This window comes from Varanus komodoensis, unplaced genomic scaffold (genome assembly GCF_004798865.1).
Source record: "Varanus komodoensis strain SLA01 unplaced genomic scaffold, ASM479886v1 scaffold7_1, whole genome shotgun sequence".
In the NCBI taxonomy this organism is placed as follows: domain Eukaryota; kingdom Metazoa; phylum Chordata; class Lepidosauria; order Squamata; family Varanidae; genus Varanus; species Varanus komodoensis.
This window is the reverse complement of record NW_025336479.1, coordinates 11,471,920-11,542,458: the sequence shown is the minus strand read 5'-3', so window position 1 is coordinate 11,542,458 and position 70,539 is coordinate 11,471,920. Positions and strand designations below refer to the sequence as shown.

The window sequence follows — 70,539 nt, the reverse complement described above, 5'->3', positions numbered from 1 at the left end:
ATAGACCAATCTTTTGTGATATTTGTCTGCATTTCAATTTTCTCTGTAAAATTTTGTGAAACTTTAAGAATAATCAATACTGTTTGAACCCACACCCTATCAATTAATTTAGACTTTATCCTATACATGCACGGGCTCTAATAGGTAAAATATCAGTTCACACCTAATGTCTTAAAATGTGTATTTAGCCATTTTTCTAGCTTGAACTCACATGACAGCTTCAATCACCAAAACTTCCTCAAACGAACAAAATGAAAGGAATATACATGCAGTCTCAAAATTCTGAAATAGCTTTTCAAGGCTCCCTGCTACTTTCTGCTTTTGTGTGCTTACCTCTTCTTTTTTTGGATAATAAATGTCAGTTTTGATGAGATCAGGCACAATTTTATCAATGTTGCTGTCTGATTTGTAATTCTACCCTCTTTTATTCATCAGCAAGTACTACTGCAGTAGTGTTGAATCTGCAAAGTGGGGAGAAGCATCCCTCAGAGGTAGAACACATGCTTTCAATACAAAATGTCCCCAATTTAATCCCCAGCATCCCCAGGCAGGGCTGGAAAAACTCATCTGAATCCCTGGAAATCTGCTGTGAATCAGCATGGTTAGATGGACCAAAAGACTGACTCAGAATAAGGCAGCTTCTTGTTCAAGAGCCAAATTCTATTTTGGAGCAATTGTCAGGGGGGAAAGGGAGCAGGGCCAAAATACTCTCCCAGTATATGTTAGCTTAAAGCTTTTACTGCCAGAAACTAGTCATTATGAGAGGTATTTCAACCTTTTAGAATGTGAAAAGGCTGCACAAAAGTCAGAAATCCACTCTAACTCTTGGTAGGCAGGAGCAAGAGGTATCCGCCATACTACTGGTGGGGACAGGGTAAAGGGAATCAATCTGGGGACCCCCAGGCTTGAAGTTTTGCACTGTTGTCCTATTGTATGCTTTGAGGCTTATTCCTAAGCACAGAAATGCATGCTTACTCCCAAGTATTCATAATGAGGGAAGCTTATTGCTGAGTACTGCATGCCATATCATCAAACTTCCTTCAAGCATTTGAAATGTTGAGTTCTGTGAATTAAACAATTCTAAACTCTTGCCAAAAATGCCTTTAAACCTCGAATACATGTTTCTCTCTAAACCTGGGATTTGTTACTGAATGGTGAACTATAAAGACCAAAGAGCCAAGGTCTGAATTTGCAAAAGATCTGATATTTGAACTAGAAATTAATCAAGGCTTTACCCACAATGATTCCTCACAATTTGTATACGTATGTTCACAAAGTTACAGAAGGCAAGTATTACTTTTTCCAGCTGAAAGACTTCATTTTTAGTCCAGATTTTTGCAAGTAAAATGTCTAAAGTGATAACATTTATCATCTACGTGAGAAAAAGCTGCAGTGAAAGACATTTTTGTAATTTCATGTTTAGAAAGTACTTCCATCAGACTATGAAGAAAAAAATCTGGGGTATCTTTCACTCTCTGTCACATAAAGGTTGAGAGCTAAACTCGATGTATGTACATTTCCACTGATTTTTGTTTGGGTAAAAAGCAGTTCTACTGCAAGTAGGAATGGAGAGGAAGGTGCTTAGCTTTCCTAACCTTCTCAATTGCCATGTGATCAAAAAAGAGGTTTATGCAGCTCCCTTCCCTTTCTGTTTCATTCATTGAATCTAACTGCATCCCACTTTTCATAAAGTGGGATATACCTTCCCGAAGAAGCTTATAAACAGTAACACAAAGCATATATGAACAAGAATAGCAGAACTGTGGAAATTAAACTAAATTTGACATACACACCTAAAGATGTGAAATTTCTGCAAAGTCTGAAGTCATGGCAATTTTTTGGTGTTGTTTTTTAAGGGGAAATTGGAAAAATAAGTAAGGAGGAGGTTAGTGCTCTTTACAGATCTAAAAGTAACGCTGTTGTTTTAGAATAGCCATCCCCTACGGCTCAGTACCATCCAGTTGTTTTGGACTTCAGCTTTCATTAACCTCAGACAGCATGGCCAATGTCATAAGCAAAGCTGAATTTCAAACAGAATACCTTTTAGGTTACTATTCTATGTCTGACCAGAAGGAACTTCAACAAGTAGTCCCTGAAACATCTGAATCATCAAAGAAGCCAAAAGAAGCAGGAAGAACTGGAGCCAGAGGAAGACTGGTATATGGTATTTTTCCTGTTTCTAAGAGAGTTTGGGGAAATTGCTAAAGCTGTTCAGATTTGTGGGGTGGAACTGAGAAATCTGATCTGAAGGAAAGGTTGAACAAAATCCAAGTTGTAAAGAATACACCTTTTCTTCCATGTTATGATATAGTGACACTCCTCACATGTTGGGGGAAGATGACTTGGACCATCCATAAATGTTTATTAGTAAATGATATATTACATCAATAACTTGAATAAGTAATACGAATGGAAAAAGCTAATTAAACTAGAAATCTTACAGAGAAGATTAAAAAGAACACTACTTTCTCTCATGGTTTCATTGTTTTCAGGCATTTTATATCTCCAGTCTTTCTATAAAACTTTTCCTATTACATAGTTTCTAGAAATCATTTGTGGGAGTATAGGGTGGACAACAATATATAAACATCTTGTCTTACACCCTAAAAGAAAATATTTCACAATCCAAAGCCTCTCAAAAACAAAATCTGTCATTTGTGGGGTGGAAATGTTGCAGGGTATTTTTCGGTTTTTTCCCAGTCTTTTACATCCCTATACACATATTAACTACCTGTTCAGGAAAGGCCACTTTGAACAAATACATTTTAAGTGTTCCTTAAAACTGTACCCTCCTTTCTATATTTTTACTCTTTCTTTACAGAAGTTCGCAGTTGCCTTTATTTTAAAAAGCTAGAATATTACATGAATCTGATTTGCCCTCAACTCAGTAAATTCTTACATGCTCCCTTCCTTAGATGCAATTTTTAAGAGACTGAAATTCAACTTCCAACTCAAAGCAAAACCATTTCTTGCTCCTTGCCTATTTGCCATTTGCAAATACTCACTTTGCTGTGTGATCTGCTCAAGTGGGCTACCTGAGAAGAATACTGTTTGTTCTTCATTTCAAGCATCCAAGTTGCCCGAAATACAAAATGCAGTGTCAGAATAAAAGCTTAATCTGATCTTTTGGTCCCTTTTAGCTCAATAGACTTTGTTGACAGTGCAAGATAAGGGGCTGACAGTAATGGATTTTATTATCAGTACTGTATCTTTAATAATTGAGATGTTGTTAGCTGCACAGGCAAAGAAGAATGATTTTAGTGCATTGATTTTTAAGCTGGCAATGATAATTTAAACAAGCAAGCAGCAAGTCCTACATCAGCGATGGTCATTCTCCTGCTATTTGCTTGAAAGAGAAGGGTTGCCAGATGGCCTGCATTTCCAAAACAATTTAGTGGCCAAGAATCTTAGCCACAGCACAGTCTTCATCCAGCAATTCTACAAAATCCTTACGATTCCAGTCAACAGGTAGTCTCATATGTAAAACCCCTTGGAGCTGTGAGGCAGGCCTGATTCCACAGATACAGCAGAAGATAGTAAAGCCTAAAGGATACTTGGCTGAAAAATAAATTTCTCCTTAGGAAGTGCTCTTTCCCAAAAGAGATCTGCCATGCACACCCGATTAAAAGTCTCACTTCAGCATTCATTTATAACTGCAAAACTCTGAAGGGGGCACTCATGGGCCCACAGAAGGGAATAATAAATCCAGAGAGATGCTTCTGGCAGCACTGAAAGACCAACCACCATGAAACAGGAGGAAGAGAGTTGTACACACAGCACATTGTGAGGTCTACAGGCCACATTTATTTACCATTCACTATGCAAGAGAAAGGAAGTATAAGTCACCCACCCAGGCAAAGAGAGGTGAGTATCTCTAGGTTACGTGTCTTAGACAAAAGAGGACCTTCAGAGGCCCATAACTAGGATCCATTCTGTTTCGTCATTTTGGGTCTCATAAAGGAAAGTTTGGTAGGGTTTTCATGTTTGCTTGCACTGGCAAAAGCAGGCTCAGAACACAAGTTCCTAAGATGAGCTCAGCCAAAGGCCTATCTATTCCAGCATTCTGTTCACACAGTGGCCAATCAGCTGCCTGTGGGAAATCCACAAATACAACATGAGTACAGCAACACCCTCTCTCACATGTTTCCCAGCAGCTGGAATTGAGAGGCATACTGCCACCAATCCTGGACCTTATTGATGTTTACTAGTCATGGTAGTAATCTGTAACTTTATCCCTCATGAATCTGTCTAATCACCTTTTAAAGACATCCAAATTTGTGACCATCTCTACATCTTTCGGTAGCATCTTTCAACTGTGCTGTGAAAGAAGCTTACTTTTATCTGTGCTGCATCTCCTACCGTCCAGTTTCACTGCATAGTTCCCAGATTCTGGGGGTGAGAGAAGAAAAACTTCTCCCTATCCACCTTCTTTACATCATGCATAATTTCATACATGTCTCTCATGTCCACCCTTACTAGTTTCCTAAGCTAAAAAGTCTCAAATATAGTAACCTACCAGTTACTCCAGCTGCTTGCTCATCTTAGTTGCCCTTTCCCCCCACCCTTCTGAAGTGACCAGAACAGACAGTATTCCAAAAAGTGGTAAAACCAGGTTTATCTAACAGCATTGTATATTAACAGTTTTATTTCCAATTCATATTCCTAATGATCCTTCAGCAGCGTGGAATTTGCGTTTTTCATAGTGGCCATTCAGTGGGTCCATGTTTTCCTTAACTGCCCACCACTAGTTCAAGATCCCTTTCCTGGTACATCATCACCAGCTCAGTCCCCATCAGCATATACACTGAGTTTGGAATTTCTACCCCACACTGACTTACGTTGAACCACATTTGCCACTCCATTGCTCATGCCCCCAGTTTGGAGCTCCTGCCTTTTTCTTTTTCCAATCACCATAAATAATTTGGTACTTTCAGCAGGTTTGACTACTTCACTGTTCACCCATCCCAAAAGGAAAAGGATAATTTAAAATGAACAAAAGCAGCTTTCCCCCCATGGTGGGGCCAGGGTCCATCAGGAGAAATAAGGTGCAGCTAACATCCCATCCATGGGATGGGTTACCTGCAAGGCATCCAGAGAGATTTAATTAAGGGTTACAGGACGTAAAGAACACTACACTAAAAGTCTGCATCAGTTTCCCAACCAGACATCTATGAAGGTTAATACTCATTGTTATTATGCTTATGTTTTGTAGTACTTCATGTTCGAAACTACTACTGTGCATACTGTCGGTATCCAATTCACCCTCTCAGTAAACCACTAAGCACTTGGGGTTCTATCCAGTGGTGAGCTAACATCATCTTATTAATTCAAGATGCCTACTCTAAGTAGACACCTGGATCTAGCCGTTTGCAATTTTACAGAACTGAGGTAGGGTGACTTGCCCAGGCTACCAGAGGGCTTCAGTTGCTGAACAAGAACCAGATCTCAGAAAAGCCCACTAACCCTTCCACCCGCGAAGCATGACACGTCCCAGGCGTGGAGTCAAGGCCCGGTCGGGCCAAAAGACCCCAGGATTCGCGAGACCAATACCGGGGTCCGGCTGCCTGTGCAGAGATAGCCCGCACGAAGGATGTAGTGTTCTGCTGCTGCTGCTGCTGCTGCTGCTGCTGCTGCTGCTGCTGCTGGGGCTGCCGCTGCCGCTGCCGCCGCCGCCATCTGGCCGGGTGGAGGGGGGAGGACGGGCGGAAAGGGAAGAGATCGAGAGCGCGAGCGCGAGGGGAGAACAGAGAGGGTCCGAACTGGCGGTGAGGAAAGCCTACCGCGCAGCCCCTCATCTGTTGCGAGCGCAAAGGGCGCGGAGATGGGCGGCTCTGCACCCCTCAGGCTGCGCGCCGGATCTCTAGCCTTGAGGGGGAGACACGAGTGAGAAGTCGGGGGTTTTACCTGAAGCGATTCGTTGGCCATCTCTCCCTCTTCTCTCGCTTCCCGCCAAGTGCCGGCTGGCTTCCTCCTCTCCACGCCGCTACTCTCCGCGACTGTCTTCAGAGCTGCAGCCGAGCCGCCATCCTCGCGCGCCGGTTCGTGGGGCGTGTAAGGGGAGCCGCAAGGGGGCGGGCGGCCCACCCGCCCAGGAGCAGCGGCCAAGCGAGCGGCCGAAGTGGGGTGGCGGGCGGGAGGACGGGGAGGAGGAGTTGGGAGGATTCTCGGCTCCGGGCAGCTTGCTCCACTTCGCCCCTGCGGCGGCGGCGACTGTAGCAGCAGCTCCTCCTCGCGCGCCACTTCGGCCCGCCGAACGTTCCAATGCCCGGGCTTCTCGCGCCACTGAAGTGTCTCTCTCTCTCTCTCTCTCTCTCTCTCTCTCTCTCTCCACCCTCCGCCTCTTTTTTTTTTTAATAGTTCTTCTTGTTGTTTCGTGCCGCTCTTACTGCTGTTGCGGCGTCGGCCCCGCAGGCTTGCTCCCTCCCCAGTGCCCAACTTGCCGGGCGGGTCACGTGAACGGAGGGGGAGAATGGGGAGAGAGAGACTGTCAAGTCGGGGAAGGGGTGGGGGGGAGAGAGAGGAGGAGAGGAGGAGGAGACATCGCTGTAGCCGCAGCAAGCTCCAGGGGAGGGGAGGATGCTGCTGACCGAGGCCGGAGATGTGCGGGGGTTGTTTGCAGCTGCTGCTGCGACAAGCCTCTCGAGGTCCCCCTTCCCCCTTTTCCGGAGTAGATTAAAGGAGATTAGCAGCGGGGGTGCTGTGGGAGGAAGCCACTACCTCCTCTTGCCTCCCAGAAGCCGAAACAACGGCAGGTCTCTTGACAATCAAAGGAAAGGATACGAGGAGGCTCACTTGGACACAGCCATTTGGGAGGCAGGCCTGGCTTTCGTTCAAAGCTCCCCCCCCCCACATATATTTTATATATATATGTAAATATAAATAAATTGAAGCTGCCTTTCCTCTCGTACAGGGAGGGCTTCTCCCACCAGCTGTAACTGGAGAGGGCCGGCCCTACCATTAAGCTGAGAGAAGGAGCTGCGTGTGCCTGGCAGCACCTTGTTGTTTAATATATAGTTGTATTTTTACTGCCAGGGACAGGAGCAAAAATAAGTAGGGGGATTTACTGCTCAGCCTCAAGCAGCAAAAACATCCTTAGACCACCCCGTAAGTATTAGTAGTGATGCTGCAGCCCCCTCCCCTCCCTCTTCATGCTGGACTTTCAATGTTTGTGGTCTCTTTACCAAACTGTTGCTGGTTTCACCTTACACTGCACATTGAGTCAATGACTGCAAGAGGGTCACAAGTGTGCAATGACAGCCACTGGGCCAGGGATGGGGGATGGCTGTTTAAACTGTGCTTCAGTTATATAGAATGGGGGAAGGGGGGATTAATGAACTCCTCAAACTCCATTTTCACCAAGCCATGCCTCCCCATAGTCTGCTTAAAACAATAATTAAGGGGGATTTATCACAAGAGCTATGGGGGCTGCCTCCCTGACCCACTTGAGATTCTGTGTTAACTACACAGCCACACACACTCATTTCAGCAATGACCATGATGACAGGAACATCCAGTGCCTGGTCCCACCTGCCAGGCTGTCATTCACCAGCTAAGCTCTGTCCATTTCTGGTAAGCTCCCCTGTTGTTCCAAACAGCTCTTTTGCACTCTAAAACAACAAAAGCTAGCAGTACCTGTTCTTTATCTGGACATCAGCCTGAATAACCCCAGGTGCTCCAAACTGTTCCTCTTATGGTAGGATCCTATGCATGTTTACTGAGAAGTAGGTCCCAGAATGTGCAACAGGTTTACTGTCATGAAAACATTCCTAGGTATGCTGTCTTCAGCTGTTATAGGTCCCAACTTGGTTTCTTTTGAAGCAGTAGGCACACTCTGAGCTGCAAGCCTTCCGTAAGTTAGCTCTGTCCTTGATAACAAACGCTGAACTAATTGGTTGAATTTCACCCAACAACATCCTTGTTATAATAATGAGGAATATGCTTAGTTAGGGATAAGCTGCCAGAAAGGTAATTATAAGATGTGCTTATAAAATGTAACATATAATTTCTAACTCAAATAGAGGCTTGAGTGATTTCACATGTTACGATTAATATCTTAACAAAATTAGTATCTAGTAAAGGTTAACATCTTTAAAGTTATTATGCCAGGCTCAAGCTTGGGAGGATTCCGATATTATAGCACTCACAACTTGTAGCATCAGTGTTCCTCTCCTTCTGAACTTTAAGCCTAAGGGCCCATACAATGTTTTTAGTGCTTTTCCAGAATTATGATCCTTGTTCTCTTAGCTAACATATGCAGCAACCTTTACTTTCCTCAACCTGACGCCCTACAGATGTGTTGGACAGCAATCCCTAGTATTCCTGTTGATCAGAATTTCAGCCCAACACATTTGAAGGACATCAGCTTGCTGGAGACTGACTGTTTTCTCCTGAAAGTAATGGGAAAACTGAAAAATGCAAATCCTTCCACATCCTGACATGGACACCTACAGGTTCATTTCTCCTCAATGAGCCTCAGTAAGACAGACCAAGCTTAAAGAACAGATGTTTTTGCCATATGCTGAGTGGATGGACTTAATTCATCATCAGCATAGGAGACTGATCTCCTCGGTACCTTGACAACAAACTCTATTATACTGTTCAAGTGCTTGGGACAAGGCTAAATTTAGCTGCTACACCTCCCTTACAACTGTATCAGTCTATTTTTCCCCCAGGAAGACCCCAGTGTGTTGCAACTCTAAATAAGTTCTTTATTGAAAAATGACTTCTGTTGCTGCCATAAGAGCCACTTAAAACCTGCTTGTCCTTTGGAAGGTTCTATTAAGCATTGCTTGTATGATGGGATATTAAGGGATGGGTTGCTGGTCATAAACACTGAGCCCCTGGTTTGTGGGGCTCAATGAAGTGCAATTATAGAAAAGAAGGTTCTGAGAGACTACAAGAGAGAGCTTAAGCAAAGAATGTTATGCTTCATCAGATGCTTATAGGGAATGGATGTTTATATGTGGTGGTGAGGAAAATTACTTTATTCTGTGTTATTCCAGCAAGTTTAACATAGGCAGATGAGAATGGCACTTCTGCAGTTGTAAGGCCTTAGTGTTGTGTGGGTAACGGCTCCAGATTTTTGCAAGACAGCTGAATGGACATGATAGCATGGTATTCTCTTGTCTACCTCTTGATTTGCAAGTGTTATGCAGGATGCAGCAAGTGGCAGTGACATCTGGTATGAGTCTGGCCTTAGAATCCTTAAGTACCTGGAGTACCATGTTCTAAAAACATTTACAGTTGTAGAACCCTTCTCCCTTCCTGGGCAAAGCTAAAATATTGACATGCAAAAATCCAGTGTCGCTGCAAATGAGAGAAGCCTAGCCCATGGAACCTTTCGTGTTCTTTCTCTTATCCCCTACCTGTATGATGTCAGACTGGTAGAAGTCATTGAGAACATGCATTGTGTCTCTGAAGATTTTGCATGCAGTAAATTTCCCAAATCTGAAGACAGTGCTGTAGGGCAGGAATGCAGTACTGAAAACGATTTTGTATAGAGTTAACCCCAATGGCTTTTTGTTTTTACTCATATGGATTGCTTTATTACCTTGTCTGGACTGCAAAATATGGTAACTAATGGTTAATGGACTCCCTGTGCACCATCTCATTCTCAGTGTTCAGGCTTTTGTACCTCAGCCATGGCTCATGGAGCCTACCCGGCTCCAAAGATGCCCCACAAGAAAAACTTTAACAGCCTCAACTCTGCTAGACTCCCACCACTTAAAATTATAATGGCACTCTCTTTCCTATTTCAGAATGAGTTGAAAGATCTTGTAGTAGATGTCCTTCTTGCTTACCCATAGCAGTGCAGGATCTCTGGAAGCTCCCTTGGAATTAAAAGCAGGGGGGAGTGGGGAGGGAAGAATTCATAGATTCATAGAACAGGAAGGTTGGAAGGGGCCAAGAAGGCCACTGGGTCCAACCCTCTGCTGGTGCAGGATGCCAAGTCACGCCATCCCACTCAGATGAGTGTCCAATTTGCCTTGAATGTCTCGAGTCTGGGAAAGCCCGTGACCTCTTGTGGCAACTGGTTCCACTGTTGTATTGCTCTGACAGGTAGGAAGTTTTTCCTGGTATGGCACCCAATTCCAAATCCCTAAAAGATCTCTCTCATGGTTTCAGCAACAACTCATTAAAAACACCCCAGAGTTGCATCTTCAGCTGGCAGGGAGCAAAGGTGGAATGATGAGTGCAAAGTGGCTTTTCTGTCAGGCAATGTATGTTGGGGTGGGAGGAGGATATGGCAGGTGAAGAGGAAACCAGAACTCGAATTTACCATTTTTTGACATAGTCAGAGTGCAGAAGGTATGGGGTGAGGGGCAAAGTGATAGCTGCTTCTATGGCTGTTGGAGCTGGAGGGAGGATAAGGCATAAGTGAATTGTCTGTACACACATTGTGGTTTATTCAGAGAACTAACCCACATTGGCTTTTCTAAGAGTGGCTTAGCATGACATTCAAAGCAACTCCCTCCAATCACACTGTTGTAAAATAAGTGGTTTGGAGAACCACGGAATATGTTTTGTTTATACATATACCTGTGATTTTTTAATGTAATGAAGAATGGATGATAATTCTCCCCTGGAAATGAATGCAGAACTGAATTATTTAATTTAAAACAAAAAAAATATTTGCACAGGTACAATAGCAATTCTAGATACATGCTCTTCTAGGTATGTCCTCTGCATACTGAATTGGTCTTCATATAGCTATCACCTGAAGCCAATCCCACATGCTATTTATTTACTAATTTTTAATATCCCACCTTCTTTTTTCCATTTGTTGAAGATGGATCAAGAATAAAGCAGTAAAGCACAATCATGCAGTATCAACCGATCAGATCACGTTCTTGAACAGAACAATGTTACTAAAGTTATTTTCGAACGTCTTCACTGCCCTTCTGAACACAGGCGGCAAAGGTTCCAGAGTCACTTCTCTTAGGAAACACCCTCTATCTTGTTTATATCTGCTCTGCTTCAGATAGCAGCAGAATTCAGAGACAGGCCTCAGTGGTAAAATTATTGGGAAAGAAAGGAAGGACAGGTGGATGTAAGCGATGAAGTGAAGTTTTGTATTTGTAGAAATACGTGTTCTCAGGCAGGCTCCTACAGGAAGAGGCAGCTCTCTGGTTCCAGTCTGTTAAGGACTTTAAAAAGATAATGAAATGAGCCCAGAAACAAACTGTTAAGTTGGAAAAAGATGGTCTTAATACGCTTAATATAAAAAATGATTTTATAATATGAAATTCCACCTGAAGTTTGGGCAAGTCCCTTGGAGGTCTGAGGCTATCTTGTCTGACTCTTGTTCAGCCTCTCATGAATGCAGTGAGAGAAGGCTTGGCTGGATTGCGGGCAGCAGTTGCGAACCTTGTGAACAGTGTTGTGCCATCTCTTTAGACAGAAGCAGTGATTAGACCTCTGCTGTAAAGTAGTACCATATTTTTCGCTCTATAAGACACAGCTGACCATAAGACGCACCTAGTTTTTAGAGGAGGATCCATGGAAAGCTTCCTGATAATCCCAGACACATTCCCCATCACTTCCCCATGGGCTTCATTAAAAGACGGGTTGCCATTTGAAAACACACACCGACCTGTGATTAACAGCTCTCACCTGCACTGGAGGAGGGGGGCGCAGCAGGGCGCGCCGAGCGCATGCTGGCCAGGTGTGGTGCAGCCGGGCCAGCAGCATGCCGGCGGTGGTCTTCCGGGCAGCATGGCGGCGGCGGCGGCGGCAGGTCTTCCCGGGAAGTGGGGGTGAGCAGTGTGGCTGGCGGGTTAAAGCCCACGGCTCCTCCACCTCCACGGCAGGTCTTCCCGGGCGGTGGGGGTGAGCAGTCTGTCTCTCCGTGCAGCCGACGGGTTAAAGCCTGCGGCTCCTCCTCCGCACTGCTCCCCCTGAGCGGCACAGCTCTCACCTGCGCTGGGGGGGGGGGGCGGAGCAGCGCGCACCGGGCGCGTGCCGGCCAGGTGGTGCCATGTGGTGCAGGCGGGCCGGCAGCGTCCCGAGTGTTGGGCACACACACATTTGTTCTATAAGACGCACAGACATTTCCCCTTACTTTTGAGGGGGGGAAAAGTGCGCCTTATAGAGCGAAAGATACAGTAATTAGATTGCACTGTGATGGATACATGCCAAGCTGCCTCTAATTTGCCATTTTTGAGCAAGGTGTGAGACTGTGCAGACCTGGTTGCTGTCACTCAAGCCCTGCTCATATGGGGCATTTATTTATTTATTAGCTTTCTAACCCACCTTTTTTCTTATAAAGAACTCAAAGCAGCTTCCATCATTCTCCCCTTCCTGCTCTCAGTTTTATCCCCACAGCAACAACCTGCAGGGTAGCTTGGGCTGAGAGTCTGTGACTGGCCCAGAGACATCCAGTCGGCTCCATGGCTGAGCAAGAACTGGAACCTGGATTGCCCGAGTCCCAGTCCTGTGCTATTAGCCACTATACCACACTGGCTCTTGTGGGATGACAAGGGCTTTCCCAGGGTGTTCAGTAACTCAAACAAGTACAAAATGCAACAGTCAAACTGGTTTCTAACATACACTTCTTAGAACATATTACAACGTTCTTTTAATTAGTATCAGCTACAATATGTTTTTGGACACAATACATAGTACTAGTTATTATTCATAAACCCTAAGCAGCTTGGGACCACGGACTGGCTCTTCCCACGTGAAGCTCGTTATGCACTGCATTGAGCATCTGATCTCGTGCTCCATGTTCTGTCAGCTTTAGGAGTTCTTCCTTCTCAGTAGAAGCTCCCAGCTCAGAAGTTCAGAATCGCCAAAGCCAAATTCAGCCGTCCTGTTGTCCCAGCCTAGCCCTCTGGGGATCACCCGAGGCCTATACACTCCTCCCATTCCCATTCCCCTCCAACCTCCTAGCACTTGGTGGCTTCCAGGTTTTTGTTCAGTGGTTTCCCCATTCTAAAACGATTACAGGTCTCTTGGAGTTACTAGTAGAAAGGGCTTTAGGGCACATTCCTATTGGTTGTGCCCTCATGAGATTCAGAGGCTTCCACATAGCCAAAGTCACCATGGGAATTTTTACAGAGGTAGTCGCTTGATCCTGGTCCTCTGATCACTGCTTATTTCATTAGAGAGGCTTTTTTGCCATCTAACAATGGAGCTTTCCAATGGGAGGAAAGGTGTCTCCTCTCTTCTCAGTCCCCCTTCCTGAAATCAAATTATCCCTCACTCTGAGGTTGGAGGTCAACTAACGCAGTTCCTTCCATGGTGGCTGTGAAGGGTGTGGTGGGTTGGATCGCTACGTCCTCCTTCTGAAGTCAGAACAGTGTCTCCAGCCTCAGGAGGGAGGATCCCGACTGTCTTTGGCTTTGCAGACCATGGAGTCATAGGGGCTATAGGACCATTCCCAAACATATGCTTGTATTTTTGCCCCAGCCCTTTTGCCTTTGGTCCTGGCTCCCACTACAAGGGGCGCCACCAAAATGCAGTTCAAGGCAATAAACCTATCCCAGGAAGCAGAGCTTCCTTCCCCAAGTTCACTTGCTCCCCTTCCCTTTTGGGGGGGAGGGGAGTGGGGAGGGGATGACAACAAATTCTGCTATGCTTTTAATGTGTTTTATAACCTCCTGCTCTGGTGACGTATTTTTAAACTGACCCAGATGTTTTATGTCCCTCTCCTGCTGCTTTTATTTTTGTGTTTTAATCTCCTGCTGTCTTGGAGACTGAAAGGTAAGTTAGACATTTTCTGAAATAAAGGAATAAAAGTCTAGGCATCATATGCCGGAGCAAGTGAAGGTTCCAAACTATTGAAGGGCAGCCTGACATAAAGTGCATTACAGTAATCCAATCTGTAACAGAAGTCCCTATAGCATAAATAACTGAGGCCAGGTTTACTTTCTTCAAGTAAGGATGTGGCTGATGTACCAAATGAAGCAGGTAAAGGCTGCATTGGCCATGGCCAGGCCATTTAAAAGCAAAGCCAGGCTTAGGACTAGCCTTGGCTGAAAGCTCAGGAGGTGGAAGGAGAGCAAAAATCCATGTACAACAGAAGTGGACAGCCTATTGTTCTAGGGCAGATGCAAAACCCAAAGGCTAGAGACCAAATTTAGCCTTCTAGGAGGCCCAGAAGGCCACATCCCTTCCCATGGCCTCATTTCTTTCTCCCCATCCATTGAGTTTTTAGTGGTTTCCTGACTTCTGTCCAGTTTTTTCCCATTCTAACAGGTTGAGATACTTTAAAAACCGAATGCTAAAATATGCAGATATTTGTGGCCCTGCCTCTTATGCCTTCAGTCCCATGAACCAATGAAATATCACCCCCCCCCCCAAAAGGAAATCTGACCTGCAAACTGAAAGCAAAGGCCACATGTGACTCCTGGCGTAATCTCAAAAGAGATTTGCATGTGAATAATTAAGTCCTCTGGCAAAAGCAAACTGTCTCTTACCTGGAAATCTGTGTGGAAAGGAAGAGGAACAGAGAAAAGGGGAATGGCAGAAAGAGAAAAGGCATGACATAAACGCAGCTTTGGTTCTGGCCCTGCCCACCACCATCTTCAGTCCCACACGCCACCAACATGGCAGTCTCCCTGACAAATGACCAAGAAGGCAATGGCCTTCAAGTAGAAAGCAAGAAGAAGAAAGTGCGTGTGCACCTCAGTTCAGACCATACAATTCCCCAGCTGACATCTTATCTGGATAAAGCTTCAGTTTGTTCCTGCAAGGGAAACTGCCCACAAAGACAGTTTCAATATAGAGGCACAGGGAGATTTAAGGGGACACTCTAAATCCAGCTTCTAGATAAATTTTGGGCCCAATCCTATGCCTGTTTAGATAAAGCAAAGTCATACCACTTCCAGGAGGGGAATGCTGGCTGGGAAACACAGGACTTTTTTGGTCTAAACAGGCATAGGAATGCACCCTTCGTTTATAAAATTTAGACTCTTCAGAGAACTGATATTCTACCCTTCTGGTTGCTGCTGTCAAAACATTTAATTTAGGTTAAAAGCTCTACCCGGGGAGGAAAACTGGAACACTGGCCTGACTTTGAAATAAAAATAGCTTTGATTGTTCAAAGTGTCCCCAGGTAGGTATCAATCTTTGGAAGCAATTTGTCCTATCTGAACCATGAACAGCAATTCTGATAAATGGCTATGTTCTTCTGAGGACAACTTTTATTTCAGAACTGGAGAACCTGTAGCCCTCCAGACATTTTCTCATGGGCCATATCCAGAATGGACAATAGTCATAGGTGATGGAAGTTGTACTCCAACGTGTGCGAGGCCCCAGATTTCCCACCCCTGTCTCATTGGACCTGGCACTGCAAATGTTTGCATGTCTGAGTAGCCTTGCTTTTGTAAGGAAAAGCATGTTTAAAAGCCTCCGGTTGAATTCACATAAATACAGTATCTTTTCACAGCAATCAGTTACTCACTGCCCACTCTTTCCAACATGTATCTGGAGACTGGCTGATCCCATGCAGGCAGCCATCTCTTATGATGCAACCTAATAATGCCAGCATCAATGATTAACTCTGAATGTCATCAGTGTCCTGGTGTCATATTGGTCCATGCTTTCACACAATACCTTCAAAGTGGCTTGATGTACTCATTAAACATCACAAGTGATCATATCAAGTCCTGCTACAACCAAAAGAAATCAAGCATGGGCACAAACCTAAGACAAACAGTGCAAGATTTTGCCTATTCCAAAGCCACTCCTGCAATTACCTGCAAGGCCTCTCATAAAGGTGATAGATGGATACCACTTATACTCTGGTCACAAAAATGGATCTATGGGCCATCTTTCTTTTAGAAGGCCGAACCATGATATACTTAATAGGTTAGATTTCCCTACTGACCTGCTTCTGCTTTGTTGATCTGATCATTATCCCCTCATGGCAGTACCCAAGATTTCAGGGTATGGTCCAATAGGGGTAAGAGCAGGCACCTTAGTGCCATAGTGCCCATTTTCAAGAACTCTCTACCACTCCAAATTAGGCAGATGTCAATGCCTCTCGGTTTTCTATTGAAAATATATATTTTCCAAGATTTCCAAAAATAATCTTGTCATCTGTCTGAAGACTTGTTTATGAAGACTTAGAAATTTATTTAATGTAAGCAATTCCTAAATATTTAGGATATTTAAATATTGTTAAATACCTACATACAAGAAAAAATTGAGCACCCCCTTTCTAATCCTTATTGTACAATTCAACAGGACTAGAGGGAATGGGAACAGAGATGAGAGCTATGCCTATCAGGAGGATGTGAATAAGAAAGTATTGTGAAGGGTTGAGGGGAGACAAGCTGGGGAACAAGAAAAGGTGGCTGAAGAACTAAGGAGCATTGGCTGACCTGCGAGACAGCATCACTCTGTGAAAGGACTGTGTATCCATCCTTTCTCAGGATGCAGAGACTTAGATGCCAAGCTCACCCAGAGAAATGGGTTTTGCATAATGAGAGGCTGCCTTCCTTACAGAGAGGTAAGAACTTACCAGGAGAAAGCAGTTCTTGCATATTTCCTGGCCCAGTTCATGCAGATATCCTGACCAGCCCATCATCTACAATGACCAATTATCTTCATGCATCATCTCCTTAATGGCAGAAAGTGAAGATGAACTAAAGAGCCTCTTGATGCGGGTAAAGGAGGAGAGTGCAAAAGTTGGCTTGAAACTCTACAAAAACTAAGATCATGGCATCCGGTCCTCTCACTTCCTGGCAAATAGATGGGGAAGAAATGGAGGTAGTGACAGATTTATTTTCCTGGGCTCCAAGATCACCGCAGACAGGGACTGCAGGCAAGAAATCAAAAGATGCTTGCTCCTGGGGAGGAAAGCTATGGCAAATCTAGACGCATAGTAAAAAGCAGGGACATCACCCTGCCAACAAAAGTGCATATAGTCAAGGCTATGGTTTTCCCAATTGCAATGTATGGCTGTGAAAGCTGGATCATAAGGAAGGCTGAGCCCCGAAGAATTGAGGCCTTTGAATTGTGGTGCTGGAGGAGACTCCTGCAAGTCCCTTGGACTGCAAGATGATCAAACAGGTCTGTCCTAGAAGAGATCAATCCTGACTGCTCTTTAGAAGGCCAGATACTGAAGATGAAACTCAAATATTTTGGCCACCTAATGAGAAGGAAGGACTCCCTGGAGAAGAGCCTAATGCTGGGAACAATAGATGGCAAAAGAAGCAGGGGATGGCAGAGAATGAGGTGACTAGATGGAGTCATTGAAGCAGCTGGTGTGAGCTTGAGTGGACTCCAGGGGATGGTGGAAGACAGGAAGGCCTGGAGGAATGTTGTCCATGGGGTCGCGATGGGTCAGACACGACTTTGCGACTAACAACAACAATAATTGTCTCCCTGTTCCCTGATTATTTTGTTGATTGACAATATTAAAATACAGTAGAAAAAGTTTTTTTTCCTTGCCTTGTTTTCCCAGGCACATACAGCATGTCACAGACATGCAGGAACTGGTTCCTGAGCATAGAATTAACATAAATTTGAATTTTCTTAAAAACATTAGTGCCACTGCACACTGCTGTCCTAGTCTATCTTAAAGTTACCATGACTAAGTCCAGTTGGAACCACTGGGATAAATTAATTTAATCCACATTGCTCTCAATGGGCCATGAAACTGAATCTTATGTAAGCTTATTCCAAAGTCAGTCCCACTGTATTCAATAGCTTACTTCCAGGAAAGGGTCCCTAAGATTATAGCCTTAGTTATCATTAGCTTCAGCTCAGCCTTCCCCCAACCTGGTTCCCTCTTGATGTTTTAGACTACAACTTCTAACATTCCTAACCATTGGCTATGCTGATTGGGGCTGGTGGGGGTTGTAGTCCAAAACACCTGGAGAGCACTAAAGGCTGCTTTAGCTGATACATGAGAATATGAATGCAACAAATAGGTATGCAGGTGGGGGCAGGGAGGCTCGCTGTGATGCCCACTGCCATGTAGAGCATACAGCCGGCCTATTTTGCTGCCACTGCCTGTAAATGTGGGGAAGAGTCCTTCAGGGGGCTGCCTAGGGCAGAATCCCCTGGCTAGACATCATGATGCAGCCCGATTCTTCTGGGTTCTCTTTGTGTGGCAGCACCCTCTACTGGCCAGTTCTTATCACTGTAGAGCTGAAAGCATGAGAGGCCCTTTGGTCCCCATCACATTTCCTTGTTTTAGTATGAAGGAGAGGGATCTCATGAGATCAAACTTACAGACAGGGACTAAATGTAACAACCTCTTCATCTGATGCCTGGAACATGGAATCTCGCTCCCTCACAATGGCTTGATTCAGACTGTGGGCTCATGTGCTGCTGCTGCTCCTTGTGTTCACCATACTGGTTAGCTACCTCCACTTTCACGTAAAATTCAGTTTGCCATTACATCCAAAGCAGGAAAACAGCTTGTCCTTGCCCTGCAAACTAGCTTGCAAACCATGGCTTGAAACTCCAATCAAGACAAGCTCAAACCATTGTTTGCCAGTTCCAGTGTAAGAGTAAACTATGGCTTGCATGAACTAGGAAATAAAGTAACTAATGCAAAGCATTTGGGTGAGGAGGGAGGGACCCATTCAAGCCTGAAGACTGGTCTTGTGAATTAGCCTAAAATAAAGAACTCCTGAACATTTTACCAATGAGATAGGCCACATATAGTCTCATTTTACTAAGCAGAAACCAAAGCTGAGGATGTGGCACAGTCTCCCCAACCAGGCAGAAGGAGTCTGACATCTGACATTGCACAATGCCAATTTACACTGGCATTCAAACACTCCATAGATTCAGGATCAGCAACAATCTTGATTCACTGTGGTGTTCTTTCCTCAGGAATTTTAAAATGGACTCAGGGTAGTTAAGGACACTCCCCTGACCCTTCTCCTTAGTGGACAAGTGTTGGATGCACAGCATTACACCTGTGCAGGTAAGTATAGCTTTAATGTTTGTAAGAGCCAGTACAGGATAGATAGTTCAGAATGCTAAAAGCTCTCTAGCCGGCTAAACCCCTTAAGAGACAAGTAGAGTGTTCCCCATTGCTGCACCAAGGTCAGCAAAAGGACACACCTTACTACAATTTTACAGCACTGCTAGTAATTCCTAGCATTCTCCTTGGAACAGCAGTAAGCAGGGGAATAAATTTGCATTTTTAAATTAGTGGGGGATGCTGACCAGTTATTGGCTCCAATATATAACACTGGCAATATCCAACATTGCCCTTACACCAGGAGGGCCCATCATTGGTGCACTGAGAAGCTCCTGCAGTGATCAGAAATTGGCAAAATACTCATTTCCAGAACAGGGCAGGGCAACAGATGTTTCAGAAGGGAGCTAATTCCAGGAATGATGAGCATTTCCATTCATTTCTGGATTTCCTGTCAGAAGTCCTGCCGGCACTACAGAAACAATGAAGGTATAACACTAAACTTGGTTACTGTCCAATAATTACCTTTTTAAATCGCATATTTTTAGTGTGCAGAGACAACCCCTCCCCCTTGATGCTCAAAGCAGCCCTGTTAGAAGAATACTTCTGCCTCATCTAAAGGCAAACACCTCCTAGTGTGCATTACTGAGGTCTGTGCTGACTCTGGTAAGAAAGTATTTCCAGTTTATCTGCCAATAGCACTGCCACAGATGTATAAGAAGCAACCCCGTGTTCCCAAAGCAGCACATTTCAGACCTTGGCATATCCTTCCCTGCAGCCTCCACAGTTCAAAAGCAATACTGTCTCAGGGCACCAGGGCTCATGCTTCTACAGCTTGTGTCTGTGAGCGAGGAAGATCTTGAGCCGTCTGTGCTGGCTTGGCTGCATCTTCAGTGCTGCTTCTTTTATGGGATTCCATCTGGACATGTTTGGTGCCAAGTGTGCAGATGCATTTCCCTACCTCCCCCACCCCACAGGCATCCTGGGCATATGGCAGAGAATAAACAGAAGGATTTCATTATCAACTTAAGATATGATGATACAATTTCAGCCAAACTTTGGCTGGCCCCACAAGAGAAAAGGAAGGAGGACTAGGAGGGAGAGAATAGATTGTCACCAAGCCTCCGCAGAAGTGCATTGAAAAGCATAACCTGAATCTGAATAAAGATAGTAGCCTAACAGAATCAGACACCCCATGGCGAATGGGGATTCTATGCTGCAGGGAGTAGCAGGTTCAGCAGAACTGATTTTGTTCAAGGATTTCCACAGCGCAACCCTTTGTCAAGCAATGCGAGGCAGGGGGAGGTTTTATTTATGCACATCCATAATCATAACATTATCTTCTGTGCTCAAAGCCCAAATCTGAGCAACTCTGGAAATATTTTAGAGAAGGCTGCTGTAGAGTTCTATTTTTCTTCAACTCCAAATTACTTCTTAGTAGGTTTTAATATAAGTGTGCTCTCTTCTCTAGAAGTCCTCTAGAATTGGGGAGGGGGAGAAGGAAGAAGACAGAGACAGAGAAAGAGAGGAGGGGGAAACTTAGCATGATAATGAAGCTCCAAATGAAATCTGCAATTTATTTAAAACCAGATATTTCATTGCTCCTATCAAAATCTGTTTAAAAGAATGAAATAATAGTACAGCTTAGAAAATTATTTCCTAATGATTTCTCATATTCTAATTGTAAAATATTGATAGAAACCACAGTTGCCCATTGTGGACAATTGATTCTCAAATGTTTGGTAAGTGCTGGTAATAAAAATTCCTCATGATTAAACAATTTGGGGAATAATTTACACTCATGGGCAGTTGAAAAGCTTTTTGTGGCACTGCAGCAAATACAATTTGAAGGAGTTTGTCAAGAAATAGTAAATAGTACTGTGGTCCAACAATCCACAGTAACCTTGAATATGTTGCTTTCTCTTCTGTATGTTTCAGACACATGAAAATTACTACTGGTATGCATTCTCCCAAGCTATTAAACCTTCCCCCTGCACACCTAACCAGTCCAAATAAATAATCTAGTCTTATGTTAACACTCAATTATTATGCCATGCATGCTTTTGTCCAGCAGAGAGATTTGGCCTAACACCAGATGGGAAAGAAAATAAAGGCAGAGTTTTTCTGTTTTTCTTTTACAGTCATTAACATTTTCATAAATGTAGCACATTTGCACCAATTGTAGACTAATGTATAATGAGCTTCTACAGATATTGGGGCATCATGTGATGCGTAAATATCTGAAAGTGTCAATTACTTATTACTCCAAATACAGTATGTGGACTACCCAAAATAAGGCCCCTTCAAACCAGACTGTCATATGTGATCACCAAGCAGTAAATTGCTACTGGGAATGGACTGAAGTATGCACCCACTGCCCGTCTCCTTTAGAGAACTATGAGCTGGAACAGTTCAAAAGAAGCATGCAGGCGAAGCAGTTAAGGTACACTCTCTGACGAGTTGGATAGTAAGCATTTCGAATGCTGAAAGCCGAATAACTGATTATTGCAGGTCCAGTATCATTTTTGGTCACCTGCGGAGGACCCGCATCGCAGGAGAGGCCCACTGACAAGAGCACACGAACTTTTTCCTTCTCGTTATTCTTGCAACCTGCTTGTTCACCTCATTTTGGCAGAGACTGAGATAGTGGTGAGAAAAGCAGCAGCAGATGCCACTGCCTCCTTGTTCTTCCCTATCAAGCAAGCACCCTCTCTCTCTCTCTCTATCTCTCTCTCACACACACAACCATGCGCAAGCAATTTCACGTTCGGACTGCAACAATCTGGAGCAACGATCATTCTTGGGTTCTGTATTCACGGTTCCTGCAGTCAAATGAAATGCGTCAGAGCTATGACAGAAACCCACGAGAGTGTCATGCATACACTGTTTCATTGTCTATAACGGTTGCGTGAGCTCAAGAAGACTGGTTCAGAACACGAGTCCACTGCTGCTTTCACTCGTCTGGCGCACTTGCAGTCGAGAGGGCTGCAGTATATTTCACCAAGGCAGACCTGCGGCCGGGCGATTCTCCACCGCTCCGGAAAGTCTTGGCCGGGGCGCGGGCAAAGAGGGCGGGCCAGGAGGCTCGGAGCCGGGCGGTGGGCCGAGCTGGGACGCGGTCCAACTGTCGTGAGCCGGCAGGGGGGCAGAGCGGGGCAGCCGGGCAAAGTCCTCCTGTGCGGCGGAGAGGGAAGGGGCGCAGGAATCGGCGGCCCGCAGCCGACGGCGTGAGCGGCACCCGACAGGAGCAGCCCCTGGAAGAAGGGGGCCGGCCGGAGCAGCCAGCATGCCTGCCACGGGAGGGGAGTAAGTGCTTTTGTGCGGATGAACGCGACGTTTTCCCCCTGCCTCCCCTGGAGGGCTACGCGGCTAGGTTGGGGCGGCTCGGGAGGGGGGATCCGCAGGGCCGGATTTTCTACTTCCCTCCCGCCCCCCTCGGAGCAGCGTAGGAGGAGAGAAGGAAAAGGAGCCCGAGGAGGGTCGGGCAGGGGCGGCAGCAGGGAAGCTTTGCTTGGGCCTGCCCGCCCTGGGCCCTGCGAAAAAGTTTAGAGGAGACTTTCCCGGATTCCAGACTTGGTAGCTAAGCAGCGGCTGGGATATGAGGGATTCCCCAGACGTGCGTTTTGCTTTGTTGTGGCGTTGCTAATGCCGTTTTTCCTGGACTAAAACACACACTTTTCTAAGCAGGACGGGCGGGCCCTTCCTCCTCTTGTATGTCCAGAGTTGTTTTGGGTAGCCTGACCAGGGGGCAGCTGATGTTTATATCCGACAGTTGATCACATACCCTGGGCATGGAGAAGGGGGAGCATTGGTAGGATATATATAGGCTTTGGAATCTGTCCGAGCAGCAAGGCTTGAGAGAAACATGACCCCTTACTAGATATTTGTGTTTTCCTCCTTCCCTTTGAAACTGTTATGAAAAGAAAATATAACAAAGGACACCTTATAGTAAATTTATTGTGGCATAAGCTTTGTGGATGAGATCCGACTTTGTCAGATGCATCATAGGGTTAACCTTTGTCCACAAAAAGTTAAACCACAATGTTAGTCTTCTGTGCACTAGTTTGCTCTATCAAACTAAAGGCTCCTAGTGCTGACAAAAGTGATTGTGTCACTGTTCCGTCTTATCTTCTTTAACAGGGTTTTGTTTGGGGCATTTTTTGTTGACAGAGAAAGGACAGAAGAAGTGGAAAAACCCAGAAAGGGTGTCAATGGAAGACAACATAATTTGGACCCTTCATTCCATGAATGAGGCAGATGATGATATAGTAAAAGCATTGTTTTGAAGTATCTTTAAGATAGTGATCCCTCTGAAATTTCCTGCAAAGGAAATTTGGGTGCTTTGAAACAAAACTTTTAAGGCAGGCCCTGATTCACCAATGTTTAAGTTTCCAGACTTCACCATCTTCCATTCCTAACCATTCTGTGTTTTCCCACTATTTCTATTGTTTATTTCTTTTTCTTTTTTTTTTTCATTTTGCAAAAAATCCATTCAGGAGGGAACAATGGAAAAGCGGCACAGCTTCTTCTGAATGGTAGTGCTAGAAACTTTTCATCTTCCCACTTTCTTGGCTAGCAAAACGAGTTGCTTTCACAGCAACTGGATCCAGTGTAGCAAAGACATGCAGACCCAGTTCAGTACATGTATACTTATTGTAGGTGTTTTGACAGTTTCCTTCTTAAAACATACCCATGCCATTTTTGAAGCCTTCAAGCCAGTATTCTAGGGTAATCTTGAGGGCTGGCTGTTGCACAAGAGTCCAAGGCACCTCTTTGATAATCCCTGCAATTCTTGCAACATTTAAAAAGGAGGGAGGTCTTGGTTCCCCTCTTGAGCATGTGGATTCATATGCCCTTTTGGGCATGTGATTTATAATCACTTGTGCCACTGAGGAATAATACCCATGTATTTTCAGTGACTATGTATGAAAGTATCCAGAGTAAATGTTCTTAAAATACATTCTCTTGTAATCACATCTGGAAGGGAGTTGGCAGGGAATCTTGTCCTGACAGGGTGCCCTGTTCATTAGCACAACACCTTCCTCAAAGTCCCATATCTTTTTATGAACATTCAAAGTTTTTCTCATGGAAATTGAAAAAGGTGAGTAACACAGAGTTTTCTGACAGAAGTTCTGTGAGATACAGAACCACAAGATTCTCTACTGACCAAGAGTGATATCACGCTATCCCTTGATTTCTCTGTCTCAAAAATTCTGATTATTGAGGATCAGGGTTGGGTAACATAGTACCAGTGTGTCCCCAGACACTTTCATGGTCCCCACCAAAGTGCCCTACCTCTCCCACTTTCCTTTTTTTATTCAATTAACCTGTCATCTGACCAGCAAATGGGATTTGTGTGAAAGTGGTTTGTGTTGATGCTGAAAACTGTGGATGTGAAAGTGTTGTCTAGTGAACTGGACTCCACCATTACCTTTGACACCGATCTCAGGGGTTAGGTTACCTGTCCTACTTGACTCCTATGGCGGCCATTTTGTGAAGTGCCCAGGACAGTTTGCCAAATGTGCCCACAGCTGAAAAGGTAGCTTGTCCCTGTTGTAGGCATTCTCCCTTCTCTAAAGCATTCCTTCACCACAGTACCCACATGTTCAAGCATTAGAAAGAACTTTTCTCCTGTCTTAGAGGTATTGCTTACAGATTTTTTAAAAGAAGGTAAGTGACATATACATTTACTAAACCTCTTCATTATCAACTTGTCTGCAGCTCCAAGGGAGAGGATTATTCCACAGCTATCCTGCGCCAGAAGCATCGTCCCAATCGCCTCATTGTGGATGAAGCTGCCAATGAGGATAACAGCATCGTGAGCCTGTCCCAGGTAACTCTACAGAGGCTGCCCTGTCCTTTCTGCCCCATGGAAACCAATCATGATCCTGTGCCCTACTTCCTACCATCAAATGAGCCACCACTGCTTCATTCTTGGCAGATGATTTTATTCATTTATTGCATTTGTTTCTTTATGGCCCAAAGGCCAAGCACTCTGGGTAATTCAGGACTGTGAGAACTGTAAAATACAGCACAATAAATATAAAACTTAACAAATGTAATACTACATCTGTAATTTTGTGGTAGAATTACAGATGTATAAAACCAAAGTAAAAACCAATGGTAGTGTAAAGGTTTAAAAATAAAACAACAGATTTAAAAAGCAATAAAGGAATCAAATGTATAGGCACTAGTTCACTTTGCCAGGAGAAACTATTATCCAGTTTTGGTGCCACAAAGGAAATGACTCTGTGCACTATAGGTAGTACACAATCCTTGGAGAAGGAAGAAGGAACTAGTCAGGAAAGGCTCTTGGCTGAGCACCTGATCTGAGGAGCACTCCTTGGGCCACTGGCTTGATCTGTTTTACTCCCACCTTGTTTTGCCCAATCAAAAAACTGAGGAACAAGCAAAGCCAACTCTTGGCCAAGCTGTGTGCACCCCTAATGGTCCTTAAGCCAGTGGCTCAGTCAGGTTCATTTCTTGACTCAGAAGCAATGGCAAGGGCCCAGTGAAGCCACTTACTGACTTAGAACACCAGGTTGCCATGTTTGATAAACTTATCCTGCCAAGAGTAAAGTGGTTCAGAGATCATGAGAAAGATTAAGGAAGTATGCCTTGTGGTTTCAAGAAGCAGTTGGAACAGTTAAACAGTTAGAATTAAATGTGCCTCGAGGCACAGAGCAAATATTTAAGGATGAATTTGTGAAAAGCATGGATGATCATGCATTGTGAAGGAAATTAAAATAGCTCCTATGGTAAAGTGGGGAAGCACCTTTGTGAATTTTAAAGATGTTTCTGGAAAACCATAGACTAGACAGTGTATATAGATGATGATGATATATTGGATGTTCACATCAAGGGCACACAAACACATCTGAGAAATGCACATATGCAACTCATGTATGCCAAATTATGCCAGCGTGACTGGGGCACATGCTGTGAACTCATTTAGACACCACACAGACTCGATTTTCTCCAGAAATACATGCACTGACATAAACAATATGCAAAAAATGTATGTTATTTATTTTCCCACAGACATGACCCGTGGACAGGCACAAGAACAACATCTTAAACATCTAGTCCCATGTCTACTAATGGAACATTTTCTTACTTCAGTTTCATTCTTGGTTTCCTACAGGCCAAAATGGAGGAACTGCACTTATTCCGAGGGGACACAGTGCTGCTGAAGGGAAAGAAACGGCGGGAGACTGTGTGCATTGTTCTCACAGATGACTCCTGCCAGAGTGAGAAGATCCGTATGAATCGTGTCACCCGCAACAACCTCCGTGTGCGTCTTGGAGATGTGGTCAGGTAAGGCCAACCCAAGGTGGGAATGGTAACAGAAAAGATCAATGAACTGCAGAAGCTGTTGTCAGCCCAGCCAGTGGTCAGGAATGATGGGACTAAAATTTCTGGAGACCTGCTTTTTGCTCACCCGGCATAGGTGTCAGTGAGGGCATTCTTAGAATGTGAGTGTATGTGGAGGGGCGTCTAGAGCTTAAAGCACCATAGTGGGCAAGATTGACTATTGCAAAGACTAAATATGGAGATCTGAACAGCTTGGGTATTGTTAGGCCTGGACTCATGGGAGCCTTGCTCCAAATCTTTTTCTTAGGGCCCTGGATCTATTGCATGGAATCCTAAGTATGCTTTGATGCCCATGGGAGTTTTTCCCTCAGCTTAATTGACACACAGGGGGGCAATTTTCAGGCAAGATTGCAGCTGGTGGGGAAGGATTAATTCTTTCCTTCCCACATGCTGCAGCACATATACACACATATGCATATGTGCCCCCTGCCTCTCTGAATTTGCTTTTTCATGGCAAAAAAAGTTGTCCATTGTTTTGGGATTATGCAAATTGATTGAAGAACTGGTTTTATTTGGAATTATTTGAATGAAGAATTAATTGCCTAGCCTTGATTCTGTGAAATTTGTATCCTAACAATTATACCTAAGCTTTTAATATAGAGCTATAAAGTGGCACATACAGATTTTAATGTCGATTTATGTTCTCTGAGCCTTTTACTTGCCTACCAATGTCCCTGGTTAAAGGGAAACAGCCCTAATTGTTGGCTCTTTCCATCTTTAAAGTCACCTAAATATAATTTTAAGCTGTGCAACACAAATTCTGAGGTCAGCTCAGTAGCAATCACTAAAACTTAATAAGGGCTGCTGTGTCAAGATGTCCCTGGTTGAAGGGAAGCAGCCCAAATTATTGGCTCTTTGCATCTCTAAAGTTATCTAAATATACTTATTTTAAGCTGAGCAACACAGAATCTGAGGTCAATTCAGTAGCAGTCACTAAACCTTCATAAGGGCCGCTGTGTCAAAATGACAGTGTCTGCCTAGTAGGTCGCTGTGCCACAGGTTCCGAGTTGTCCCTAAAAGACTGCACTACACTGTGTTGTGTGGTTTTATGAGACCCAGTGGAGTCTTCCTCTATAGTGTGCAAGCCTGTCCAGATGTGAAGTATGGAAAGCGGATCCATGTGCTGCCCATCGATGACACAATTACTGGCTTGACCGGGAACCTCTTTGAAGTGTACCTCAAACCGTACTTTCTGGAGGCCTATCGACCTGTCCACAAAGGTAAGGAGGGACAAGACAACTTAGATCTGTGATGGAGGCCTCCTGGGCCCACCAAGCTCTGCCACCAGGCTGCACCCTCTTGGTCGTGCCCCTTCACCCGAAGTGGAAGCTGTGGAACCTCATATTGGGTGACTGAGCTGGCCAAGCAGAATGCTCTGTTCCTGCTTTGCCATCTGCATTTTGAGACTTCCATGGTACGTAGTTGTAGAGAACATGCAGCCATTTCTCCACGGCTGGTATGAAATCCAGTTGGGCTGACAAATCAGAGACAAAATGCTCTGCTTCGCCAGCCTAATTGGCTACATCAGGGATGGACTTGTAGCACTCCAGATGTTTTGGCCTGTAACTCCCATGATCCCTTACCATTGTCTTCTGGCTAGGACTGATGGGAATTGTAGGCCAAAATATTTGGAGTGGAGGGCCACAAGTGGCGCATCCACAGACTCAGTCATCTCACTAGAATTGTCATGAGGATTGGGGTTAAGTGAGAAGACAGAAGCACCGGGAAGAAGGGGCTTTGAGTTGGGACAGATTATAGTTGCAGTATCTATGCAGGCCTGACTTCCATTTCTCATGAAAGGACAAATGCTATTGTCCCCAGGCTCATAAGAACATAAGAAGAGCATAAAAAAACCCCATGCTGGATCAGATCAATGATCTATTTAGTCCAGCACTCCATTCACATAGTGGCAATTTGGCTGCCCACAGGATTCCTCAAGCAGGATGGGGGCAACAGTTCCCCCTGCCCAAGCTCCTGAGCAATTGGTGCATGCATGCAAATAACCTCTGATGACAGAGCTGACACAGAGCCAGCAAGGATAGTAGCCACTGATAGCGCTCTCCTCCATGAATTAGTCCAATCCCCCTTTAAAGCCAACCAGATTAGTGGCCACCGCTACTTTCTGCTGCAGCGAATTTCTTAGTTTAACTATGTGCTTTGTGGAAAAATCCAAGGAAGAGGACCCCCTTTTTAAATTCCATGACTGCTTAGTTTGCTCAGGAGTCTTTGGTGAGGGACTTTGTCAAAGGCCTTTTGGAAGTTCAAGGAAACAGTGTCTACCAGATTGCCCTTGTCCTCATGCTTACTGACATTCTCAAAGAACTCTAATAGCTTTAGTGGCACAGGGCTTTTCCTTGCAGAAGCCCCGTTGATTCTTTTTCAGCAGGGCTCATTCCTCTATGTGCTTACTGATTCTATCTTTAATTATGCTTTCAAGTAATTTATCTAGAGCAGGCATTAAGCTAACTGGCCTATAATTTCATAGATCCTTCCTGAATCCCTTGTTAAAAATCAGAATTACATTGTTTGTTCTCCAGTCCTCTGGTAAAGATGCTGATCTTAGAGGCATATTAAATATTTTGGTAAGACTGCAATTTCATATTTGAACTCGTTAAGAACTCCAGGATGGATACCATCTGGGCCTGGTGATTTATTAATTTTCAGCATGTGAGTGAGGTTGAGAATTTCATCTTTTGTCACTACTACCTGGTTTAATGAGAAGGATTGATTCTATAAAGGAAGCCACTGCCTTAAGTTTACAAGAACTGAGCAGGGCTGTCAAGGACAGGATGTTTGGGGGCATTCATTTACAGACTCACCATAAGTCAGAGTGGACTTGATGGCACATAGCAACAGCTACCTGTGCCTTAGTTCCTCTGACTCCCTTCCAGAATGCATAAATTGAAGAACAGGCATCTATTCCGCATCCTCTGCTGTATTTACAGTTGGAAAAAGAATCATTCTGTTTCCCTGCAATCTTCCTATCCTCCCTTAGTGCTTCTTTATTCCATTATCATCCAGCGGTCTAACTGCGTCACTGGCTGGTTTCTTTTTTCTGAGATATTTAAAGAACACTTAACTGTTGGCCTTGATGTTGTGAGCAGTATGCACCTCGAAGTGTTTTTTGCTTCTCTTATTGTTGGCTTTTATCTCGCGTTTGCGAGCTCCCTCTTGTTTTCCTGATTTGGCCAAGATTTCCCTTTCATGGAGGAAGCCTTCTCTCTAATAACTTTCTTGACTCTGCTTGTTCACCATGCTGGTCACCAGGAGCCCATTGTGGCCGACCCTGGCTCCATTTCCCCCCCAACATTTTTAAATGCCTGACATAGCTATTCTCTTCATTCATCCCTGTTGCCCCTGGGCCCTGGCCCCAGCATACGTCACATCACTGCTAGGGGCCTTACGCCCTGTGGATGCTGAAAATGGCAAGCGCAGCTGTCTTAACGTGGCATTTGTGTTTTCAGTGCTGGGCTGAGATAATATTAAGTGGCTAGAGCTGTGAGTTTCAGTGCTATGCCCATTCCCTCTGCTATATCCCACTGCAATCACCATGCGTCCTCTCCACCCTTGCAAGCCTTGGAGGGGCCCACCAAAGAGGCACTGGGGGGCGGTGCTGGATGACCCCCTTGCCCAGCGCCTGCCCAGGCCCAACCTTTGCCCTATCCAAGGTGGTGCTGAGAGAGGAAATATTTTCTTGTCCTGAGTGTTGAATTATGCGTATTTGTAGATGGGTGCTTGGTAGCCCAACAGGGCTCTTTGTTCCCAGTTCTCTTCTTGCTAGTAGGGAAGAACCTTTATTTCACCCTGACTCACCATCTCCTTCTCTTAATTGGATTGGATCAGTTACAGATGGCTTTTATGTTTTCAGAACTGGGGATCAGCCATTGCTTCATTGTCCCCAAAGGCATTGCTAGGTGTAATCTGATACCTGCGACAGTTACCAGTGGCTGATTCATTCAGACTGCCTTTTTGAGATTGGGTTTACCTTCACGGCGGACCTCATGGCCACGCACCTGCCCATACTTTGCACTGTTCTCTTCTTCTCCCATCCCCTGCTTTTTGTACTGCCTGGTCTGAGAAAGAGTTCTGGAGAACAGAAAAGCTTGCACATTTTGGAGGAATTTTGGTGGGTTCTAATAAAGGCCATGCCCTACACCAGATTCTTTTTTTCATGGACTTGTATGGCTATCCTTGTTTTTCATATGCACCATTATTTTGAGGCTGCATTCTGATGAGGATAATTAATTTGACATTTCTCAAACTAACAATGTCCTTCCCAGGAGATATTTTCCTTGTCCGAGGTGGGATGAGAGCTGTGGAGTTTAAGGTGGTGGAGGTAGACCCCACTCCCCACTGCATTGTTGCTCCTGACACCATCATCCACTGCGAGGGGGAGCCCATCAAACGAGAGGTACGTGTAGCAGCCAAACCGACCCACTTCAGGGCTGGGAATGCTGGCAGCTGGGTCTTGGCTGGGTATTTATTCCTAGATCCCAATTAATGGATGGTGCACAGGATTTGGGGATGAGATGCCAGACAAAATTACCCATGTGACAGTGTTTCCTAAGAAAATATAAGCATTGGTCGAGAAGAGAGGGCCAAGGGGAAGAGTGAAGACATGAGCCTGCCTGTCTTCTTGAAATATTCAGCTTGTTCAGGACAATGGTAAAGTCCTGGCTGGAAAGGGGGGCATCATGTTCCTGTAAAAGTAATGCTGTGTGCTTTGTTTGCTCTCTGCCCTGACAGGATGAAGAGGAGAGCCTCAATGATGTTGGTTATGATGACATTGGAGGCTGCCGTAAGCAGCTGGCGCAGATCAAGGAGATGGTGGAGCTGCCACTGAGGCACCCAGCACTCTTCAAAGCTATTGGTGTGAAGGTACAACAGGGGCAGTGTGAAGGCCAGGACATAACAGGCTCTGCAGTATCCATTCCTCGTTGTTGTTTATTTATATAGTGCATCACACTTTAAACTGCAGAGAGCATGGACTTTTCCTATATTTATTCCCCGCCATGTTTCTCTCCAATCCTCCAAGCAGGATTGTCCAAACAAAATACTTCTGAAATAGCAGGAATCCTTCTTCTTTCCCTCACTGGAGGCTCCCTTGGCTTGCGTTCTTACATAATTCATGGGTCCAAGTTTTTTTCCTCCTCCATTATGTTTGTTCTCTTACTGTTAGGTAAACCACTTTCATGAATCTTATATGAATCCTTTGCTTCCTTTCCTTCTTGCTCAGCCTCCGCGAGGGATTCTACTTTATGGTCCCCCTGGTACTGGGAAAACACTCGTGGCCCGTGCAGTTGCAAATGAAACTGGAGCCTTTTTCTTCCTTATCAATGGTGAGAAATGTGGCATGGAGGCAGGTGGGGTGGGTGGAAATACCTGGAAATGGCTCATCCATCCTGAACATCCCACTCCATTCTTTCTTACCACCCAAAAATGATGATGATGATGATGTTGAATGCCATCAAGATAATAATGACAGAGTGACAAAACAGAACATCAAGTTGCAGACCCTAGGCTGTGTCCAAAGCAGGCATCAGCAAGTCTGGCATAGTGTTTTCTGCTTTCATGCCCCTTTGTTCTTTCACAGTAATTTTCTAAGGCACCTTTCCCCACTGTGGCAGTCTGAAACAGAAGGGCCCCACTCTTCCGAGCTCCAGCCCACATGGGCAATGGCCAGGAATGATGGGAGTTGCAATTAAAAAGGAGAGAGGCTACTGCATTGGAGAAGGCTGCTCTTGAGGTCTGCTTCGCTTAGTCTGAAGCAGGGGTCCTCAAACTTTTTGAATAGGGGGCCAGTTGAAAGGCTGTGGTGACCGTCGCAGGCTGGCAAGGTGGGGGTGCCTTTGGGCACGGGCTGGTGAGGTGCCATTGCGTGAGGCGGCATCGGGCGCATGGGACGGTGGCTCACTCGCTCGGAGATCTTCCAGCAAGTCCAAAACCATCTCCGAGCGAGTGAGCCACCACCTCCCCACCCGCGCTGTGAGGCAGCAGCGAGCGAGCGAGCGCGCACGTACAGGAGGCAGGTGGTGGTGGCAGGTTGTTCGCTCAGAGACCATCTCCGAGTGAGCGAGCCACCACCTCCCTGCCTGCTCAGCAAGCGTGTGTGCAGGCGGCAAACTGCAGCAGAGGCCGGATGGATCTGTCCCGTGGGCCGTAGTTTGAGGACCCATGGTCTGGAGTATAGGAGAGGTCATTCAGAAAGCCTGGCCAGGATTGTTTACCACCTTTTATTCTTCCATAGGCCCAGAGATCATGAGCAAATTGGCTGGGGAATCTGAGAGCAATCTGCGCAAAGCCTTTGAAGAGGCGGAGAAGAATGCTCCAGCTATTATCTTTATTGATGAGCTGGATGCCATTGCTCCTAAGAGGGAGAAGGTAAGGCAGAGGATCACTAGGAGCCAAAAAGTAAACTGCGGGGAAACATGCACCCAAGGGCTGCTGCGTCTCCAAACTGGGATGCAATGTGAGGGCCAGTGGGGAGGTATTCCCATGTAAAGGGCTGCCTCCAGAAATTTCAAAGGCATTTATTTATTTATGGAATTTATAAACCACACCAATAGTCCTAAATAGGACTCTGGGTGGTGAACAATTAAAACAAATAAAATACGAAGATACAAAATAACACAATTATATAGATCGATTCAATATTAACAGGTATAGTAAACTAAAACTATATATTCATATAAAATTTTAAAACACTATTTAATTACTAAAATATCTGGAAAATAAAACCACCTTCGTCTCATGCCAAAATTATGCAGCAAGGCATTAGGCATACTACTCTGGAAGTCTATTCCAGAGGTGGGAATTTTAATTCTGTCTTACAGTGGGTGAAAGGAGAGTTTAAACCAGTCTTCCCCAACTTGGTACCCTCTGATGCTTTGGATCACAACTCCCATAATTCCTGCAGTGGCTACTGTGGCTGGGATTGATAGCAGTTGTACCCCAAAACATTGGTAGCACCAGGTTGGGCAAGGCTGCCTTAAACAAAGCCTGCATTCTTAAACAAAGCCTCCGCACACACAGGCACTGCAGCTGTGCCAGCCCTTTCTTGTTGGCATCACTTGGAAATGTTGCTGGGGCTATTGAGGACCCTGGTACATGTTAAGCTGGTCAGCATGAAAGAGAAGAGATGGTGGAACAGAAGTCATCCAGTCCTGTTAGGTCTTTAAAAGGCCTTCTGTTTTGCCCCAGGCTAAGTACTAAGAGCAGTGACTCCCAGGCTTGACACCAGCTGGGGCCATACTGTGGAAGTCTAGTTTGTGTCCTACAATTTCTTAACTTGGCAGTCAGGGTCACAACACAGAAGGACTGAGCAAACACCCTGATCTTTGCTGGCATTTGCTGTCACTGGAGGAAAATAATTTCTCCATGTTCCAGAATCCTGCTAGTATTACATAAATCTCATCTTTTTATTGGGGAACTGCCTCCAGTGCACATGTTCTTCCTCTCACTGCTGTCCTCACAACAACCCCTTGAAGAAGGTTAAGCTGAGAGACGGTGTCTGGCCCAGAGTCCCCAGTGAGCTTTGTGACTAAGTGGGGATTCGAACCTGGGTCTCTGCAGCACTAGTCTGCCACTTTGAGCAGTGCACTGAGAACCCTGCATTATCTTAAGCTATTTCCTCCATGGATCCAGATACAGGAGACCCAGTGGTGCAAGGGGCATGTCCCCATTATCACGTTCCATCGGTTCAGTTGCTTTCTTTCAATATACAGTCCCATCCCCAATCTTCTCCTCATGCATATCCACCGCTAGAGGGCGCTGTGCTCACAACTGAAGCTCAGTGCGAATGGCTGACTTCAAGGAGAAACTGGCTAACATGTTCTTAAGAAGCATCGTCTCCTCCTTTTTGCATGCTCTTTGCAGACACACGGGGAAGTGGAACGCCGCATCGTCTCTCAGCTGCTCACACTTATGGACGGCCTGAAGCAACGCTCTCATGTGATAGTCATGGCTGCTACAAATCGACCGAATAGTATTGATCCTGCTCTGCGCCGCTTTGGTATGAGACAGCTCCATATGCTCATAAAATGGCTGGGTCTTCTGTTTCAAGGATGGTTGGAGGACAGCCCTGTCATCCCTGTTGGAAGGGCTGTCAAGTCTGTTCAAAGGGAAAGAACCATAAGAAGGGAGAGTAGCAAAGGTCTTGAAGCTGCCCATCATCAGGGAGCATCTGGACATCAGACTGAACTGCACAGGGTGTAACTACAGTCTTCCCCACTATAGCAAGACGCCTTGTATTTCTACTTAAGTTTGCCTAATTTCCAAATTTGGATCTACATGTATAAAGCAGCACATGCACGATTTATGTTTAGGTGATGCATTTCTTATTTGAGGACAATGTATAAGTAGCCTCCTGTATCCTCATCTTTTTTGCTCCAGACCTTCTCCTCCTCTGGTTATGGGCGTTAAAGAAAATGGAGTCCAATGTCATGAGTTGCTGCTAGTGTACAGGATGTAGAATTTATATTTGCATCCTACTTTTCAACCTAAAGGTGCTGTTACGGATTGCAGGCTTCTCTTTAGACCTATTAGAGCATTGCGTCCCCACCCACAAACCTACCCCAGCCATGCCAAGGCACACACCCTAACTTGCCACTGTGATCCATTAAGTTAATTGATTCCTCATCTGAGGACAAAATTATTCATGCACGCAGGGAAATCTGGTTCCTGGGCCTGGGATCAGTGCTTTTTTTCTCTCTCTCTGCAGGGCGTTTTGACCGAGAAATTGACATTGGAATCCCAGATTCAGTAGGAAGGTTGGAAATCTTGCAGATACACACCAAGAACATGAAGCTGGCTGATGATGTGGACCTGGAGAGGGTGAGGGCAAGGGAATGGATGCCTGCGTGGAAGTGGGGATGGTGTGGATCCAGGGGATAATCAAGGATGCTTGGGTCATTTAGAGGGTAGTAAGGACACACGCTCTCACTAGATTTACTGCAATGTGACTTGCATGTCTGAGGAGCCATCACAGATCACATGCAACAGTTTGACCTTTCAGACACCGTAAGCGATGCCTTTTAACTGTGTCACTTCCCTTGTTAATCAAGACTCCAAATCATGTGAGGGACCTCAATATGTGAGCAAGCCCTTTGTATCTTGGGCTGGGGGTGGCGTTGATAACCATTCTCTTACTTGCAAAGTTGTAATGCGCAAGAAAGAAAGCAGTGCATCAGTTCTGAGATGCTTGTTATTATAGGTTCTGGGGTGCTTAAGCAACCCAGAGGATTGCCTGATGGTGCTTGTTAAGGAGTGCATGTCCTCACTCAGAGATTGAGGATGCACACAGATTGACAGCTTCATAGAAACATAGAGTGAGTCAGAAGGGGCCTCTGGGCCATCTAGTCTGACCTTTGGCTCCAGCTGGCTCCGCTCACGACATGCCCACCATGTGCATGCCCAGCTTATCCTTGACCGCCCTCACTGATGGAGCTTCAGCCACCTCCCATGGGAGCCCATTTCATACCCTGGGGGCCCTAACTGTCAGGAAGTGCTTCCTGGCATCCAAACTGAGCCTTGGTTCCCTGAGCTTTGCTCCATTGGAATGCATCCTACCCTCCTCTGCAGGGAAAAACAGGTCTCTACCCACCTCAGTGTGACACCCCTTCATGTATCTATATGTCGCTAGCAGATCCCCTCAGAGTCTCCTCTTCTCCAGGCTGAAAAGACAGAGCTCCCTCAGTCGTGCCTCATTCAGCATCCCCTGCAATCTGTCCACCATCCTTGTGACCCTACACTGCACCAATTCAGAAGGCACTCTGTGTGTATTGGAGGATGTCTTTAAGTATTCACAATTAGATTGAAAAAATGCCTTCTGTGAGAGGACGGAACCTTCTTCAGCCCAAAGTTTGGGAGTTCTCTTTCCTCCACACCACAGAATGCCCCATTCAGCAGGATCTTCTGACTCTGGAGATGGAGAAGCTGCAGTAGGAAGTGGGGGGGCAGGGAAAAGACCTGCTTTCCCTAGAACCTGGCTCAGGGATTTGATGCCTGACCATGAAGAAATTCTCTTAAGGATCTCTCACTCACACACACACACACACTCACACACATTCACTCACACACTCCTGTCCAATGCAAGACCCCTCTCCAACACATACAGTGTGTATTTGCAGGTGGCCAATGAGACACATGGGCACGTGGGTGCTGACCTGGCAGCATTGTGTTCTGAGGCAGCCCTCCAGGCCATCCGCAAAAAGATGAGTGTCATCGACTTGGAGGACGACACAATCGATGCCGACATCCTCAACTCTATGGCAGTCACCATGGATGATTTCCAGGTAGGACCGCTCCAGCACCAAAACACCTGTCCATAGGTTCTTACATGGTTTTAGAGCTCACTGGATGGCGTTTTCAAAAGACTAATAATCTTTAAAAGATAGTGGCAACCTCACTCCCCTTTCTCTTTTTGTTTTACAGCTTCACTGGTAGTTCAAAATTACATTTCTGTGTTCTAAGACTCCAGTTGCTTCTGCACTGATTAAAAGCAAATAAAATTCAGCAGTGGTTCGAATGATATAGTACACAAAGAACTTAACTTTTTAATTTCTGTGAAGAAAGCATTTTTTGTGTCCTGAATAGCTACAAATTGTTTATAAACCAAATTCTGATGCCCTGAGTTTATCTAAACGCTGAAATAGCTAATGAGTCCTATTACCCTGTAGTAAACATTCATTTACTATAGTACCTTGCTTTCCAGATGAATGGAAACTGCTGCTCATCCATTTGTTGAAAATCTGTAGGCTAACACATTCCTTTAGCCTATAGATAAGACATTCCTTTGAACTAACACAATTTCTGTGCTCTCCTAACTGAGTGTCCTAGTTCCCTTGTGGAAAGGTGACTGGGAAATGGGAGTCCAAGCAAGCAGTGGCCTCTGTCAGGGAGGCCGTCGTTTCAGATTGGTTTGCCTGCTGCCCTGTCAGTCACAACAGTGTCTCCTGTGTTACAGTGGGCCCTTGGCCAGAGCAACCCTTCAGCACTACGTGAGACGGTGGTGGAGGTGCCACAGGTCTGCTGGGATGATATTGGAGGCCTGCAGGAAGTCAAACGTGAGCTACAGGAGCTAGTGCAGGTCAGTAGGGGTGTGGCAGGGGCCCTATTTGTCCAGGTTCTAGTACAGGGGCAAGCAACCTGGTGTCCTCCAGCTGTTCTGGATTACAGTTCCCATAAAATCCAGCCAGTGAAAGCAGTGGTCAAGGATTATGGTAATCTGAAACATCTGAAGGACACCAGGTTGGGGAAGGCGGATTTAAAACTACATCTATATTCACAGACACCCTGTTCCCTGACACAGAGTTGGGGAACTGGTGACCCTCCAAATGCTATTGGACCCCAACTCCCAGCTATCCCAGCCAGCATGGCCAATGGGCAGGGATGGTAGTGCTTGTGGACCAACATGGGGAGGCTCCTCTTCCCTCTCCGAACAAGCCTCAGCATGTTATGCTGTGTGGAGGTGTGAGGATAGGAGGGATGGAGCAGAGGAGGACGAGCACAGGCCCATTTCACAAGCATACGCGGCATTTTCCCCACTCCACTCCTGCCCCCCTTTCAGAGTGCTGGCAGGTGGTCCTTATATCCCACAGGCAATGGGGGTAAAGTTGGGGAGACTCCCTTATCTCAGTTGGATCCAGTCCAGAAATAAAAGCAGTCATTTGGTGTTTCAAGTAACATGGTGAAGCCAGAGCGGGTACTAGCAGTCATGTTGTGGTTAAGATGAGGGATATTATCTGTTTCTTAACCCTTTGCATTTCCCCCATCGTCAGTTCCCAGTTGAGTATCCTGATAAGTTCCTGAAGTTTGGGATGACACCATCGAGAGGTGTGCTCTTCTATGGACCCCCTGGCTGTGGGAAGACCTTGTTGGCCAAGGCCATTGCCAATGAATGCCAAGCCAATTTTGTCTCCATCAAGGGTCCTGAGCTGCTCACCATGTGGTTTGGAGAGAGCGAGGCCAACGTTCGTGATGTTTTTGACAAGGTATGAAGAGGAGGCCTGGGAGGGCAAGGAGGACAGAATTAAGGCTTCCAGTTTTGTCCCAGTAGCCCATGAAGAGAAGCTGACAAGAGAAAGAGGCTGCATTGAGCCTCCAGAATGGTTGAGGGCTTTTCCAAAGGCACAGAGAAATTAGGACAGTGATTCCAAAGCTGTTTGTTAAGGGAGTTCACTGATGAGGTGATGGTCTTAATACGTGTTTGCCTCTTGATCCCCTTCTGGAACCGACACCACACATCCCTGTAGCCCCCCTTCAGCCCAAGGGGGAATCGTATTTCCAAGAGGTGCTTTAGGGTTGCATTCCAGTAGTGGGTGGGGCCAGAAGCAAAAGCAGTCAGCAGAACAGCATAGCTTATTTTGAAAAATACGGCCAGCAAAGCTTCAGGAGAGGCATTTCAGCCGTGTAGAATGGGAGGAAGAAGCACAAGATCTAGGAACCATCCCCAAATTATTGGTAATCCACGCGACCCAATGTGGAACCCCAGAGGAGCCAATTGGGACCACAGGTAAGCCAGATGTGGGCCCTGGAAATGAGGCCCAACCCTCATGTTAGAACCCCTGTTTGTTCACAGCCTGAGAGTTTGCCTGCTAAATACCGTCACTGTGCAGTCCTAACATATCCTCAGAACACAGTGGCTTAGCAGGCTAGTTCTCTGTTGCCATGGGGTCAGGCTGGGAGCTGGCCAGCCTCACCCCTTCTTTGGAAGGGTGCATCAACCGTTAGGGACAGCCCGCTGCCCAGACGCACTGCACTGGAAGGACAAAGAGCTGCTGAGCACTAGAGGCCATTGGGACCAGTCTCACCTCACTTCTCCATTGTCCAGCTTATGTTGGTATTTTCTGCCCCCAGGCCCGGCAAGCTGCTCCCTGCATCCTATTTTTCGACGAGCTTGACTCCATTGCCAAGGCCCGGGGGGGTGGGGCTGGGGATGGCGGAGGCGCAGCTGACCGTGTCATCAACCAGATCCTCACAGAAATGGATGGCATGACCAACAAGAAGACTGTTTTCATCATAGGTGCCACCAATAGGTGAGCCTTCCTTCCACACGGGTGGGGCAGATGGAAGGGAAGGGGGAATTCAGTGCAAGGTGGGGCTTCTCTCGACCAAAGCGGCATTGTCGATGTGTGGGTAGCATCCGCTCGTTTACCACAGTGCCAGTCAGTCACAAGCTCCACATTTTGCTCCTCTTTACCCTGCTAGATTCTGTAATAGGGCTGGAGGTAGAGATACTTCCAGGATGGAGAGCTTCTAGTCTTACCAGTCGAAAAGAATTCTGTGCCTATTTCATTATTTCCTCCTCCTTTTTTTTCTGGTAAGAATAAATATGGAAGATGTGTGGCGAAGGTGCATGGCTTTCCATCCACATCCACCCTGTCCCATTAAGCTCTGTGAATGAGGCATGGAGATGGCCATATAAAAGCCTCACCTGTGGGGACCTGAGACCTCTTTGGGAAAGGCTTAAATGAGAGCTGGTCCACTGGAGAGAAGTGACTGCGGCCAGATAGCGAAGGATGGAGTCACTCTGCTGTGCTGGTCCCGAGCTGAGGTGCAAAGGGCCATTCCCAGGGTGATTTCGCCAGTGAGCCTTGGCTTGATTTGGTCTCTTTCACCTCCAGGCCAGACATCATTGACCCGGCCATCTTACGTCCAGGCCGCCTGGACCAGCTCATCTACATCCCCTTGCCAGATGATAAGTCTCGTGTGGCTATCCTACAAGCCAACCTGCGAAAGTCTCCTGTCGCAAAGGTCAGTTAAGGCAGGGCTGAAAATAAGGAGGGAAGCTGGAACAAGGTGGGAGAGCAGATGTCCAAAGTGGGGACTGGACTGGGAGACCCTACCCTTGTCTTCAGCCCCGCCACCTTCCTGCAAAGGAGCATACCTTTCATGAAAGGACGGTCTTTCTCGGGCTTTGAAGGGCTGGTGTGTCCGTATGCGGGCAAAGCACTTCCTATTGTCCATGGCTCTTTTCCCAACAGGATGTGGACTTGAATTACCTAGCCAAGATCACACATGGTTTTTCGGGTGCTGACCTCACTGAAATCTGCCAGCGTGCCTGCAAGCTTGCTATCCGGGAGGCCATTGAGATGGAGATCAAAGCAGAACGGGAACGCCAGAGTCAGAAATATGCCGCCATGGTATGGGACCGAGACTTTCTCACCTCCTAAAAGGGCCTGGCCAAGATCTTCCCCATCGTCTTAAGCCTCGCTGTTTCACCTCAGTGCCATGTTTCACCTCGGAAAATACACCTGGTGCCACCCAAGGGCCACAGTATCCTACGTCGCATTGATCTCATTGTGCTGGTAAAGAACAGATGAGCAGTGTTTTTTTTCTGCCCTTTGTAACAGGATGATGATTATGACCCAGTGCCTGAGATCCGACGCGATCATTTTGAGGAAGCAATGCGATTTGCACGCCGTTCGGTCAGTGATAATGACATCCGCAAGTACGAGATGTTTGCCCAGACACTACAGCAAAGTCGCGGCTTTGGCAACTTCAGGTAATGTTGGAAAAGCCTTTTGCTAGCGGAGTTTTACAACTGTGCAGTGGATAGAGGCACCTTGGCATTCTTTTCAAATGAGACAGAGCAGCCTTGCTCAGCCTGGTGCCTTCAGAGGTTTTGAACGACAGTTCCCTGTTTGCCGTGCTGGCTGGGGCTGATGGAAGCTGAAGTCAAAAACAGAAAGGGGGTACCGGGCTGGAAAGGCTGCACTAGAGGAACCTCACCTTGACTTCATCATCTGAATTTGTGTGGGCTGCATTCCCCAGCAGATAAGAAAAAATACATACCCAAAGAAGGGTACCCAAAGCACCTTTCATTTTTATTACAAAATGAAATTGGTGGAAGCTGCAGCAGAATGCCACTATATGGAGTATTGCTGTTCAGAAGTCTAGCTACTCCACTCCCCAGTTTCCCAGCTTTCTTGCCATGGTCAACCACTGTCCAGTGGCCCCTGAGCATGGTCAGTCTTCATTGGGGCTCCTCTCTCCAATTGGGTTTTCCCCCTGTGCTTGTGCAAACCTTGGAATCTGCACTAGTCTGTGGGTACATCCCTGCTATGTGTGGGTGGTGCCATAAGCAATGACATTCAGACTTAACATGGAGGGAATGATTCAGTGTGGAAGGACGGATGTCGGTTGCGCATCTTAATGCGGATTGAATTCAACCTGTACCAACTGCTTTCACTGGGACGCATTCCGATGTGCAGCCACGGCCACATTCTCCCAGAACGGGCTGGATGCTCGCGCCTGCTTTGTGCGTGACAGCTGAAGCAGGGCCCACATTCATCATGCAGAAGGCAGCTTCCTCCTGTGCTAAAGCAAAACTGCCGCTTTTGTGTGCAGGTTTCCATCTGGAAAGCAGAGCAGCAGCGGAGGCAGCGGCAACAATGAAAGCGGCAGCGGCCAGGGAAGCCTCTTCCAGGAGGAGGGCGACGACGATCTCTATAACTGATTGTATGGGGAAGGGCTGCTTCTTGGCCCCGTGTGCTCATGGCTGTTGTGCTCTTTAATATACGGATTGGTGCTTGAGGCCCAACACCTTGCCCTCACCCTTGGATACAGAAGCAGAGTTACCCGAGACAAAATGGGTGAGGCTGTTTTGCCTGATTTGGCCACTGACAGAAAGCCCGTGGCTCTTACAGCCGTTGGAGTGCTGGGTGTTGAAGCAGTCGCCAGGGGGAGCCAGAGCCCAGCAGCTGTCCTGAGAACGTGGCCAGGCTGGATCAGACCACAGGCATCTCTGCTGCGGCACTGTTTCCAGCGCCCACCTGTCGAAGCTCAGGAGCGGGGAGGAAAGCTGGCCACGGGTTCCTCCCTGCCGCCCCCACCGTGCCTCCTCTCAAACTGTCCCGCTGGTGCCTGTTCCTTGCGCTGTTTGGACTCCAGTGGTTTCCAGGTTATAATCCAAGGAACTGGGCAGCCTGCCTTCTCCCAGCTCCTCTTGCTAGTCAGCCCAGCTACTCCCGTCAGTCCTGTCTCTCCCACAGCAGTCAGCATTTGAAGCCTGTTTTCCTCATGAGGTCAATGATCTCCCATTTGTACTATCAAGTGACAGAGACTTCTATAAACTGCAATAACCAATAAACTGCAATTGCATGGCAATCATGCAGGGAGGAATTTTGTAAGATAAGGTATCCTGATCCTGGTGGGGGGAGGGGTGCTGACTTGGAGGCGACTTGCCAAGCACACGGGGAGAGAGAGACAGACGGGCTGGCCTGGGAGGAGACTAGAGGCCCAGCTTCAGGCTCCGCCATAAAATGTGAAGCAGCATATAAGGACTCCGGGCTGGTCAAGCCCATCAATCCTGCCCTGGGATCATAAGGAAGTTTCTCTTCTGCTGCGGGGCCCTTTGCCAGGTTTCAGGCAGAGGCTAAATCATATACACATTACTCCACCAGCCAACGGGCCAGAGGGAACAGAGTAATCCCAGCATGGATAAACACTGCTTAGGATGAATGGAGAACTCTGCCTTCCAGGTGGGCAGGACTGCCAGCAGCAGCTGATGGCAGGAACAAGTCAGTGCCACAAAGACAAAGCACAACAGGCCAGAATGTGCCACGGAAACTTTATTGTAGAGCGCCCAGCGCTGGTTAAGAGCTCCCACAGGCCAGGGTACTAGCATGTCAGCCCTGACCCTGTGACTTGACAGACGTGCAAACTCGTATTCTCTTGACCCCTGCCCCTGTCAACATCACCCTGGAGTACGGGGTAGTACAACACTCAGAGGTACCTCATTTACAGTCGGCTGCCCAGCCCCACCTTTCTAAGGAGTTTCACAAAAGGACTCTCAGGTTCCTTCCAAACCGAAATTTATCCAGGGCTAGAGAGACTGCCTATTTCAACTCTACCACAAACTCTTTCTATGGACAAGTCCAACTTACTAGTGCTGAGTTCTTGAAGCCTTTTCCTTTCCCTTTTGGTCTTGGGAGTCACATTCCAGCCTTTTTCACCCTGCAGGAGGCCAATGTTGCCATCAAAACTAAAGGCCATCCTTGCCATGTGTTGCAGTGCAGCTGTCTGTACTAACTGTGTTAGTTTACATGCAGCCTCTCTTAGAGCTATATAAGGATACTTCCTCTTGGAGCACATTGCCTCTGACTAAAGGCTGCAACATTTATATTTAAGTTTCCTTGTACAGAGCTGAAATGAAGCAGCCTGGAGGCTAGGAAGATGAGCTCTGAGTGACCAGGTTTCTGCAGGGTAGCACATTGAAAGTTACACGGTGAGTTACCTAAATCAAATGATCCAGTGCAGGAGGATCACTGCAGGTGTCGCCTTGCCTGGTAATCCACAAGCAAGCAGATGTTCCTGAGCACTTGCAGTTAAACCATACAAAGCAGTTCCAGGTGGCATCATACTCATACCAGCATTTCACCACTAGTAACAACCCGACACATGGTATGGCTTGTACCAAGAAGCATGGCATGCATTCAAAGTGCACCAAATCGTGGCTCTTCTCCCCATTGCTGACAAAATCTTTCAGGCTGAATCACACTACTGGTTCATGTAGTCCAGTGGTGGGTCTCCTGCATCTGAGGCAGAGGTTTTTTGCCATCCTGCTTAACTGAAGGTGCTTATAATGCACGTCAGACCTTTTGCATGCAGGACAGGTGCCACCCCACACAAAGCACGATCGATCCTCAGCAAATCTCCCCAAAAGATCCAGTGCCTCTCATTCACAGGAAAGTCCTGCCCAGGCAGGGAGCAGGCCCAGTAGAGCACATGGCTCCACAGTCTAGGGCCCCACAGTTACTCCTTAGTTCCAGGGTCAGATGCTGCACTGGTTCCTTGTAGTTGCATCGATAGCATGATCAGCCAAGGAACCTGGATGCTAAATACCAAAGAGAACATTCTGCACATTTTGGAGAATGTGCCAACAGTTTCTCAGAACGTCTCCAGGGTATAGGTACTCCTACTTGCTCCAGCCAGCGTTAGATGCGTCCAGCAGCAACACTGCGCTCTGAGCTTTGGAAAGAGCTGGCCTCCCAGCGGTCAAACTGGATCCCTTTGATATCAGGACGCCGGAGAAACAGGGCAATCATCTTGCGCAGCACAGAGCGCCGCAGCAGGATATATACCCAGGGATCCAGAATCTGGTTCCAGGAGGCGAGGCGCACGCCTAAAAAGAGCAGCTGTCCATAATTCAGGGATCCATGGGAATTGCTCACTGACAAGATGACGAAAACCTGTGAGTAGAAAGGTGAAAAAGGAAGGTAAGAGGGCAATGCTTCCCAAGGGATCTGAGCACCTTCCACTAATCTGTGTCTCTCCAGTGACTCTCAAAAACCCACAACAGGGATAGGCACTCCCCTCCCACATACCAGCTCCTCCCACACTGAATCTAGTCACAAGCAGAGCCTCCCCAAACCATTCCCTCTCCCTCTGCTGCAACTGTTCCCCTGCCCCCCAACTGTTCAGTGGTTTCCTGGCTTTTGTGCAGTTTTGCCCCTCCATTCTAAAAGGCTGCAATGCGTCTCCAAATGGTTTAGCTGCTGGCAGGAGAACTTTGAGCTAATACATGCCAGTATTTTTCCACACCACGTTCGCCTTAGCCCCACCCAGTACTAGAATGCTCTGGCGGAGAATTTATCCAAAATGGAATCAGGGCCCCACACAGAAAGCAATCCATGCAATGCGCCTACGATCGTTCCCCATGGGCTCACTCCAGGATGCGAGCTTGATCCATTTGCTAGACTGAAAGAGGGAAAAGTACCTACTAGATCTGCTTTGAAGATACCCTTATATTATCCGCCTGAGCTGATGCCCCGGTCTCTGGATAGAAAAATGGCAGAACGTCTCCAGGTCCGATTCTGCCTAGAAGGTGCTTCCCCTGACGAGAGACTGCCTTCCCCATTCCATCAAGCTGCCCTTTGTGTCGGACAGTGTCTGATTCTACCCTGGCACCCAGCCTTAAGGCCTCACTAAGATGCAGCACTAAGACCCTGGACTTGATGGTCAAATGGGGGCTCCCTTTGGGCAGCCACGTATAATTCTTCACTAGTGAAACACAATGAAAGTTGTGTTTCACAACAGGAAAAGCGACTCGTGCTGTTTTTGTCACGCTGCATCCACTCCCTCCCATGCTTTCGATCTGCTTCTATATTCCTGATGTGGCAGAACTGCAAAACTGTTCGCCACTCCAGAAAAGAAATAATTCTCCACACATGCCCCTTTGTAGGTGGCCCTTCGGGGGCTTGGGGCTCTCCCTTTGGTCCCAAGGTCCAGCTGCCACTGTCTAGTGCTGCAGTTCCCCTCACAGCGCCTCTGAGAGGTTGCTTGAGCCTTCCAGCGCCTTTGCACAGTATCTGCCCCCCCCCCCCACTTACCAGTAAGGGGCTCCAGCAGATGCACGAAACCATCATGATCCCCACCAGCTGCACAACCATCTCAATGTCGTGGGCCTTGGCTCGCCGGTACCCACACTTGCGCTGACCACGGAGCCGCGCACGCACCAGAGTGAATCCACTGAATGTGTTGCAGACGAAGGACGCAAGCAGTGAGGCCAACCCCAGCAAGGAGAAAAGCAGGGCAAAAGTCACCTCGGACCATGTGTCTGTTTTCCCCACTTTGATGAAGCACCAGGTGTCTGAGGCCTGGATTTCGTACCTCCCAAAGGAGCAGAAAGGCAGCAGGGCAATGGCTAAGGCAGTGGCCCAGAGTCCAAACAGGGAAAGCTTTGTCCGGCCTGGTGTGACCAAAGCCGCGTGCAGCAACGGCCGGGTGATGCCCACGCAGCGCTCCACTGCCATTATGAAGCCCAGGAAGAGCGGGCACAGTCCAAAGAATACCATAGAGGCACCAAAGAACTGGCAGAGGGCTCCGGAAGGGTCCATGCCCCTGAAACGGGACTGCGTGGCGTAGAGGTGCAGTACAAAGGAGCCTGGGATGACATGGCCCGCGAGGTCTGTGATCACCAGACTGCTGGCAAAGAGCAGGAATGTGGCCTTGGAGCGGCGCCGGAAGCGAGCGTAGGACTGGACCAGGATCACCAGTGCCACAACGTTGGAGACGACACCCAGAGTCATAGAGAAGATAGGGGCAGCTGCCGAAGGAGCACTGCTGTTCCGGCTCTTCACCAGCTCTGCATGACTTGAGGAGTTGTTCCCCAGGCGGAGGACAGGTGACGGCCAGGTCGCATTGGGAGGGTGGATGGCAAACATCCTGTCAGTGGCTGCCTCCAGATGCAGGCATCTGCAAGGGTGAAAGAGGCACCGGAAACTCAGATTCTGCCCAAGACAACTGCAATCCACTGGACAAAAACTGACTTCCTCTTCCCTCCCTCACCCCACAGCTTCTGTGGAATCTAAAACAAGGAAGAACCAGTCTGTGCCTGGTTCTTGATTGCCTTAGTGCTTCTCTTTTAATTGTGCTTTTTCCTAACATCATCTTCAGTCTTGCTGTTAAACCTGATGGATTTCTCTCTCCTCTTTTGAGATTCCTTGTGTGTCGTGTCCTTCTCAAATCTGCAAGGCTGTTGATTTGTAAATACTGTACCAAATCCCATGCATTGCCATTCATTTAATTCGTAACACTGCAATACTATGCAAATTATTCAGAAGTCCCACTGAATTCAAGAGGCATTTCTCCCAGATAAGTGCATACAGGATTGCAGCCAGATTAGGAGGATGAGGAGAATAAGCAGAAATCTGGGGAAAGAAAGGGAATATTTGAAAGATCTCAGCAAATTCAAGCTATTTTTTCTGGATTCTAGAATATTAAGGATGCTTCCAGGTGGAAAAGACAGTAGCTGCAAGCTGTTTTTCTAGGAGCGCTCCACCTTGAAGCACCCCAAGGAACGGGGGACCACTTTTGGCAACTTTTGTAGAAGAATTTGACCATCTTTCCCCTATCACTCTGGGATCAAGGATTATACAGTTTGTAAAACCATACATGGGAGAGACTCTGGGGAAATACATGGAGCATTAGAAGATTTTAAACATTTAATTATCATTTATAAAAATAAAGCATGCCTTTTTTTCCTATGCAATGGTGCATTATATTTTCCATTCCACACCCAACAGAGTGGGTGTTTTTAAAGTTTATTTCTAAAATTAAGATGAAGAATGTAAACTCATTTGGCCTAATATTGCAAGTGCAAAGAAGCTAATGACAAATGCTGCATCACATTCTTTGGATTGTATACGTCACTGCAGTGTTAAAAACAAAGACAACAAAAGCCTTGTTGAGGGTTGAGTCGGGCCTGTTCCTGGGAACTCGCATCTACTCTGCAAATAGTCATCAGGTCAAGAACTTGCTGAAACACTTCATGAATCTAGGACAGTAAACCCAAAATATTAAGGGTCATTATTATCTACACTTTGCCAGCAAATGCACATCTGAAAAGGAAGCAGAAGCCATAAGGTAAAAACACCTTTATTAGAACATAGAAACATAGGGGAAAAAAGCAATTCAGAGGGGGTCTCCCGGGCCATCTCGTCTGACCCCCGGCTGCAGTCCGCTCTGCTCATGTAACCCCCAACATGTGTTTGCCCAATCTTTACTTGAACACCCTCACGGATGGGGCCTCAACCACCTCCCTTGGAAGCCCACAGACTATAGTGTCACAAAGCAATTAACGTATGCAAGCTTTCAAGTTCTTTGTGCAGAACGCTAAGGAAAACAACAAGCATTAGTGTAGTCTGCAACATGGAAGAGAGTAACTCAGTTTTTATATTTTTATAAAACATGAGAGGGCAATAGTTACTTTATCCCTATGGTCCTAACTTCTTTTTTTGCTCCTATTTGAATCTAATTGGAGCCCAGTAGGACTTACGTCCAGGAAATTGTGTTTAGAATTGTTCTGCTAGGGTAGATTATGGGTAAACTTGCACCTTAACAGTGCAGTCCTGAACACAGAACTAGGATCTACTAAGCTCCGAGGGCTTAGACCCAGGAGAGCCGCATTTGCTTGAGAAGCACCTCCTGCATTCTTCCTGGAAGTGCACACTCTTACCTGAGAGGAAGGCCCATTGGGTTTATTGGGACTTATTTCTGCACAGATATGTATAAGATCACACTGTTGGATGGTTTAAAAATGCAGTCTTTGGAGCTTCAACATCATGTTGAGCTTTCTCTTCCTCCACTCTATTATTTTGCTTTACAAGGCTTGGTCATTCATTTACAACACTTTAGTTCATCCTAAATACTATGGCTTTGGGCTTTTGTTTTCTAGCACACCAATGTGGCTACCTCCAATTTTTGTACTGTTTGAAAGAGAACCACACTCTTATGCTGGATGATGGGATGTGTGGTAGTCTAAACTCATCTCCTTGCACTCACTAGAAGCACATGGTATTAAGCTCTAGTTCCATTACAGGTGAGTGTTTAAATCAACTGCTTTCTACAGTAAACACATGCAACCTAATTGAATTTTCCTTTTCTTTTCTTCTGTTTTAATTCCTGCTGTCTGGCTGAACTAACCTGGGGCTATATTCGGAACCAGAAGCTTGAGTCATAGCTTCTAATAAGGCACTGTTTCTCCTATTTGCCTGGTGAATGAAAAACAGAACCCAAGCGCATTTGAAATCACTCAGCACAGATTTGTTAAACCTGTACTATCCTTTGACTCCCCCTTTGTCGTCACAATCTAGTCTTGTTAATGATTGTGACTTCACAATCCCGGAGGGGGCTGGGAAGGCGCTTGCTTTAGCAGTCACAGGAGCTCTTGTGTGCATCACTTTACCGCATTGGCAGTACTTAATGTGGGTTAATTAATGACTATATTAGTACTGCAATGGTTGATTAGTTAATTGGTTTGATCAATTATAAAACTGCTAATTAACTAAAAAGGCACCCTTTGCTGTAATTGTAAAAATGTGCAAAAAAAAAAACCTACAACAAAAATACAAGTACTCACAAAAAATACAGATGGCAAACACCCTCTTAAAATAGGTATGTACACACACACACACACACACACACAGCGAATGCAAGCTCCTCTCCTCTCACTGCCTGTTCTTAATCTCTGGTACAGCAAAGTGTGTATTTTGCTTTGGGAATACTTTATCTATATGCACATTAATGCCAGTTCAATCTAATCAACTGAAACTCATCTGATAAATCAATTAAAATGTACTTAATTTGACTGCCTACATAAGATCTTGCACATGGCACAAGATGAAGTATCAGGCTGCCAGTTCACATGTCTCCATGCAAGCATTCTCTTCCAGCCTTTTCAATCTTATGCCCACCAGGTTTTTTTTTTTTTTTTTTTTTTTTTGGACTGGGGTTTCCATCAGGTCCATGTAGAATAGCTAGTACTGGCAATTGTCCAAAACATCTGGAGGGCACCAAGTTGGGGAAGGCTGCAAGAATCCATCCTGCTCAATTCCAACCATGCAGCGGAAACAGCAAGGAGAGCTTTCGCTCGAGACAGGCCCTTTCTAGAGCCTTAGTCTCCCAAGTTTCCACTGAACCCTGAATTGTCACATGGATTAAAAAAAGCACCGCACCCTTTTACTCCGAGAAGAATTCATCCTGCAGGCCGAACAGTATTGCTCGGATTAGAAGGCGCACTCCACAGTACCTGCACCAGCTGTATTAAACGTGCAATTGTGCACCCTGATCGTGGCTACAAGAAGAGTGGTCAAGAGCCATGAAGATCCATTAGAACAGAACACAAGAGTGTTGAGAAGGATTTTCTGCAGATCCCTCAGCTCTTTTCCACCTCTTTTGCTAGAGCTTTTAAACAGGGACAGTCCCCAGCAGGGACTGGCTTCCCCACTCCGCAAGCATGCAGCGCACCCTGCAAAGACGCGATCTGCTAGGCGGCTGCCGCGTGAGCTCGAGGCAGCAAAACCAAGCGAAAGCCCCGCAGCACCTGCAAGACTAGCTCCCCTCCTCAGCACAAGGTTTCGTGGGCACTGTTCACCTCATCGGATGGATGCATGAAGTGCGAACCTAACCGGCGGATCTACCGATCTGAGGTTAACAATTCACGCTACGCGTCTGATGAAGTGGGCAGAGTCCACTGAAGTTTTCTGCCAGAATAAGCAAGTTAGCTAGCCTTGAAGATGTCGAAAGACTCTTCGTGATTTTTTAAAATCATCCTTCCTTCGCTGGTCCTCTTGAACCATCCCGGCTCCGGCCGCCCCGGAGTACGTTCACACGGCGCAGCTGACTGCCGCTTGGAGATGCGGGGAGGGCAGCGCGAACTGGAGAAGCTTCGCGTCTTTCGGACGGTCCGCGGAACAGCCGAGAGATGCGCCGTCTCTCAAGGGCGGGGACGGTCTCGTCCGTCTTGAGCGAGTCGGGAGTAATCGGCATAGGAAGGTCCCGCGGCGTCCCCAGCCGAGCTACCTCTTTCCCGCTCCTGCCGCAGCCTTTTCGGCCAGAAGGACACCTGGCCCGAGGGGCCCTTCCGCGCCCACCAAGCGCCAGCCGCTCCCTCGCCTCCTCTGCGCCCCCGCCCGCCTGCCGGAGTTCCGCGAGGGAGAGCTGGCTGGACCCCGCAGGTAACTCACCTTCCGCAGGTCGCGCAGCGCCTCCAGTGCTGCTCCGCGGAAAGCGGAGCCCGTCGGGAGCTCAAGGTATGTGCGCCGCGCGGCTCGATCTTCCCTCTCCCTGCCTCGCTCCTCGCTCAGTTATAGGGCCGCGGCGTCCAGGCGCTAGGGGGCGCGCTGGACCCCGCCCCCGCCCAGCCGGCACGGGGGGCGGTGCCCTCCAAATAAGGACCGGCTCCCGGGAGCCGGCACGTTCCGTGGAACTGCCGTCGGGCACCGAAGCGGCGGGAGCCTCGTGCCCGCCCGAGCCCCAAACGTGGTGGAAGTGAGGAGCTTTGCTTGCAGATTGGATGCTCGCAACAGTTCCGGCACAGATAAGATTCCCCTCCAGCTGAGCATGCGTGGAAAGGGAGGGATGGGCGCGTATGCAATCTCCATTCTTTAAATGCTCTGAATACCCTCACTGGGAGCAGGACCCGTTGGATGCAGGAAATGAAGCAGTAAAGTGAATTCCTCATGTGGGTGAAGTCCTGTGCGTGTTTAGCCGGAAAGAAAGCCCTCCAGCTTCCAGCCAGGCCTGCTAGGAACGGTAGGACTTCTTCTCCTGAACACGGAGAGAACTGCATCCTTTCTGCCGACACCTGGAGGGCTTCAGACGGAGGGGTCTTCCGAGCGCTGCCAGTTAAAAGACACCGTGGAGCTCTTCCACCGCTGGGAGCCAGTGTGGTGCAGTGGTTACAGAGTGGAACTGGGAATCGGCGGATCCCACTTAGCCGTGAAGCTCACTGGGACTTCAGGCCACTTATGCAGCTCACTCTAATCTACCTCACAGGATGTTCGGGAGGGTAAAATGCCGAGGGAAAGAATCATACATGTAAAAATATTTCAAAAACCCCCAAACCCTATAATCCATTTCCTCTTTATTTATTATTTTATTTTTAAAATTTATATACCGCAACCTATAGCCCAATTTAGGGCTGTCTGGGTAGACTCTATGTGTAAAGAAAAAGAGTGGAGGAAGCAGTGAGTAAATATGGGAGGGTTATAAGCAGAGGATGTCTTGGACGGGAATGCCCCAGCCCTGCTATTATAATTCTGTGAATGAGGCAGAGCAACCGAACAATGAAAGCTTTTTCTGGAAGCACCTCTTCCTCTGAAAAACGGAGGAGGCTGCAGTTGTGAACCTAAGCTGGGTCACTGTATTACACTCTTCTGCTGCAGCTTTTTTACATAAGGCATTTATTGTGTGCATGTGCTTCTTCAATTATAGAAATGTGCAGGTCCCTTACACAACACTGTCATTCTCCTGGGCCTCTCCTGGGTTTTCCTTTACTGTAATTTTTGAGGATATTTTTGGAGCTAGGATACCTTACTATTTCCTTCACTTGCTACAGAAGCCTTCTGCAGAGTCTAACTCTTTTCCACAGAGCTACCTTATGCTGCGTAATGGAACATAAAAAGCAGAGAGGAAGAACCCCCTTGTGTTCTTCTAACAACCGCAGCAGAGCAGAGCTCCAGGTCAGATGCCCTGCCGGCTCCCTGATAGCCTTGCCCTTCTGCTCTCCCCCCAGACCTACTGTCAGCGTCTCCCAGATCACAGCAACACCCACCGGGATTCCAGAGCACCCTCCCTCTGGCCTCCACGATCAGTTTGGAATACTTTCTTAGGATCTCAGTGACCCTCCGGGCAGATGAAGAGGTCACACTATCATTTGAGAATGCTTCGGTTCTTTTTCTCTCTGTGCTATTGATTGAAAGTTAGATCTAGCCCTCTTTCCCAGTTATACAGTAGATGGACAAGAAAATGAAGACTAAACCCCCATTTCCCACGGTTCTGTCCACACATCATTAGCTGGCACCTGTATTTAATTTATGACCTTTTTGTCTAGACCCAGCCAAATGTCGCCTTGTTTTGAGTCGAAAGACTACTTGAGCACTTGAGATGAGATTTCCTGCACGGAAGTCACAGAAGCTTTTGCCAGTGCACCTTATATGTACATGGAACAAAACACCATACATCTTTCGTTGTCTCCGCACAGATTACATATTTATTTATTTAAAATGTTTATATACCGTCCGCTACCAAGGTCTTGGGAGGGTCTTACAGTAAAACAGAGTAGAGCACAGCATCCAAGTTGATTTTCGATACAATAAAACCCCACATTAAAATTGCATTCAAACTTTCAAATAATGGGACATGCTGGGTTCATGTGTTGTCTGCTTCCTGGGCTGGAAATAGAGCTTGTGTGAAGAGGCTTAAGAGAGGCTGGGAAGAGGCGTCACTGCTGTTAGAGGCTCTCCCCACAGATGGCGGTTATGAAATCTTCAGGCCAGTGAAGAGGGGATGTTGTGTCCCCTGCTGTGCTTTTAGGAGGGTTGCCCAATGGCTTGGCAACTTCCTGCCCTGCGCTGCAGTGGCAAGATGTTTGGGAAAGCACACGCTGACCAGTGGAGCCTTTCTTTGCTCTCCTAGGAAGGGTGTGTGGGAGGGGAGGTGGGGGTCCTGAAAGAGCCCACGAGGAAGTTGGACTTGGTCGATGCTTGTGCTGAGGGTGGGCTGGGAGAGAAGAGACCATGCAAACGGGCAGAGAGCCCAGTCCCTCCACCGACATATGAAAGAGCAATGGGGAAGGCGACAGCGAACCCCCAGCATTAAGAGACGGGATCAGCTTCCAAAGCCCCTCCTGGAAATGGAGGAACAGGCTGCACGGGGATTAGCTCAAGGTTAGAGCCAGGCATGGAAGCTTCCCAACCCCTTGCTGACCTGTGGCAGCGTAGTGCTTGCCCCAAATATCCAAGGGGCAAAGACCCCTCAATGCCCCCCGCCAGTGAGTCTTCCTTCTCACTCCCATTGTTACCGGCTGCTCTCACTCAGAAGCCTTGGCTGGAGCCCTGAACCTCTGGAAGGCCATGGGCTCCGCCACCCTGCTGTCCATGGGCAGTGGTTGAAATAAAGGCCACCCGACGCCCTTGGATTAGCTGGCTGTGGATCACCTCTTGCTCCTCCCCGCTTGCATCTCTGCCTGAGTTTTTTTTTACCTCCCCCGCCCGAAATCAAGTGCCCTCTGTTTCTCTGTCCATGCACCCCTTTTTACAAATAGGAGTGTCCCTATGACAGCTAGTCCTTTGAGCATGTGCGCACACACACGGGCTTCAGAACGCATGCTAATGAGCAGAAGGGGTTGTGCACTTGTTTGGTCCCATGGCCTTGTTCCCAGTCTTTCCCTCCCCTCGCACTTCCCCTGCTCTCACCCCTCATCCTTTCTCATGCACCTCTGCTTGTCAGGCAGTGAGTCAGCGGCAAGCAGGCGGCGGGGTCTGTTGCTCCGTCTCTCTGCCACCGCTGCCGCCGCCACCAGCACCATGGCCGGGTGAGCCGGCAGGTGGCCGTGGCGAGGAGGAGGAACAGGCCTCTTGCCCGAGGAGCCCTGCTGGAGGCCGGCCCTAAGCAGCTGCTCTGGCGGGCAGTGCAGTGCCCAGTGCAGCCGATCTAATGGCTTGAATCTGAGCTGCAAGTGGAAAAAGGAATGCGCCTGGTAACTTGGCCCCCGGTGTTGTTTATTTTCTCGTGCTCCTTTTCTTGAGTTGCTGTATGGATCGCAGGGGCTGAGCAGGCAGCGCGGTGAATCACGGCATAGGGACGGGCAGAGTACGAAGGGCCTGGAACCAGTCTCCCCTCTCGCCGTCTCGGCTCTTATGGGGGCAAGGCCTGCTCAGCTGCTGGCATGGGCATGTCTTGCTCGCAGACAGAAACTCCATGGCCTTTCTTTGTAGCACAGCCATGTGTTTACAGTGGAATCTGATATCCAGAAACAGCATGACTGTTCTGTGGGCTTCATGTGAGTGTGGAAGAAATATGACAGGGAAAAGAAAACATCTCTCATTTCCATAGCATGTTGTGGCAGAATTAAGGCTTTGCAGGCCTCCCTTCCAAGTGCAAAGCCAAGCCAAGCAAATTCCGCTTAGTTGACCAAGACTGTCAGGAAGTAACAGGCAGAGAAGCTGTAATCAAGAGGGAAAAGGCACTGAGCACCAGGACCAGGCTGTGCTGGTCTGGCTTCCTCTATAGATTTAGGGGCATGGTGCACAAGTCAGGCCAAGTGCATCCAACCCAATCGGCATTCAGAGCAAGTCTCCCCAGCTGGAATCTCTCCAGCTAGATCAGAGCACAGTGCCCAACATCCCTAGCCAGCATGGTGAATGGGCAATGATGCTACGAACTGTAGTTCCAATGGATCGAGAGAGCATGAAGCTGGATATCTCAGCAAAATAATCTAGATAGGCCTGCTTCACACTCCTATAGCCGTGTACCTGGTAGCGGGACAGCCTCGCTGCATGAGGAGCATCACCCTGCTCGTCTTGTTTTTTCTAAGCAGGGTGCATGAGCTCATGGCAGAGCTGGCTCTACCCAGTGGGAGGACCGCCCAACCAGTATGCAATGCTAAATAATGCTGCATCGGGTTCAAATGTCACCTCGGCCCTCAACTCACTAGGAGGCTTGAGGAAAGCTCTCCCTGCCTTAATCTCTTTGTGGTATGGCAGTAATCACCCTGGTTTATCTCACCAGTAGCTGTAAAGGTCAGTTTTTCAAATCTCCTTGGCTGCCTCTTATCTACACCTTCTCTTCTTTCTTCTTGTTTGCTCCCTGCTCACCTCCATTTTGCTGAGACATTCCCTTCAGGTAAGCCCTGCATTGCTTCCTCTATGTCACAGCCCTCCCGCTCTCTCTTGCTGCCCCTTTTCTTCTCTGGAGCTCACTTGCAACATGTTTAAGTTGGCAATCCTAAATCCTGTATACCTGTTGACCTAGGAGTAAGTCTCACTGACCATAATTGGTCTTTTTTCCGGATAAAATACCAAATATTTACAGGAGAGCCTGGAGACGTCTGTGTTAGTGGGGATTCTTACCCATTGCAGTTGTTATGAGCTTTCTTGGAGTCCTCCATGGTAGTGAATTCACTTTGGGGATGAAGAGTGTCCATGGCAAGTGAATTTACTTTGTCTCCTTTCCCCTTTCCCTGCAGGATAGGAACCTGCCTACAGGGTCCATTCCTTTTATAGTGCACAGGGCTTACTTGCTGAAGACTTTATAAATCAGAAATATCAGGATTATCTCTGTGTAGTGCAAACCCAGAAGCTCTTTCAGAGATGGAAAATGAAGCATTGAGTGGACACCTTCTGTCCTGCTCCTGCAGCCGCTCCGCTTACCCTCTTTCCCTGCCTGTTGCAGGCGAGACGAGAATTGCAGCAGGCGGGAGCGCAAGGCGTGCGCAGCGTTGGAGCGGAGCAGTGCAGGCGGCAGAGGGCTCCTTGAGAGATGGGCCCCGGGCTGAGTAGCAGCTCTTGACAGGCACCCCTGCAGAGGAGATTCTGGGCAAAGAAGCTGCATGGAGGGAGGGCGACTGTGTGCCCTAAACTCCTGCCGGTGGCAGGGCATTGCCGTGACCTGGATCTCTGTGCCGACCTCATCGAGGGCCACTGCATCAAGAGAGGCTCGGGCACTCTGGGGAGGAAACTCTTGCCTCCTGCCCTGCCTCGGCTCACCTTCCGCCCGAAGATTAATGGCAGAAAACGCTGGAGAGCTCTGCCCCCTCCCACCTGATCATCAGAACCCACAATCCTTTGTGGTCCCATTAGTGATAATGGCTCCACAGCTGCTGAGTGCTTTAATAACAAGATTGTGGTTGAGTTTGGAAGGCCTCCGGGGTGCGTTCCCAGCAGCAGCAGCAGCAGCAGCTGCCCGGTGATGAGAGTGGAGCAAGGATGCGTCTTGCCACCGTCAGCACTGCTTGGGGCCAAGAGGGAGCTGAGCTGTGGGAGGGCGGGCCAGTCTGCTGCTTCTCAGCAGCCGCTCTTCCGATGCCCCTCAGCCCCTCCCCATCCAAACCTAATGCACTCTGAACCTCATCTGCTTGCATCAGCCCCTCTTCTTCGCACAGGGCTAGACGCCCTTCTCTGCTGCGTGAATGTGCGAGTCGTGACATAGCCTTGGAACTGCCATGTCTCTGCTGAATTTTGCTGGGCCTAAGGGTCAGCAGCTACCAGGCATGCTAGCCATGGGCTCCCTCCAGGGTGTCAGCCTCTGAAGGCTGTTTGGTGGGGACCGAGGGTGCTGCTGCCTTTGCGCCCTGGTCTCCGGTGAGGCACCTGGTTGGTCTCTGTGGGAAGCAGGATTCTGCACTGGCATGGACGGTGGTTTGCTTGCTTTGTGGCCTTTGCAGGGGGAGAGGGAGGCTGGGGCAGCATGAGGAAGGGAATATCTCAGAAGACACAGCAGCAAGAAAGAGATGAAATAGCTCTACCAATGGGAAGTTGGAATTTACTAATGATTTTACCTCAAACCGCTCATTTAAAATGTCCGACAGGTTCTTATTTCCTATTTACTAAACTCTGGCAAAAGCAAGAGTGAGTTGTTGCCTTGAGTCTGAATAGTGCTGATTTTATGGCCTTCCGGGTGCGCTTGTAATTCCTCGCTCACAGTAGTTTGTGGGTGACTTGCACAATGTTGTCCTCCTCCTCCAGGCCTCCCCCATTCTTTACAACCATATTAGCATTTTTTTCCTAACAAGGAGAGCTGTTATTTCCCTGAATGATGGATGGATCTTTGATGTATTTGCATGATTCCACGATCCCACAGCACCATCTTAATCCCACAAAGAATCTGTAAACAGGAGCCTCGGTGAAGCGGAAAGTTAGAGGCCTCATGTAGAAAAATCTGGAGACACCATCCACACTGGCAACTGTTGAGAATGAAATGTGGTCCTTTGATTATAAAAATCCATTCACACCTACCGCTTTCATACATCATGTGGAATGACAAAGAAAAGGATTAGGTTTATGTTAGATCAGTCAGCCGAGGCTCTGCCCCTGCAATTTCCTTTTCTCAGAGAAGACGTATTCCTGGAGAACATCCTTTGGCCTCACGGCATTGCGTGGGGGACACAGAATCACTTGCCCAGCCCTGAGACCCTGTGAGGAGTCAATGGGGCCACATCCTCCACACAGCACTTCTCCTACGCAGCCTGAGTGCCAGGTACCGGCGGGTGGGATTTTCTGCCTTCAGACCCTGTGCCACGTACTGAACGCACACAAGCCTCCCACTCAACGACTCGGCTGCAGGGAGCGCAGAGAGTCCTGGATCACATCCTTGGTGTCAGAACCAGGGCAAAGCCCTGCCCACAAGATAAAACTCCCCTTGTACGCCTGGGCACTATGCTAGCTGGTATGCCTCATGGTAGACTTGGCAATGAATAGTTTTTAATTGATTGGCTCTCCAAAGGTGGCCTAGCTCCTCTTAAGCATCTGTCATCTGCTAATGTCATTGCTGATATCTTGGCTAGTTTCAGAGAAACCCAAAAGTCACCAACATCTGCTTAAATGACTTTTCTCCATAAATGGTGCTTGCCAGTCTGTCTAAAAAAAAGCACATAGGAAGCAATCACAAGTTGTTCCTCAGAAACTCTGTCTAAAAGTCAAAATAACTGCTCTCCAGACAAGTAGGTCAAACTAGATGTACTAATTTTGGGTACTTTTAGCTATCCCATCCTATACTTATGCATAAGCAGTCTATGCTGCTTATGGCAGGTTCATAGAGACTCTTCCCTTAAAGACGCTCAATTGCGATGTCTTTTAAACTTCTTAAAAGGCAGGCTATCACCAGGTTTTAGGCCTGTAACATTTGGTTCAAGAGTATTTATTTGTTTATTTTTATGCCACCCAATGGCCCAAGCCCTTGGGGCATTTTTATAACAATTCATAAAAACACAAATCACATATACAATAAAAAATGGCATAAACTTTCAGTGGACAAAATTTGAAACATAACTTAAAACGTTAGCAGCTAAAACAATTTCAATACACACTGAGAAGTGTAAATGCCCCCCCCCACACACACACACACATACATACACACCCCCAATTTGCCAGTCAATGCCACTGAATGCCCTGGACAAGAAAGCAAACAACCTGGCACAAAAAGGAAAACAGAAGTGGAACAAGGCACAGCTCAGTGGGGAGATCATTCCAAAACTGGGAGGCCACCACTGAGAAGACCCCTTCCTCACCTTCACTCTCCAGGCATCCCTCAGAGGTGACATTCAGAGGAATTGCTCAGATGTTGATCATGGTATCCAGGTGGACTCAGGCTGGGAAAGTTGCTTTGTCAAGCACTGCAGTCTCAAGCCATACAAGGTGGTATAGGTTAGCACCAGCACTTTGAGTCAGATGTGAAAAGATTCAGGGAGCCAATGCAAGTGGGCCAGAACCCATGCTTGGACCTTTTGGTCCCACTTATTAGTCTGTGTGCCTCATTTTGCACAGCAGGCAGCTTCTGAATGGCCTTCAAGCATGTCCCACACACAGTGCATTGCAATAATTCAGCCTGGACATCACCTGAGCACAAGTTAATGAAACCAGGCCATTCCTGCCCAGATAGAGGAACACATGGGTGACCAGCTGAAGGTGGTAGAAGGTGCTCCATGTCATGAAGCTACCAGAGCAACACGTGACAAAGAGGCCCCAGGAGGACCCCCAAACTGCAAACCTGCTCCTTCAAGGGGAGAGCAAGACCATCCAGAACAGGTCGAGGACCTCAATTTGGTCAGAAGAACCGCCCACTAATGGGACAGCAGTCTTGTCTGGATTGGGCTTCAGTTCGATAGCCCTCACCTGGTCCATTGTCACAGCTAGGCACGGATTTGGCACCTCCAACAGCCACACATGAGGAGAGGAAAAGGAGGAGTCCATCTTTGTGTCATAAACATACCGATGACAACATACACCAGTACTCCAGACAACAGCACCATTTAGCTGCTGAATACCATAGGGGACAAAACCAAAGCCATGTGGATAAACTGAGAAGCCAACCAATAATTCCCAAGCACCACCTAAGATCATGGCATCTGTTCCTCTCACTTCCTGGCAAATAGATGGGGAAGAAATGGAGGTAGTGACAGATTTTATTTTCCTGGGCTCCAAGAGCACTGCAGACAGGGACTGCAGCCAAGAAATTAAAAGATGCTTGCTCCTGGGGAGGAAAGCTATGGCAAATCTAGACAGCATGCTAAAAAGCAGAGACATCACCCTTCCAACAAAAGTGTGCATAGTCAAGGCTATGATTTTCCCAGTTGCAATGTATGGCTGTGAAAGCTGGACCATAAGGAAGGCTGAGCGCTGAAGAATTGAGGCCTTTGAATTGTGGTGCTGGAGGAGCCTCCTGCGAGTCCCTTGGACTACAAGGCGATCAAACTGGTCAGTCCTAGAGGAGATCAACCCTGACTGTTCTTTAGAAGGCCAGATACTGAAGATGAAACTCAAATACTTTGGCCACCTAATGAGAAGGAGGAACTCCCTGGAGAAGAGTCTAATGCTGGGAACAATTTAGTGCAAAAGAAGAAGGGGACAGCAGAGGATGAGGTGGCTGGATGGAGTCACTGAAGCAGTTGGTGTGAGCTTGGGTGGACTCTGGGGGATGGTGGAGGACAGGAAGGCCTGGAGGAATGTTGTCCATGGGGTCGCAATGGGTCGGACACGACTTTGCAACTAACAATAACAACAACCTTCTAGAGCTGGCCATCCAGCTCGGAGCTGAACCACTGCAGTCAGTACCCCCCACTCCCAGCTCAGAAAGTCACCCCTGAGGGATTTCTGGGTCGCATGCTTAATGCTCGCAAGCCTCCACGCTCAGAGCGTTGTGAGTGGGAGTGCAGAGTGGGAGGGGCGGTAGGGGAGATACGTTGGTTGGCTGTGCTCTGCCACTTGGCTGTGTGCTTCACGGTGGGAGGGAAGGAGGCTGGAGCACGGGCAGGATGCCTCTTCTCCTGGTGGCCTCAGCACCCTCCCCTCCTCACTGCCAGGCCACCTCTCTGAGCTCCGCATCCCAAGCGCCGAGAAGCAGCTGGCCCGCTGTAAGAGTGGGGAGGCGTCAGAGTGCAAGTCCCCAGCTGTGTTTCTGACCCAGGACCTGGGAATCCAAATTCTCCTATGCCCCCCATGACGCTGGCTTAAGGGGCCATAGGAACTCCCTCCTCAGTGCTGAGCCGTTAGCAGCTGCCTAACAGGCAGAAAGCCACAGATCCTCCCAACATGGAACAGCAGGCACACATCACAATTGATCGTTTGATCGCTTGGCCATTCTTTTTCCTACTCTACAGGTAATAAGTTTCTGTGAGTTATTTCAGTGTGTAGGAGTGGAAGGGTGCACGTGATATGGCAGACAGGCGTTGGCTACACGCTCTCCTGGAAGTGCTTGCAGCTCTGTGTCACTCAAAAATGAGGCTTGGTGCAAGTAACCGAGCCTCCCAATGCTGGGTGAAGTGCTGCACCTCCAGTGAGAACCAGGGGCAACCCTGTTCTCCTGCAGGACTTGATGGCACGGCGTGGGCCAGGGCCAGGGCGTTTGATCATGTCCACAGCCATGCTTTTCCTTCTTTCTGGACAGAAGAACCCTTCGCAAGATGGCAAATAACTGAATCATTATTTATTTTATTTATTTATATTGCGCTTTATATCCTGCCTTTTTCCTACAAAGGGCTCGAGGCAGCTTACATCATCTCTCCTCCTCCACCTGATCCTCACCACAACAACCCTGTGAGGTTGGGCTGAGAGTCCTGTGACTGGCCCAAAGTCACCCAGTTGGCTCCATGGCTGAGAAGGGACTAGAACCCGGATCGTCTGAGTCCCAGTCCCAGGCTCTTCACCACTGCATCGCACTGGCTCTCAGTGTACTGCCTGGCTGTGTGGGCATCCCCAGCAGAATTAACAGCACTGACGATACACGGAAATTCCGGTTTCGACTGCCAGGAAAAGCAGTTGGGGGCATGAGGCGGGTGGCGTGGACAACCGTGTCGTCGGGTGCTTGCAGTTCTCTAGTGCACCAGTGAGGGACATGTGGCCAGGTCCCTTCTGCAAACCCACTCCCCCCCCCCCCCCCCGGTGATGCTCAGAAGGCAAGCGTAGCGGGGGAAGGCAAGGCGCTGCCTCACACATGTGGTTGGTGCAGCTCTCCAGCACCGGCGCAGCCAGCCTGCCACGGAGGGCTTCCCGGGAGCTGCTTTTCCCTTCTTGGAACTCCCTGGGCAGCACGCGTGCGGCACATGCACACGTGCGAGCCAAGCAGGCTGCCTCTCATTTCTGCCCCCGTCCAGGGGCACAGAGATCCCCTCGGACCATCAAGGGAAGGGGCACGGGGAGAGGCAAGGGGGCAGGCCATGTCCCCCAGCTTCTGCTCTCCAAGCAGAAATCTATGGAGGTCAGGGAGGCTTGAAAGAGAAGAGGGACATAGAACAACAGGTTGCCAGCCTTGGGAACACGGGGCTAAGGACAGTCTCTCACCAGAGCCAAGAGGCAGGAGGGGTTTCCGTGGTGGTACCATCTGTCCGATGAACCCTGTGCCATAGAACAGGAACAAATTATTGGGAGACTGTGGGGGTGGCTCTGTGGGAGCTTCCAGACAAGGCTTTTATGGTGCAATCACTGTGCTTCGTTCATACAGGGGTCCAGATGAAGCCATCTTCAGTTTGCAACTCTCCCATGCTCCCCCACTGCTTCTTCTGTCTTTGTACTTCTTAGAAAAAAATAGAATGAAGACAAAAGCGATGGACTGGCTGTATAAACAGTAGGAGCGCTCCATCAGGATGTGCCCTGTGCCAAGCATGCTTGTATGGTTGGAAGGCCCTTTCTCACCACGCCACAGAGGTGGGCTGGAGTTGGGGAACTGCAAACCCTGGAGCAGCTGGGATTGATAGGCTGGATGTTCAGCTACAGGCCTCTGGGAAAACCAGGAGTCCAGAATAGGCTGGAACTATTTTTATGTCTCCCTAGAATGGCTTGGCAAGGTGATGATTCAGTCATCAAGTGGATGAAATCACTTTGTACTTAGTGCAGAGGAAATACAGGATGAGGTAGGCTGGGAAGTAACTCTCCGGAGAGGGAGATCAAACACTAACACTGCTTAGATATTCTGAGAACGGTTTCTTGCCTTCCGTGCAAGGGACTTCCAGCAGCTTTCTTTTCTAGAACACAGGCGGAATTTGTGTTTGGGGAATCCTTCTTCACAGCAACAAGCAAAGGAAGGGCCACTCCTAGGCTTTTGTTTTAATTATAGCAGCCTGGGGAACCTCCAGCCTTGTGGTGCTTTCTCAGCCTGTGGCAATTGAGAGGTGCCTCAGGAGGAAAAGAGCAGCTCTCCCTCAGCACCCACCGGCTGCCTGCACGGGTTGGGCATGTGGCCGCCAGCATGACTGCCCAACACCAGTTTGGACCTGGGGCCAAAACCAGGTTTCCCCACCCTGGCTTACTGCTAAACACGCTTCTTCCATGGGCATTTCAAGGAAATCCACTACGGCTTTTATTGGCTCCTACCTCCTGGTGGAGGCTGGAGAGAAATTAGTTGAGTTGGAAAACAAAGAAGGAATCCAGCAGCTGATTGGAAGCAAGCTCTCAAGCGGTACATGGTGGTTTGCTCCTTAGGCTGCTTGGGCGCCTGATCAGCATTGTGGAGCAGTATAGAACTTAACGCCTGCAAATAAAGTTATAGCTAATAAATGGAGAGGAAGAAATAATGTTTGAAAATTAAAACATGGGTTAAATTAAAACTTGTGAAAATAACTGAATATATGCACTAAAAAGTGGCATCATTTTTATGCTCCACCTTCTTATACTGACTTTATGAAAATTAAATGCAGCATAGACTTCAGTTCATCTAAATAATTTGCATTGGCAGAAATGTTCTTGCACACACTCATCCATCTATTTATATATATAATTGTTATCTAATTTTAATTATTTTTCAGGTTGCATTTATCATTTTCTAAATCTTACAAATAAATACATCCATGCTGTATGGATCATGGAAGCAAGCAAGATTTAAAAACAAAACAAAACAAAGCAGCATGACTCTCCAAGATCCTCTGCTAACAAGGAACCCGACCTTCTTTGGGTGGATGTCCTGTAGCTCAGCACATAGAAACAGAGCGAGTCAGAAGGGGCCTCCCAGGCCATCTAGTCTGACCTCCGGCACCAGCTGGCTCCACTCACAACAGGCCCACCATGTGCATGTCCAGCCTATCTTTGATCCCTCACTGATGGGGCCTCAAGCCCATTCATCATCAGGAAACTATCTAAAAGGTGCTCTCCCTTCTTGTTTTTCCTTAGTGCCTTCCACCCAGCCCCAGACACAACACTGCCTAACTTAGGAATGGAGCTCACAGGCGGAAATGGTCTGTTTATATTAATAATAGAACACCTGAGATGTAATCAGCAGAATACAAGCTTGGCTTCCAGGCCAGACTTCTGTCCGGGCAGAATCAAGGTAATATGCAAAGAGACCTACAGGAGAACAGAGAAATGTTTTTACAATAGACATACAAACAAAACCAAAACTGCTGCTTCACGGATCATAAAAGCAATGCAAAATCCCTGATGTTTAACTCTTACTCTCATACCTATTTATGCAAAGAACATACAAACATGAGGGATTATTTTCGAAACATCACATGCCTGCTCATATATACCTGGGTAATTCATTTGTAGAGTATTGGTGCTCCAATAAGAATGAAGCAAAACAAAAGAAAAACTAAATGTTCTTCCAGTTTAGAAAATGTGCCTGCCTCCAAGAAATTTCTGCTCACCACAAGCGATTAGGGTGCTGCTTGTTTTCATGCCTTTCCGACAACTTCTGAGTGACTTTTTTGTCTGTCCTCACTGATCCTCCAACAACATGCTGACTTCTCTGATTATCTAATTATAAACATGCTGATTATCAGGAGCAAATTGGGAATGGGCACAATAAATTTAAGTAGGGAACATTTTGTTACCCAGTACTTCTAAAAAAGAAGAAGAATTGCTCTCTCTCTCTTGCACAGGGTTGATTTGCACAGGCATGCGGTACGTAGCTTGAGTGTTCAACAATGGACAACGCAACGGAATGTATGGCTATTCTGCTGAATGGCAGGGGGCTTGTAATACGAGGTGGCATCCCATCGGTCCCCTTCAGGGTAGTGGACACACCTACTGGCAAGTTACCACTCGACACTGCCGGCATCCAGTGATGTTCAGACACCAGAGCGTATGCAGCATGTGCGCATGCAAAACCACTTTGTCCATTATTTCCTATTTCTAAATTAATCACTGCACTAGGCAAAATTGCAGAAGTGCTGTGTGTTTAAATTCTGATAGACAGAGGGGCAAGGCCGGCTGCGACGAGCAACAGAGTGTGCAGCTGTGAAATGCAGAACCACCACCCCGTCGTCCCCAGTCCCCAGTTTACCGGCCCACAGGCTGTTCCGCTGCCTCCAGGCTTCTTCTCTTCAGCTGAGATTCTAGAAGTGTCCATATCTGGGAGAAAAATGCTTAGAAAAAGGGGAAGTAGGCAGCAAGTGAGGAGGAGCAGCTTCTGTCCCTTTTCTGCCCCCATAGATCTCTCTCGTTGCACCTCTCTTTCTACAAGGCTGATCTGCTACCAGCATGTCTCTTTTGGACCTGAGATGATCCTGTTAAAAGTGGAAGCTGGAAACTGAGATACTGGGAGATTCCTGAGGCATTCTGATAGAAGGCATCGATGCGTGCAGTGTATTCAGTTATTTTTAAGAAGAACACAAAAAAGGAAATTAATTTCTGCTCTGGGTTTAAACAGCAGTGGATTAAGAGTCTCTTAGCTTCACATGAAAAATACTCTAAGTTCCCACTGGATAATCTTTACAGAGCTGTTTACACTGGCTATGTCTGAGCTCGTGTGCATCCATTTCTTGTGTTTTGTGTTCCAAGCTAGTGATCATGCTCTGGTTTTGCAGGTAGATACAAGGAATTCTGGCCAAAGCAGGGGGATTCCCAGGTGGTTCTATACAGAGCTGGGCAACAAAGGATTTAATGTAACACCTGAAAAAGGAAGGGTCCAGTGAAACCTGAAACCTCATATAATCCTAACCCAACAGCAGTTAGTCTAGGTTTGACAGAAACCAGAACAGCCTGACCCTTTATATTTTGGCAGCAGTTCAGGGACAACCTTGTCTTGCCAATAAAATATTTTATGCACGTGTTCAGAACATGCAGGTTGCAAATGTGAAGTTCTGTGCTCCCTTCCCAGTGTTGCCAACCTCTTTCTCACCCTGGGGATAAAACCGGGTTGATTGTTCTTTCAATTAAAGGTGAGTAATCAAAGGCGAGTAATCAAAGTCTCTCACTCTATTTCACTGCTTGCCAGCCCAGCAGGCCTCATGCTCCTCACTAGGGGTCAGCAGCAACCCTGATCTTCAGTCCGTGTTTTTAGCATGGCTTAGCCCATCCTGGGTGCTTCCAGCTGCAGGGCTCCAAGTGCTGTCGCCCGAAAGCACGGGCAGCTCTTCCGCCTTTCCCCCCAGAACGGGGGGCCGCCCTGCAAGAGGCCTTGTGCACTTGTGAGCCCTTCTTTGCGGGCGTTTGCGCCTCCTCTCCAGGAGGGTGCCCTCCGGCAGGGCCTCTCCCAGCCATCTCGCAGCTTCTTTTTGAATGAGGAACGTCGTCTGTGTTTCTGGAGCCCGCCATGAGGCACCGAAGACGCCTGCTGCGATTTCACAGCGCTGCCCTGTACCGTAGCTCCACTTCGTGTTGTGTAATAGAACATCGAGAAAGGCATGGAGAACCGCCCCCTCTTGCAGCAGGGAATCTTGTGTGAAGCGTGGTGTAATCCCTCTGCAAAGAAAAGGAAAGCGGAAGCCCCATAAGGCATGGGGTTAACTATGCCATGCAGAGAAGGCCTGGTTTCCGTGCAAGCGGGTGGGGAAAGGCCTGTTCTGGGCTTTTAGGGCATCATTGCATTCACAGAATATTGGGGGGACCCAGACGCCGGTCACTTCCACTCATGGCCTTCCCATGTTTCCTCCAGCCTTTCTTTTTTTAGTGTAGAAAACCAGTTCAGGAGAGGAAGATGGCACAGCTGCACAAGGTCTTCTCATGAGTAGTGCTTAGAGCCCGCCATCAGAAAGCCCAATTATGGGCCTTGATGCAGAATTGTTTTCTCAGGAGGACTCTGTGTTTGTCCATCATTCCTTATCACGCTCTTTATATTTTATAACTTCATTATTCCTTGGATGCAAAGGACCCATGTGCTCGAGGGCGTGACCAGTGGTGCCACTAGCCTGAGCTCACGAGGTCCTGGTTCTGAACCTCATTCCCAGGCCACAGAGCTATTTCACAGAGCTCTAAGTGGAAGTGCCATTTCTCAATTTAATCATCACACAGGGGGTAATTTCGAGGGGGGGGGTCATAGCTGAAGATAGAAAGGTTAACTCTCCCCTTCTCACAATCTACAGCACCCCTCACCCCACCCCTCTTCTTCGGTATTGCAATGAAATTTAGGAAAAAGACCTCTATTCCATCGTATGGAATGAACAGAATCAGGATGCAAATAACTGAAGCATCTATTTTGTTTGAGATTGTTTGGTTGAGAAATTACCGTATTTTTTGCTCTATAAGATGCACCTGACCATAAGATGCACCTAGTTTTTAGAGGAGGGATCCATGGAAAGCTTCCTGATAATCACAGGCACATTCCCCATCACTTCCCCATGGGCTTCATTAAAAGACGGGTTGCCATTTGAAAACACACACCGACCTGTGATTAACAGCTCTCACCTGCACCGGAGGAGGGGGGCAGAGCAGGGCGCGCCCAGCGCGTGCCGGCCAAGTGTGGTGCAGCCGGGCCAGCAGCGTGCCGGCGGTGGTCTTCCAGGCGGCAGCGGCGGCAGGTCTTCCCGGGCGGTGGGGGTGATCAGTCCGTCTCTCCGTGCAGCCAGCGGGTTAAAGGCCACGGCTCCTCCTCCTCCACACCTGTCCCCCTGAGTGGCACAGCTCTCATCTGCGCCGGGGGGGGGGGGGCGGAGCAGGACGCGCCAAGCATGTGCTGGCCAGGTGGTGCCACGTGGTGCAGGTAAGCCGGCAGCATCCTGGGCGTCGGGCACACACACATTTGCTCTATAAGACGCACAGACATTTCCTCTTACTTTTGAGGGGGGGAAAATGCGTCTTATAGAGCAAAAAATATGGTAATTGGCTGGCTTTGCCTTCTGTGAAATTCGAATAAATTCTAGCAATTATTTCTAAGTCTGCATATATGGGTGTAAATGGACATCTCTCAAACTTCAGATTTTGTCCTATGGATTTGGGCCCCCAACCTTTTAAATGCCCGGCAATGACCCTGGGCTTCACCCAGGCTGATATAAGGACTTCCGCCTCCTTTCCTGACATGGAGAAAGCTGCCTGCCTCAGTGATATTTACCAGGCTTGTATTATGTGCAGCCATAGAAACTGATTTTAAAAACAAAAATAAATCAGCATCCACTCGGATGATTTCTCCATCACCTAAAAACTCTCATAGCCCACTTTAAGTGCCAGTCTTTGGTATTTTCCCAAAGGAGAGAGGGCACCTGCTGCCTCCCTTCCAAAGACAATGGCCGGGTTCGGGCAACACCCAAAGCCCAGGCTGAGTAGAGGGTCACTGTGGGCTTAAGTTTGCCTGGCATCCCCTGCTATGCCCAACTCAAGATCGGGTGCAGCCTGGGCTACCTCCTCGCCCTTCTTCCTGCCAGTATCCCAGGGAACACCGTGAGAGCACAGAAAGAATCAGGCTGAGCGCCCACTTTCTGCAGCCACCAGCCACTCCCAGCCCTGTTTTCCTGCCGAAGCTGGGAGAGTGGGGCTGCTTGTGCGTAGGGGGTGCAGCCCACCTTGCATTGGGTTTCCAAGCCCCAGTGTGGGGTGAGAGGAACAAGAAGATCCCTCCTTCAGTGCTGGGCACTCCAATAAGCAAGGGCAGCCCCTTTGACACTCCTGGGGAGGCCAAGCCAGGCTGGCCACCCCTGAGCCACGATCCATCACTTCTGGAAATGGCTGCGGGTGGCAGAAGGGGGTGCTTTCTGCTGGGTGTCCTGTAGGAGGGCAAGCAGAGTGGCTCTCTTGGCTTGCTGGTGGGGGGGGGGTCCTGCTGCCCAGCCTCACTTCCTTTCAAGCAGGGTTTGAGTGCGTAGACATGGTGGACCCCCAGCAGCTTCCCCCGCCCCCAATCCTGGTATCCCCCTGGCATTGGCAGGAGTGTGTGTGTGTGTGTGTGTGTGTGTGGACACTGATGGCAGCTCTTCGAGGTCCTGCTTGGGCACTTGGCTGGCTGCCCTCAGCTGGAACTTTTCTGGCTGGAGCCGCAACCCTTTCCCGCCCCTGGCCGAGGGATTCTCTAGCCTTGAAGCTTGACCATGGCTTAGTGTGCCATCCAGGTTCAGATGGCCCGCTAGGCCATGGGGGTGGGGGGTTAGTAAACCCCACGAGAAGCCCTGGCCACCCCAGGCATCAAAACCACCCCCAGGGGGGTCAGATGGCACAGTAACCCCCTTCCCCAGTGGCTTAGTAGGTCGAGCAGTCCCTTTCACCCTTAACCAGCCCAGATAAGCCAGGGCAGGGGTGTTTCCTTTGGTTTCCCTTCTGGGCCCCTGTGAAGCAATGCTCTTGAGCGGGTACATTGCAACAGGTGGCTTGCGCAAGTGGCTTCTTCTCCTGAGCCTGCGCAGCCTTTGCTCAAGAGGACCGAGCAGAGCCCTGGCCCAGCGCCAAGGCCTCCTGGGGGCAGGGCCCCAGCCTGAAGGGAGGGGGCACACTTGCGTGGGGCCTGGGGATCCAGGGGATCCAGCCTATGTGGCAGCCCCATTACCATGCTGGGGATAACTGAGGTGAAGCTGAAAACTGCCCCACACTCCTATCCCCTCAGGAGGGCTTTCCCAATATTTGCTAGAATCAGTCTGAGAGCAGAACCCACAAGCTGCGGAATGGCGAGTCGCCGACCAGGGCCTTCCCCACAACCGAACTGGTGCAGTGAAGCAAGGGGTCAAACGGGCATCGCTTTGAATTGGTGTCTAGCAGGCACGCCAGTGCTTTAAACTCCAGGGCGGCTGTAAGGGCCCCATCTGGATCAGGACCCTAGCGTGGGGGATACGGGGGCTTCTTAGGGTCCTGTACCTATTGGTATCCCTACTGGCACAGTGAAAAAAATGGGGGAGAGTCTGCTAGATAAGAAGGTAATGCCTGTTTTGGCCCCGGGGCACATCACTCAAGATGGAAAGCTTTGTGCTTCTTTGTGTGACATGTTATTTCAAGAACTAATCATCACAGAGTCCTTGAGCTTGTCCAGATAGATCGCTGGTGGGAGAGACAAGGCAGCCTACTAATCAGGTTTCAGACGGGCAACCGTGTTGGGTTTTTTGCAGGAAAGACAGCAAAGAGGCTGTCCTGATAACCAAAACTTTTATTATGCTACAGTTTTCATGAACTAAAGTCTTCTTCCTCAGTGGTATATAATGTCTCCTTGGTTGGTACTTCACAAGATGGATAAATTTCAGCAAGGGTTGCCATAGTAGTTTCTGGGGATAGTGGGTCCCTAGTGGTAGGATTTACAGACCCAACATTTATTTGAGTAAAATTCTGTTTGTTTTGACAGCTACAGGCATGCAGGCAACATTCTGACATATTTGGCGCATGGGGGAGAAGTGGTTGCTTCAGAAATGTGAAAATAGCAATGAGGAAAGTATGGAATTGTATTCACTGGAGAAGTCCTACCAACACAAGAAAACTGGGGAGCCATGCCCCAGATCTGCTCTGGAATGGTGGAAGACCCTTTGAAGCACATTTAGGGTATGGAGGCACTTCACCTAAGAAAGAGACAAGGGAAGTCCTATCGCATGAGTAGAAGTCCTATTATGCAAGTGGACATCTGGTCCTATAAGACTTGGATCCAGTGAAGGAAATACATCTTTCCTCAGTCACAAGCTTGTATATATGGGATGGGATCACGGTATGTATATGGGAGCAAGGCCC

At 47.7% G+C, this 70,539-nt stretch overlaps 3 protein-coding genes across 4 annotated transcripts in view; 1 reads left to right on the top strand and 2 right to left on the bottom strand.

The window, feature by feature from the left end:
* PKN1 (protein kinase N1) overlaps positions 1-6,168 on the bottom strand; it is a 78,981-nt gene extending 72,813 nt beyond the window's left edge. Inside the window, exon 1 of the mRNA XM_044453632.1 lies at positions 5,905-6,168. Coding sequence (XP_044309567.1) covers positions 5,905-5,925 — 21 coding nt within the window. The 5' untranslated portion in view covers positions 5,926-6,168. The remainder of the gene's footprint in view (positions 1-5,904) is intronic.
* Positions 6,169-21,732: 15,564 nt separating this feature from the next.
* LOC123035445 (transitional endoplasmic reticulum ATPase-like) lies at positions 21,733-42,367 on the top strand. Its single transcript, XM_044453634.1, has 18 exons — positions 21,733-22,192; positions 24,608-24,719; positions 26,031-26,203; positions 27,338-27,480; positions 30,541-30,671; positions 31,007-31,138; positions 31,497-31,599; positions 32,508-32,641; positions 34,136-34,271; positions 34,980-35,092; positions 36,388-36,552; positions 37,224-37,346; positions 38,038-38,250; positions 39,116-39,294; positions 39,883-40,012; positions 40,243-40,401; positions 40,612-40,763; positions 41,609-42,367. The coding sequence occupies exons 1-18, from the start codon at positions 22,173-22,175 to the stop codon at positions 41,715-41,717; spliced, it is 2,427 nt and encodes an 808-aa protein (XP_044309569.1). The 5' UTR covers positions 21,733-22,172; the 3' UTR covers positions 41,718-42,367.
* A 449-nt stretch (positions 42,368-42,816) lies between these two features.
* On the bottom strand, positions 42,817-50,817 carry PTGER1 (prostaglandin E receptor 1). Of its 2 annotated transcripts, none has more exons than XM_044453635.1 (3): positions 50,728-50,817; positions 45,592-46,911; positions 42,817-44,451 (listed from the first exon to the last, which is right to left on the bottom strand). In XM_044453635.1, the coding sequence occupies exons 2-3, from the start codon at positions 46,423-46,425 to the stop codon at positions 44,197-44,199; spliced, it is 1,089 nt and encodes a 362-aa protein (XP_044309570.1). In that variant the 5' UTR covers positions 46,426-46,911; positions 50,728-50,817; the 3' UTR covers positions 42,817-44,196. The 2 variants fall into 2 exon arrangements, with proteins under 2 accessions (XP_044309570.1, XP_044309571.1); XM_044453636.1 differs by having other exon boundaries at positions 45,592-46,456; positions 50,728-50,781.
* Positions 50,818-70,539: the final 19,722 nt, after the last annotated feature.

What these genes read in the sequence shown, in the direction of transcription:
- LOC123035445 (XM_044453634.1), top strand. Translation starts at nt 22,173, where the DNA reads ATGCCTGCCACGGGAGGGGA. An exon ending in CTTTTTCTTCCTTATCAATG is followed by an intron (nt 31,600 to 32,507) that starts GTGAGAAATGTG and finishes ATTCTTCCATAG; the next exon opens with GCCCAGAGATCATGAGCAAA. An exon ending in TCACCATGGATGATTTCCAG is followed by an intron (nt 36,553 to 37,223) that starts GTAGGACCGCTC and finishes CCTGTGTTACAG; the next exon opens with TGGGCCCTTGGCCAGAGCAA.
- PTGER1 (XM_044453635.1), bottom strand. Translation starts at nt 46,425, where the DNA reads ATGTTTGCCATCCACCCTCCCAATGCGACCTGGCCGTCACCTGTCCTC. An exon ending in TCTGCTGGAGCCCCTTACTG is followed by an intron (nt 44,452 to 45,591) that starts GTAAGTGGGGGG and finishes TTCTACTCACAG; the next exon opens with GTTTTCGTCATCTTGTCAGT.